The 72,089-nt window shown below is 33.1% G+C and overlaps 2 protein-coding genes and 6 non-coding genes across 8 annotated transcripts; 6 read left to right on the forward strand and 2 right to left on the reverse strand.

The window, feature by feature from the left end:
* Window positions 1-14,077: 14,077 nt before the first annotated feature.
* LOC121220678 (small nucleolar RNA U3) lies at window positions 14,078-14,290 on the forward strand. Its single transcript, XR_005917897.1, has one exon. It is a non-coding gene; the product is annotated as a small nucleolar RNA U3 (small nucleolar RNA).
* Window positions 14,291-14,903: 613 nt separating this feature from the next.
* On the forward strand, window positions 14,904-15,122 carry LOC121220672 (small nucleolar RNA U3). The gene has a single exon (XR_005917891.1). It is a non-coding gene; the product is annotated as a small nucleolar RNA U3 (small nucleolar RNA).
* Window positions 15,123-20,446: 5,324 nt separating this feature from the next.
* LOC121220299 (uncharacterized) lies at window positions 20,447-21,142 on the reverse strand. The gene is made up of 2 exons (XM_041099972.1): window positions 20,898-21,142; window positions 20,447-20,756 (listed from the first exon to the last, which is right to left on the reverse strand). Exons 1-2 carry the CDS (start codon window positions 21,140-21,142, stop codon window positions 20,447-20,449), a joined length of 555 nt encoding a protein of 184 aa, XP_040955906.1.
* A 5,782-nt stretch (window positions 21,143-26,924) lies between these two features.
* Window positions 26,925-27,143, forward strand: LOC121220674 (small nucleolar RNA U3). Its single transcript, XR_005917893.1, has one exon. It is a non-coding gene; the product is annotated as a small nucleolar RNA U3 (small nucleolar RNA).
* A 10,623-nt stretch (window positions 27,144-37,766) lies between these two features.
* On the forward strand, window positions 37,767-40,034 carry LOC121220268 (aldo-keto reductase family 4 member C10). The gene is made up of 2 exons (XM_041099836.1): window positions 37,767-38,041; window positions 39,484-40,034. Exons 1-2 carry the CDS (start codon window positions 37,982-37,984, stop codon window positions 39,742-39,744), a joined length of 321 nt encoding a protein of 106 aa, XP_040955770.1. The 5' UTR covers window positions 37,767-37,981; the 3' UTR covers window positions 39,745-40,034.
* A 6,366-nt stretch (window positions 40,035-46,400) lies between these two features.
* Window positions 46,401-46,507, reverse strand: LOC121220510 (small nucleolar RNA R71). The gene has a single exon (XR_005917716.1). It is a non-coding gene; the product is annotated as a small nucleolar RNA R71 (small nucleolar RNA).
* Window positions 46,508-63,110: 16,603 nt separating this feature from the next.
* Window positions 63,111-63,329, forward strand: LOC121220676 (small nucleolar RNA U3). The gene has a single exon (XR_005917895.1). It is a non-coding gene; the product is annotated as a small nucleolar RNA U3 (small nucleolar RNA).
* Window positions 63,330-64,833: 1,504 nt separating this feature from the next.
* On the forward strand, window positions 64,834-65,052 carry LOC121220671 (small nucleolar RNA U3). Its single transcript, XR_005917890.1, has one exon. It is a non-coding gene; the product is annotated as a small nucleolar RNA U3 (small nucleolar RNA).
* The last annotated feature ends 7,037 nt before the right edge of the window (window positions 65,053-72,089 follow it).

Below are 72,089 nucleotides of genomic sequence, written 5' to 3' on the forward strand. Positions count from 1 at the left end.
TATTATTTTCCTTTAAGATTAATCTTTAAAAATGTTTGCTAACAATGGTAACATAATGAAGATTTATCCCTTTGAGGGGAAAAGAGGGTAAATTCATAAAGGAAAATAAATGTGGTACAACAACAACGAAGCTAAGGAGCATTTAGTGAAGTTAGTGAGATTTGCAGGCATTAATATTCAAAAATCAATGTCCCCAATATCTTTAAACTTATGGGGTGTTGCAGACAATGGTGAAAATGAAAACCAAACACAACTGTCCGACTCCCCCCAGCATCAGTGTTGGTCCTAAAGACAGGCTTTAATTATAAATGGGGAATGTGTGCAAGGAATGCACCCAACCCAACAACCCAAAGTGCAGGTGCATCAATCATCATCATGTGGCCATTCCATTTCTCAGGCAAGCAACCAACTCTTGTTGTTTGCTTTTGCACGTTTACATAACTCTTGTTCTTGTTCTAACTGTCGTCTCTTTCATCTAGCTACCTATATGCCCTTTTCCATTGCATCTCATTTAACCCCCATTTCACCCCTTTTATTAATGGTTATACATCATTTCCTTCCCTCTTTTTTTTCTTTAACATAACAACCTCCTCCCATTCTCTTTCTTGTTTTATAAGAAATAGATTAGAAAATGTTACAAGTTATTTGAAAATTTATGAAGATATTTCATAATTGCTGTAAGTTGTGTAAAAAAATAAGTAGTATTTATTAGGTCAAATTCTAGTTTTGGTTCTTCTACAATTCTCAAATTTTGGATTTAGCCCCTCTTGTTAAATTTGACAAAATTTGGTCATGTTACTTTTATAATATCATGTTATTTGCTTAACTATTGTGAGCAAAATGTTGACGTAAATTGGTTTTTTAAAAAATCCCTCCAACACAAAGAACCATGTCAACATGAATTGAAGTAGTTGTTTTTTTTATTTTTTTGATGAAATGATTAATGGTATTAATTATTTGAATTAATTATGTAGACGTAGAGGAATTGAATTATATAAAATCAAAACATAGAGATTAAATTTTAAATTTAAGCATAGTATAGGGACAAAATCTATCATTAGACCTATTAATTATGTTGCAACCGTCTTTGATTGAATAAAGTAGAGATTGGTTATTGTATTAACAATACTGAAAATGCAATCCATATCTCAATTACCTTTGGTTCCATTTGAAAAAGATTCTTAACTTTGATTACGCAAACAAACTTGATGGCTGGTTGAGTAGCAGATAAGGTGTTTGCTTGATTAATAACCAAGTCTTAGATTAATTCGTAAAATGGATATTTATAATTTGTGACTCAATCAAATATTCAATCGTTTAATAAAGAAAAAAAATCTACTTATATACTGTACAAGCCCAATTTTGCCCAGCCCAAACTAAGCCTACCCAAATACAACCCAAACCGAAGCCCAAATGCACCGGCCCAATTTCCCTAAAAAATATCTACTTAGGGTTTCAGAGACTGAAACCCTAGGTGCCGCCTCCCCCTTAGCCTTTTGACTCTTGGCCTACTGCCAGTCGCCACCACCGCCGCCGGACATCCCATCCGCGTCCATCACCACCATGCCCACTTGCGCCGTCACCTGCTAAGACGAAACAAAACAAGAAAACAGAGCAAAGAACAAAGGGGAGCATTCGGCTATACATACGGAAAAGATTGTATTTTCAGGGGGGGCTTTTTCTTTTTTCATCCCTCCTTGTAATAGACGGATATCAATCAAAAAATTTTGAATAGATCCAAGGCAAATAAGGTGCTTAGATCTCTGCTTTCGTTTTTTTATTTATTTTTCTTTAGTTTTCCCCTTCGAAAATACATATATCTACTTTCTTTATTTCACTCTTTTTTAAAAAAACAATACATATATAAATACACAAATATAGAAATAAAAAAAAGAAATAAAAAATACCTTTTTTGAATTTTCCGGCCACCGTGTACGGTGGCCGGTGCGGCGGTTGATGGCCGGAGGCTGCCAGCATCAGGAGAGGCTGGGGAGAGGATATTTTGAAAAGAAGACTGTTTTTTTTATGAAAGCTGAAAATGAATTGTTTTTGAGAGAATTTTTATTTAAATAGGCCCCCAAAACGACGCAGTTTTGGGCATGCCCTTTAGGCACCAAAACGGCGTCCTTTTGGTCTGGATCGGGCCGACCCGAACCGAACCGCCTGGGATCCGCGTGTTTTTGGACCAGAGGTGTTATTTGCGCCCTCAGTCCTTCCACGTTTGAGGCCGTTTACAATTGGGTCCTATCCCCTTTTTGTTATTTGTTTTAATTTTGCCCCAGATATCCTTTTTTCTTGCGATTTGGTCCATAGACCTTATGCACAGACCATGCTAGAACGGCGCCGTTTAATAAGCGAGGGGTTATTTCCCTATTCGGTCCTTCGCCCTTTCGCGCCCTTCTGTTTTGGTCCTCTTCTACGATTTTATTATAATCTTAACCTTTAAATTTTATTTTTATCCCAAATTGGCCCATTTTGTTATTTTTGTTGTTTTATTAACTAATCTAACTATTATTATTATATTTTCTCGTTATATATATGTATATTTACGTTACCATTATTATACCATTTAGTTTTACATTGTTATTGTTATATTTTCTTTATATTTACTTATTTAAATTTTGAATATATTTGTCCTATTATTATTACTATTATAACTATTTATATATATCTTTATATCTTATTATATATATCTACGTATCTCTTTATAAACACATTTTTTAGCTTATATACATGCATACGTTTTGTTATACATACATACATACATATACGTCTATATCCATCATTCATGTATATACGTCTATTTTTTATATATATACATACTTACATTGTTTTATTTTACGATATACATACTTATATCTTTTATTTTTATGTAATATATATGTATGCACATACCCTTTTTTTTATATATGTATATATACATATTTATACTTTTATATGGTTGTATTTCATAATATATATACATATGTACATACGTGTTTTTATTTATATATACACATACTTATACATATTATTTATATTTCAAAATCTATATTTTTCTTACGTATTTTCTATATTTTATAATTCATATACATATGTTTTTTTTATATATATTGCAATACTTATCAGCATCGTGTTTCATTTTACCCGATATATCAAAATCCGTTTCAAATAAATTAAATCTCGTGTTTAGATATTTGAAAAAATCGTAACCTAACTTACTGGGTTTCGATTTTCATAATAAATCTAAATACACGAATATTTTTGAACTCAAGTTTTAAACGATGTCGGGAATTAAAAAAGGTTAGTGTCCTAACTTACTGGTCGTGATCCCTTTTTTAATCCAAGATAGTTAAATATCTTTTAAATAAGCATTTTTCATTTGTGTATTGGAAATTCGAGATATTGTGTCTTAACTTACTGGATATGATTCTCTTTCTCGAATAACATGAAATATGCCCCTTTTCCTAAAATTTTTAACGTTTTAATACAAGGATCGTATTTTTTAAAAAATTCTTCAAAGTTCTCAATTTTTGACAATAAGACATTAACTAATCAACTAGGTACCAATTTTGGGCGTTACGAGGGTGCTAATCCTTCCTCGTGCGTAAACGACTCCCGAACCCGTTTTTCTGAATTTCGTGGACCAAACTTGTTGTTTTAATAAAATCAAACCGTTTATTAAAAACAACAATTTTTTGAGGTGATCCAACCACACCTCATAAAAAAGGATTGGTGGCGACTCCCGTTTCATTTTTCAAAACCCAAGTCGATCCCGTTTTCAAACAAAAAAGTGGTGTCAACAGCTTGGCGACTCCACTGGGGACAAACACGAGAGTCAAGCCACGAGTTGATTATTTTTTGTCTTTTGTCAAAAATCAAAAACTTAGTTTAAATATACGATCCTTTCGTTGCATTTTTATTCATCTTTATTACGATATTCATCATTGTGATTTATAATCTCTGTGTTAGTTTAAGTTCGGATATATTTCTGCGCATTACATTGCATGACCGTTGGTTACACCCTTTTAGGTGGGAGTGAAAAACTATGCCTTCGTGTGGTTTTCACCTCCGCATGGGATAGTGAATCGCTTCCGGGATACATCTGTACCTATGTCTTCGTGAGATTTTCATCTCCGCATGTCCACAGGGAAATGTATTTCCTTGAACTGAACTCAGTCCATATGAGCCTATAATGGGTGAGGATCGAGGAATCTGCTGGTTCAGGTACCCTTACTTTAGAGCCAAACTACATGTAAAAGACCTTAGGGACCCATCCTAGGTAGAGCCACTCCAAACCCCTAGTGGTACCCGACTAGGGACTTTTGTTTTCCTTGCTTGCTTATGTTTTCTACTAACCCTCTTGTTTTGTTTTGATTACATTGCATTTGCATCTTAGGAAAGAGATATTGACTCAAGTTTGATTACTAACTTAGAAATCTTGTCATGGAATACAGATTCCTTGATAAAGTGGAAAATAATACGGCTGCCTGAATATATTCTGAGAAACACAAGAACGGCGATGGAAGAGTTCGTGACCTTGCTTCGTGGCCTGAGGATTCAAAGCGATTGTCTAAGGGCCTTCGACGTTTCAACTCCTTTGAAGAAGCTGACGAGCTTTATGAAGATGGACAGATGATGGATCACGACCAAGATCAAGAAAAGGAGCTAGCAGTGGCACCTATTGGAAATGGGTGAGATTATCTCAAACATGCGCCTGAAGAAAAAGACCGATGTTGTTTCTTGGAATATGAGGGTGAGGCCGTACATGTATCCGTTTTATATAAAGAAATTTGTCTTCTAGAAAAGTTTTCTAAATGTAATTGAATCAGAATCAATGTCTCTTTAGGCATACATTTCATGCATTCGCATTACATGCATTAAAAGTCCATTGAAAGGGTCTAATTGAGTAAATTTATTTCAGCTAATCTGGAAACCGACAAAAGTCACCCATTAAGCATCAATAAGGTACTCGTCGAAAGACTAAGGAAATGGATCAAAGATTAGAGAAACTAGAGCAAATGCAAAAGGATATGCAAGAACGGTTACAAGTACAAATGCTAGAGCAACTAGATAAAATTCAAGAAGACATGACGGAAAAATTGGTTAAGGTTAAAAAAGATACGATGGCTGAATTGACCCACCTACTGACTAAAGGTGTAGATAAAGGGGAAAGGTCCTATGGTTAATGATGAGGGAGAAAACAAGGATAGACCTATCTATCCTCTAGGCTTTACGCCTCTACATGCGCAGACTCAGACCGAGGTACCTCTGCGCAGGTCCTCTATTTCCATTGGGCCTCAGAGGTTTCAAACTGATGTTTCAATGCCGATGAACTTTTAGGCTGGATCAGGTTCTAATCCTAGAGATAACCCAGTGAATCTTGTTATTCCTGATTTCGATGAAATGGCTAAAAAAGAGAAGGCAAATGTCGAACTGTCAAAACAATGGGAGGACAGGTGTAAATGGTTAGAGGAAAAATTCAAAGCTCTGGAAAGCGCCGATAGTCACCATGGAATCGATGCGAAAGATCTGAGCTTGGTTCCAGACTTAGTACTCCCTCACAAGTTTAAGATGCCTGAATTTGAGAAATATAGTGGGAGCAGTTGCCCAGAAGCCCATATCACCATGTTCTGTAGCAGAATGACTGGGTATATTAACAATGATTAGCTATTAATACATTGTTTTCAGGATAGCCTCATTGGGGCAGCGTCAAAATGGTACAATCAGTTGAGCCGTACTGAAATGGGTTTATGGAGGGACCTAACACAGGCATTCATGACACAATACGGTCATGTAATGGATGTGGTTCCCAATAGAATCACCTTGCAAAACATGGAAATGAAATCGAACGAAAGTTTTGGGCAGTATGCACAGAGGTGGAGGGAGGTTGCAGTCCAAGTTCAGCCACCCCTCTTGGAGAAAGAGACTACAATGCTCTTCATCAATATGCTGAAGGCCCCGTTCATTTACGCATATGTTAAGAAGCGCAACAAAAAGCTTTTCTGACATAGTTATAATGGTGAAATGATTGAGAATGCTATAAGAGCCGAAAAAATTGAGGCGAAAGAGAGTGATAAGAGGTCAACCCCAAGGAGAAGAGAAAATGAGGTGAACAACACAGGTTACTCAAGGTCAGTAAGTCATCCAAATAAAGGGGTCGCTAGTCAACAAGGTTCACCAAGACAAGAATCTTATGTGAAACAAGGCACTGAGAACCTCCAGTTTACGCCAATTCCGATGTCGTATAAGGAGCTGTATCAAAGCTTATTCAACACGCACATTGTTTCCCCTCTCTACACGAAACCTCCACAGTCTCCGTACCCCAAATGGCACGATGCGAATGCACAATGTGAATATCATGCGGGAAATGCGGGGTATTCCATAGAAAATTGTATTGCCTTTAAAAAACTGATTGAAAGACTTATTAGTATGAGCGTCATTAAATTTTATGATTCCTCCAGTGCGGAAAATCCATTACCCAATCATAATTGATAAGTGGAGTGAATGTAATGTAGAAGCAACTGAAGAAGGGACCTTGTTAGATATCTGCCCTTATAAACTTGAGAGTGTTCTAAATAATTAGACTGTAAAAGAAACTCCTGTAGTATTTAGAGCTTACTCAGAGTAATATTCAGAATACACTTGTTGCTTTTAGCCTAGAGGCAATAAGAACTCTTTTGCGAAATAGGCTTATGTCTGAACATCATTATTTTAATGAAATGCATCTTTACAATCATTTTTGAGCCAATATTCTTTCATTCTTTACGAGTAATTATTTTTTATTCTTTCATTCTTCTGGATTTTCTTCCAAATCAATCTTTCATAATCATACTGTACAGATAATTATTCATAACTTCATATATTCTTTGTATATTCTTTTATGCCTACAATAGGTCCCTGAATATCAACGACATGAATGACATTGCTACAGACCCAGAATCTCCTTTTGAGCGAGACATGTGTTTAGAGGGATCTCATGACTTTGACGATGACATAGATTGTAGTCTATCTCCGGACTTATTGAAGATGGTAGAACAAGATGAAAAATAGATCCTACCCTATAAAAAATCATTGGAATCCACGACTTTTCCTTATGTGGGGCATGAAAGTCATTTGGTCGATCTCGCCAAAAGAGTCTGGCGGTCATCAGTTTATCTTCGTGGGTGGAAGCTGCCTCATATGCCAACATCACAAAGTCGACAGTCAGCAAATTCTTGAAAAATCATATGTTAGTATAGAATGCCAAAAAAGGATCATATCTGACTATGCATTAAATTTGAACAACAGTCAAAAGTTTGCAGTCTGTATCTCCAAAAAAAAAACTCTGCTGGGGCAACGTCTTCCTTTTTGGCTTATCGCGGTTTCACCTATTGAGGTTGAGATTTTCTTCTGTCTGAGTTTTTGGCGCCAATCCCGATTGAAGAGGAATGTTCAAAGTTGTCCATCATGGTCAAATACGCCGAAAGCAACGAGCTCACAAAAAAGTTCGCCCTAGAGAATTCCATTAGAGGGACCTGGTATTGAAGAAGATCCTTTCCATACGAAAAGAACTTCATGCAAAGATGGAAAGGGCCGTATGTGGAAGGCTTTATCTGGAAAACTGTCAATCTTGATCGGAAGAGATAACAAAGACATGCCTAATCCTATAAGTTCAGATTCAAAAAAAGAAAAGAAAAAGAGAAAAGAAAAAGAAAAAAGGAAAAGGAGAGGCCAAGGTGAAAACCCACAAAGGGCGCCTTGAGACCAAAGGGGCTTGAGTTGAAAACCCGAAAAGGGCGACTCAAATTTTGGATCAAATTGGGGCATGATGCGATCATAGCGGCTCAAATTTTGATCAGATTGGGGCATGAGGCAATCAAAGCAGCTCAAATTTTGATCAAACTGGGGCATGTGGTGATCTTGCTATACCTGAATCAACAGGAAAGGGTAGGGGACATCTTGGGGCATCGACAAAGTCCTTTAGATCTCCTAAACACATGTCAAACTCAGAATGGTCTTTCAAAGAGTTTGTACAGAGAAGTTCAAGCTGTGATATCTGGGGAATCTAGTCCTCATACTATTTATATTGAATTTGTTATTCTTGGATTACTTATTTATTTTTCAAGGTACATGTTCCCAATCAATTCCTCTTTTATTCTTGATAATTTATTCATTTCAAGCTATGATTTCAAATCAATTCTATAATTATCCATTGCTATGATCTTTTTGCTAGCATGTTGCATTAGAATAATGATTAATGGACTAATAATACTTTCACAAGAGAATTTTTGCATATTACTCTAGAAGTTTCTAAATAATATTGGAACTTGAAACAGGACTATTGTTTAGAACACACCAAGTTTAAAAGGTGAAATATCTAAGAAGGAAGAGTCTAAGTTAAAGACTATCCTTTCAAATTTTGTTGTCCAAACATTGATGGAACAAAATGACAAGAGGCTGGAGTTTCAATGAACAAACAAGCGATGCTCACCAAGCAATAAGAAAAGGTCTTCTGGGAGAAGAAAATTTTACAATTGTGCATAAACATTTGGTATAACACCTGGGGAATGGTGTAGGAGACAAAAGAGTTTCACATTCTGTATCCTTGAATTGTGATAGCAGAGGATCGAGAAAAGGCCAGATCTTTCTACCCTTGGGTTACAGCGGGAGAAAGATGATTCAAATTTTGCATCCAGTGGATTGAACTTGGAGGTTTACAGTGGGGGCAATCAGAATAAGTGTTTCTTTGGATATGCTAGCCGAGCAAGAAGACGTTGTAGCACGTCAGTGATAAAGCCTTAATAAGCTTTTGCGTGATGATAACCTAAGCATTAAAAAGGGATCATTCTCATGACATTCTTCATTTATACAAATATCAATCATACACACCTAGTTAGGAGCATTTGATTCGTTCTAATCATAACAGCCTAATCATTAGGCATAAATAAGTTCATAAAATGGACTTTACAGGTCATGTTCCCCAGAGAACAGATCAATGAAGTTACCCATACCTCTGAAGTGGCAGTGGGATGAATTGAAGTCGTCATACCAAGTCCTATCTCTCAGAAATTATAGAGGAATAGACTAAAAGCAGCAGATCTTGTCTTCCTATACTGGTAGCGAAGTAGATCAAAGACATAAGTCTGTCCTCCCTGAGTTTACAGTAGAGCAGACTAAAAGTAGCAGATATCGTCTTCCTATACCAACAGTGAAGCAGATCAAAGAATAGTCTTATCTCCCTGAACAGTAGCGGAGTAGGTTGAAGATTGCAGATTTTATCTCACTGAGCAGTAGTGGAACAGATCGAAGACGGTGAATCTTATCTTCCCAAGATAGTAGAAAGCAGATTTAAGCCACTAGTCTCATCTCCCTGAGCAGCAGCGGAGTAGGTCGAAGATTGTAGATCTTGTTTTCCTGTACTGGCAGTGAAACAGATCGAAGACACAAGCCTGACCTCCCTGAGTTTGCAGCGGAGCAGACTAAAAACGACAGACCTTATCTTTCTGTACTGATAGGAAGCAGATTGAAAACACAAGCCTTATCTCCCTGAAGTTGCAGTGGAGCATATTAAAGATACCAAATCGCATTTCCCTAAAGTTGCAGTGGAACAGATCTTGTCTCTCTGAAGTTGCAGTAGAGCAGATCATATCAAACTTTGTCTCTCTGAAGTTGCAGTAGAGCAGGTTGAAATAACAAACCTTATCCCCATGAAGTTGCAATGGGGCAAGTTGAAGGTACAAGTCTTATCTACCTGAAGTTGCAGTGGAGCATATTAAAGATAGCAAATCGCATTTCTCTGAAGTTGCAGTGTAACGAATTAAATCTATCATAACAGATCTCGTCTCTCTGAAGTTGCAGTAGAGCAGATCATATCAAACTTTGTCTCTCTGAAGTTGCAGTAGAGCAGGTTGAAATAACAAACCTTATCCCCATGAAGTTGCAATGGGGCAAGTTGAAGTTGCAATAGAGCAGATCATATCAAACTTTGTCTCTCTGAAGTTACAGTAGAGCAGGTTGAAGTCACTAACCTTATACCCCTGAAGTTGAAGTGGGGCAAGTTAAAATATAAGTCTTATCTCCCTGAAGTTGCAGTGGAGCAGGTTGAAGATACAAGTCTTATTCCCTTGAAGATGCAGTGGAGTAGACAGAAAACAACAAGTCGTATCTCCCTAAAGTTGTAGTGGAGCAGATAGCAGATAGCGGTTCTTATCATGTCGAATCTTATTTCCTTGAAGTTGTAGCGGAATAGGTTGAAGCATGGAGCAGATCGGCTACGAATCCTATTTCCCTGAAGTTTCAGTGAATAGGTTGAAGGTACAAGTCTTATTTCCCTGAAGATGCAGTGGAGTAGACTGAAAACAACAAGTCGTGTCTCCCTAAAGTTGTAGTGGAGCGGACAGTAGATAACGATTCTTATCATGTCAAATCTTATTTCCCTGAAGTTGCAGCAGAATAGGTTGAAGCATGGAGCGGATTAAAGTCACTAACATTATCCCCCTGAAGTTGCAGTGGAACAGGTTCAATATATAAGTCTTACTTCCCTGAAGTTGCAGTGGGGCAAATTGAAGCTACGAACGTCAAGTCTTATATCCCTGAAGTTGCAGAGGAATAGACTAAAACCAAAAACTTCATCCCCCTAAGTTGCTGCGAAGAAGATCGAAGCTACAAGTCAGATTTCTTTGAAATACAGTGGAGTGGATCGAAGTAACAAGACACAGTGGACTGGAGTGAAGCTACTTGAAGAGAAGCATCAAAAGAAGTCAAGACGTGGTGAGACCGGGCAAAATTGGTCTTTCTTAGTCTTTGCTTTGTTCTCGTTACACGACAACGAGCAAAGAGGGGCAGCTGTACAAGCCCAATTTTGCCCAGCCCAAACTAAGCCTACCCAAATACAACCCAAACCCCAATTACAACCCAAACCGAAGCCCAAATGTATCGGCCTAATTTCCCTAAAAAATATCTGCTTAGGGTTTCAGAGACTAAAACCCTAGGTGCCGCCTCCCCCTTAGCCTTTTAACTCTTGGCCTATTGCCAGTCGCCGCCACCGCCGCCGGACATCCCATCCGCTTCCATCACCACTATGCCCACTTGCGTCGTCACTTGCAAAGACGAAACAAAACAAGAAAACAGAGCAAAGAATAAAGGGGAGCATTCGGTTATAAATACAGAAAAGATTGTATTTTCAGGGGGCTTTTTCTTTTTTCATCTCTCCTTCTTGTAACAGACGAATATCAATCAAAAAATTTTGAATAGATCCAAGGCAAACAAGGTGCTTAGATCTCTGCTTTCATTTTTTTATTTATTTTTCTTTAGTTTTCCCCTTCGAAAATACATATATCTACTTTCTTTATTTCACTCTTTTTTAAAAAAAAACAATAAATATATAAATACACAAATATAGAAAATAAAAAAAGAAATAAAAATACCTTTTTTGAATTTTCCGGCCACTGTGATGGCCGGAGGCTGGCCTGCGTCAGGAGAGGCTGGGGAGAGGATATTTTGAAAAGAAGACTGTTTTTTTTTATTAAAGCTGAAAATGAATTGTTTTTGAGAAAATTTTTATTTAAATAGGCCCCCAAAACGACGCAGTTTTGGGCATGCCCTTTAGGCACCAAAACGGCGTCGTTTTGGTCTGGATTGGACCGACCCAACCCGAACTGCTTGGGATCCGCGTGTTTTTGGACCAGAGGGGTTATTTGCACACTCAGTCCTTCCACGTTTGAGGCCGTTTACAATTGGGTCCTATCCCCTTTTTGTTATTTGTTTTAATTTCCCCAAATATCCTTTTTTCTTGCGATTTGGTCCATAGACCTTATGCACAGACCATGCTAGAACGACGCCGTTTAATAAGCGAGGGGTTATTTCCCTATTCGGTCCTTCGCCCTTTCGCGCCCTTCTGTTTTGGTCCTCCTCTGCGCATTTTATTATAGTCTTAACCTTTAAATTTTATTTTTATCCCAAATTGGACCATTTTGTTATTTTTGTTGTTTTATTAACTAATCTAACTATTATTATTATATTTTCTCATTATATATATGTATATTTACGTTACCATTATTATACCATTTAGTTTTACATTGTTATTGTTATATTTTATTTATATTTACTTATTTAGATTTTGAATATATTTGTCCTATTATTATTACTATTATAACTATTTATGTATATCTTTATATCTTATTATGTATATATTTATATCTTATTATATATATCTACGTATCTCTTTATAAACACATTTTTTAGCTTATATACATGCATACATTTTGTTATACATACATACATATACGTCTATATCCATCATTCATGTATATACGTCTATTTTATATATATATATATATACATACTTACATTGTTTTATTTTACGATATACATACTTATATCTTTTATTTTTATGTAATATATATGTATGCACATACCCTTTTTTTTATATATGTATATATACATATTTATACTTTTATATGGTTGTATTTCATAATATATATACATATGTACATACGTGTTTTTATTTATATATATACACATACTTATACATATTATTTATATTTCAAAATCTATATTTTTCTTACGTATTTTCTATATTTTATAATTCATATCCATATGTTTTTTTATATATATTGCAATACATATTAGTATCGTGTTTCATTTTACCCGATATATCAAAATCCGTTTCAAATAAATTAAATCTCGTGTTTAGATATCTGAAAAATCGTACCCTAACTTACTGGGTTTTGATTTTCACAATAAATCTAAATACACGAATATTTTTGAACTCAAGTTTTAAACAATGTCGGGAATTAAAAAAGGTTCGTGTCCTAACTTACTGGTCGTGATCCCTTTTTTAATCCAAGATAGTTAAATATCTTTTAAATAAACATTTTTCATTCGCGTATTGGGAATTCGAGATATTGTGTCCTAACTTACTGGATATGATTCTCTTTCTCGAATAACATGAAATATGCCCATTTTCCTAAAATTTTTAACGTTTTAATACAAAGATCGTATTTTTAAAAAATTCTTCAAAGTTCTCAATTTTCGACAATAAGACATTAACTAATCAACTAGGTACCAATTTTGGGCGTTACGAGGGTGCTAATCCTTCCTCGTGCGTAACCGACTCCCGAACCCATTTTTCTGAATTTCGTGGACCAAACTACTTGTTTTAATAAAATCAAACTGTTTATTAAAAACAACAACTTTTCGAGGTGATCTAATCACACCTCATAAAAAAGGATTGGTGGCGACTCCCGTTTCATTTTTCAAAACCCAAGTCGACTTCGTTTTTAAACAAAAAAAATGGTGTCAACATATACAATACGATTTTCTTCTCCATATATTGACAAAAACAATATATAATCCTTTCTTTCTAGCCCACGGCAATAAATATCCCAAAAACACTTTGGGGGCCTACAACGAATTAAATCCTGTCTTGAATCTCAGCATTCATACATGTACTTCTCACCTTATCTTTTTCTATAAACATGGATCTCCCTACGGTTTCCTCTATATTTACATAATATGCAAAATCGAACTTGGAAAAGGGGTTGATAATTAGGAAAACCTGGTTTAATCCAGCAATATATATATTACATAATTCTGCAGGTGAAAGGCAAACTTAACTCTTCAATGGCATGACAAGAAGAACATGGCATTCTAGTGTAATAAGGGACCATCCTGGGTTAGTTGTTTGTGAGTTATGAACTTCAACAACTTGTACTGCCTTTGGGATCTTTGGGCCACAATTTCTTTCACAAATTATCATACCACCTTCCAATCACCTAACAATAGTATAAGAACATACCAAATTACCGTCATCATTGACTGCTGCGTCTGCATTCACTTCCCATCGGTTGTCTGAAGAATAATCTCCTTCAGATAGTTTCTTTATTAGTTTAATCGGTAGGCAATCATTTTAAGAAATATTGTAATAGTGAGGGTGATATAATGAACAATGTTCTGTTTAGGGTTAAATAGATATATTTAACCATGTTCATTGGATCCCAATCATTGTGCCAGCCAGACAGTATGGAAGGCACGTGTAGGATAAAACGCGGAACCACATCGAAATGGAAAGACAAAGTTTAGTGGTATTTAAAATAGAACCAAGGCACAAAAGGGCACGACCTTACTTGAACAGGATCTGTTCTATAGGTTCGCACCTCTGTATCCTTGAGTCTCAAAGGAGACAGGATACTATGTCTGGGTGATGAATCTGTGTGATCTGAGCGTGATTGATGGTGCGGTGATTCCTTGCTGGTCTACCTTAACCGCAGAGGATCGTTCTCAGCTTGCCTTGTCTAGCTGGGCTGGTCACACGGTTGTTTGACAGACCCTTTTTCTTTTTCTTTCTTTTTTCCTTTCTGAGTTCGTTTGTCAATACAAACCTGGGTTACATAGTTCTTCAGGCAAAGGCAAAACTGAAGGCATTAATGAAGCGCTCCCATGGCATTCTAAGTGTTCTAAGAACATGCGAGAGTTATTTGTACTGCCTCTGGGATCTCTGGTCTGGACCACCGTTCTTCAGAACTTACGAAACCACCTTCCAATCACATAATACATTGTGTAAAAACGCAGTAAATTACCACCACCATTGACTGCTGCATCTGCATTCACTTCCCATTAGTTTAATCACATGGATACATAATGATTTAAAAGAACGAATTCAAGTTTAAGGCTATAAGCTGTGAAGAAAGCATTAGACAGGTTAATGATCCATGGGTAATCAAAATTATTATAATAGCTGGGTAATACGGTAAACAAATATTCTATTCAGGCCTTAATAGATATATTTAATTGTGTTGATAACTCTAAAAAAAAAAAAGTCGAATGGATCCCAACATTGCGGCGACCAGAGATTATGGAATCAGAAACTGATCAGTATCCCACATTGGAAAGAAAAGACATAATCCAGTGGTATTTAAAACAGAATCAAGATTTGAAAGGGTACGACCTTACTTGAACAGGATCTGTTCTATAGGCTCGTACCTCTGTGTCCTTAAGCTCAAAGGAGACAGGGTTCCAAGTCTGGTTGATGAACCAGGACCGTGTGACCTGAGCGTGATTATTGGTCTGGTGATTCCCTTGCTGGTTTCACTTTGACCGCAGAGGATCGTTCTCAGCTAGCCTTGGGCGGCTGGGAAGGTCACGCAGTTGTCTGACAGACTCATTCGCCTTTTTTTTTTTTTCTGCTTTTTCCATTTGAATTTGCAGGCTTATTACAGTCTCTTGTTGGTTGCTTTGCAGTGTTCTTCGAAGCAAATTTTGGGGGATTTTAGAAGGCAAGCCATGCAGATAGAACCAAATATGAGTTTCGAATTTGCAATGCTGCCATTCTTGGATGAGCACACTATCACCGGATTAACAGCAAATAAAACTACCATTTCTATATGCAACAAAAAGCTTAAAATGTTGACTGAAAGCATTAATCATCCTGGGCCATGCTTTACACACAAATCTAAGCCAACTAATTTAAGATTGTTATTACAATTTAAAACCACAATGCGTCTTAAGAAATATGCGTCTGCAACATCAACTGTTGATTCTCCGTTCCATTAAATACTCTTCTATTTATTTTTTAAGTTGAGAATTAATTAAATTTACATCTTCGCATTACTTTCCCTAAACGCCTCTCATTTAAAATTATATTAGATCAAATGAATTTTATTATGTTTCATTAATTGCTCTTAATTTAAAATATTTATATTTCCATTTTAATATATTCACTTAAAAGTTTAGTTTCACCAAATGGTCCATGGGAGAATGGGATTTGTCAGTTAAAAGTTGAAAATGTTAATGCTTTTTTGATAGAGACGATTGTAGAGGGACGTGCAGCTGACGGCCAGATAATGGAATTTGCGGGATTAATCAAATGATGTGTCGAGGCTGGAAGGTTTGTTTTCACCATGTTCCAAGAACTCACAATGTTGTTGCTGATTATATGACAAAGGTTATGGTAACAAAATTCACTGAAATCTAAGTTTTTGTGGTCCCACCCCATTTTGTGCGGGACTTAGTTCAAGCAGATTATTTTAGATTTACAAGGACGAATGAGTTTATTCATTAATTTCGTTTAATGCTGTTTAATTTCATAAAAAAAAAGTTATATTTTTTTTTCCGGATTGCGGCCTCCTCGATATGTCTCAAATGTGGTGGCTATATAATCACAAAGTTTAGGCCTGTAAAAGAGGTATGGGATTCCTTCAATTCTTAATACTGATAATATATGGGCCTGGTTTGACTTTGGTTTTAAGCATGAAAGTAATTATATTTGTAAAATTATAGCGATCACAGTTTGGACAATTTGACATGCTCGAAACAAGCAGGTCATGGAAGACAAGCAACAAACAACTCAAGATACCAGTGTCAATATCACGTTTTTTAAGCAAATATGGAATCTAGGCTTTGTTGGCCACAATCTGCTGTGTATATTCTCTTTTTACAACACTTGGCAATATATACACATGCCAGGTTTTACAGCACTTGGCGATATATACATTATGACACCTGGCGTGTTTGCATAATTTACTTTAAATTGTAGAAGAAATTTCGAAATTCCATACATTTAATCATAGTATAATATTTTATCCATAATTTTCACCCATATTATCTTTCCTTAAATTTAATCACTGAATAATATATTTTATTACAAGTGATTATCAAAATTAGCTGTAATATTAGTTTTCTAAATATTGGTCTTTGGAGAAGTAATATTGTCTTAGGCTGCATCAACAAAACCAAACTAGATTCTAGCCTAGCCCCACCCGGATATATTATGTTGTAAAAAATAATTATATTAAGCCACTAACTCAATAATAATAAAATCCATTGCCCAAAACATAAAAATAAACTTGCCAAATTAAATAACCCAACCCAAAATATAAAAATATAAAAATTATATTTAATACAATAAAATATTTATTATTTTTAGTTGTGTATTAGCATTTTAATGATTTTGTGTATTTTATTTTTTCATTTTTTAGTACATTTTATTTTATTTTTTTAAAATTATTTTAAATAAAAACTAATTTTAAAAAATTAAATATGACCAAACGCAAGATTTATCTTCTTTAAATTGAGTTGATTTTAAGCAAAAAAAAAAAAAAAATTGAGCCAAACCCAAACTTAGAGAATTAATTAGTCTAAACACCGTCACCCGCCCATGGTTTTTGTTGCGTCTTTGCTACAGCTTATCGCGTTCTATTTCTCTGATTAATGTAGTTTTACTTACATATTTTTAATTATTTCTTAATTATAATGTTTTCAACAAAATATAATAGAACAAGGTGAAAGTTTAATTAAAATACCAGTGAAGGAAATGATGGTTCATGTCTACCGGTTCTATATTTTTTATGGCTGTTTGCAACATCAATTAATGTTTTATACTTTCCCTATTGCCAACTAATTCCATATATATATATGGGTACTATTATTAATAGTCACGTCAGAGTTGATCAGAGAATTTCAGATTTTGAAGATTTAATTAGATGTGTTTTTTCGTGGAAAAATTTAATTAATTTTCTTTTGTTAAACTTCAGAGGCTTATATACTCTTTTAAACCCCCCCAACAAAACAAAAAGGTTTCATTTTCTTTTTAAAAGAAGGGATTGTTAGTTTTGGTTACTAGGGGAAGCTATGAGAGTTGAGGGAACATGAAAACAGAAAGTAGAAAGAGTTGAAAGAGGGATTTTTTTTCAAAGTTTATTATTAAGAAAATTAGTTTTTCAATTGTGTAAAGATAAACTCATTATTAATTGAATAACAATTTTTAATCTACTGGTGGCTAATATTAAGTTTCGGCTTTTTTGTTTTAATTTTCTATAATTTTTTAATTTTTTGAAAAATATTTGACTGGATAAATAATCAAAAATAGAATGTACAAAAACAAAATAGAAACCCAACCGACAAACAAACAAAAATAATTAGTATTTAAATTATACGAGTCAATAATGATTTCGGGACCACAAATCTAATGAGTAAGTTCGAATAAGTCAGTGTAGTCCGATCATTCTAGATTTACTCTCGTTTAGCTAATAACTTCGGGTCGTCATCTTGTAACTCCTAAATCCGCTGAAGAAATAACAGTCTAGCCCTCAATTTAGCTAAAATAGAACAATCACCCTCTAGTGTCAAATGCGTATTCAATGTTCTCAAGGAAAATAATGACTTCTGACTTAATGCATCTGCAACAACATTAGCTTTCCCGGGATAATAGTCAATCACAATATCATAATCTTTTAATAGCTCTAGCCACCGTCGCTATCTCAAATTAAATTCCTTTTAAGTCATCAAGTATTTCAGACTTTTATGATCTGTAAATATGTGACATTTTTCACCGTAAAGGTAGTGACGCCAAATCTTCAGAGAAAAAACAATAACAACTAACTCTAAGTCGTGAGTCGAGTAGTTCCTCTCAAGTGGCTTTAACTAACGAGAAGCATAAGTTATTACTTTCCCTGCTTGCATTAATACACAACCCAGTCCGCTAAGTGACGCATCACTGTATACAATAAATTTTTTCCCAGATCCATCTGACATCCACTCCATTTAATTCTCATGCAAAACCTTATCAGACGATTCCAGCTTCCAAAAACAACAGTTACAAAAATCCTTACTTTATGTCTACTGTCCTTTTTCCTTCCAGCCCCCATTCCAAGCAAAAACTCCTTCAATCTAGTTCCATCTGTCGTTTCCTCTCTGGCGCTCATGGATGAACTCAGGCAACCCTTCCTCAAGGTAAAATTCCTCCCCCTTCTTTAAACCTTCATTAGCTATGGTATGAGCACGGCTGTTCATTGATCTAGAAGTATGTTTAAAAGAGATTCTCCGAAAATGGCCTTTATGTTGTTGGATATCTCTGATTATGGCTCTAATAGTTTATTTATCAAGAGAATCTAACTTGCATTTGTTTATTAATGTCTTCAAACCCCTTTCAATCACCACTGAATCAACCCCCAGCTGTAACCTCAACATTACTGCCTGTAGGCATGCACGGGCCTCTGCTACGAACAGAGTAGGAATCCCCTATGTAAAACCATCTTCGAGGCCAGAATCTTGCCTGAAACATTTCTGGTCACAACACCTGCTCCAGATCTAGTTTGAATCAAATTGAAAGCTTCATCAAAGTTAACCTTCACCTCTGCGTCAAATAGGGGACTCCACCTCGCAAAAACATTAGATCTGGAATGTGATTTCTCCTCTATCGCATAAAGTTCATACAAATAGCTTGTAGTCCAATCTGCAATATCTTTACTAGAAAGCTTTTTCCCCTCATGCACTAATTGATTCTTATTAAACCAAATACCCCAAAGACCACAATAGAACACCATGCACTACTCATTAGTACTACTTATGAAAATCCAGGTAATCCAATCCCAGAAATGCTGAATTGAGTTTTGTAAAATCCAAGATAGATTTCAATTCACCCATATCTCTGTTGATGTAGGGCATACCTGCAAGATATGTTCGATTGACTCCACTAATCCAAGACACCTAGGACACAAGCAATTTGTGGCTACCCTTTTGTAGTTTAGATTGAGTAACGTAGGAAAGAAATCCCATGAAGCTCCCCAAATTGTAATTTTAATTTTTGAAAGGAGCTGTAGATTCCATACTTTTTTTTATAGTATTCTTTAAGGTTCTATTGTGTATAATTTTCATTAGGGGGTAGTATACCTTATTGTAATATTTTGTAGGCACTTATTACGGAGAATTCACCTGATGGCTCACCCCTCCAAACCTGCATATCATCGAAAAACTTCCTTAGCCAATGGGTTCATCAGTATTCCCTTCGCGACATCCTTTGGAAAGGTATCAAAAGTTATATCTTTCCTCCATTTCCCTGATTGTGCATCAATTAAATTCGAAACAAAGGTAACCTCAGAATTACTAACGTTGTTTAATAAACCCAAACTGATAGACCCTGATAGCTAAAGGTCTTCCCTTATTGAAATCTTCTCACCAGAACCAACCCTCCAACACAGTCCTTTTTGTAAAAGCCACTTCGCTGCCACATGCTTTTCTAGGTATATGAAGGTAAATTTCCTAATCTTGTATTAAGAAAATTAGAACTCGAAAGGTACTTTTCTTTTAAAACTCAAGCTAATAATGAATTCGGATAACAAAGAATATGCCGGCCTTGTTTAGCCAATAAGGCAACATTAAATTTGGAAAGACTCCTAAATCCCAAACTCCTATTTTTCTTAAGTCCGCATAATTGATCCCACCCATAACAATGAATACCTTTTTTACCATACCCTTTCTGCCACCAAAACTTGGCCATGATGCTCTCTAGTTTACCACATACAAACTGAGGGAGCAAGATACAAGCCATTGAGTATGTGGGGATGGCATGTAAAATAACTTTGATAAAAACCTCCTTCCCCCCTTGAGATAAGTATCTCACACTCTAATTTTCAATCCTTTGCCGAAACCTATCTTTAAGAGTTTGAAAAGAGAGCTTCTTGTTTCTCCCAACCATATTAGGTAGGCTCTAATATCTTTCTAGATCATTTGAGTATCTCACTCTTAAAATACCAAAAACTGTTCGTCTATCCCCTTCTAAAGTATTTGACCTATATAAAACAATAGATTTATCGTAGTTGACACACTGACCAGAACAACTTTCATGCTCCCTTAGAATCGTTCTCAACGTTTGTGCCCCATTAACATTTGCTTCTCCGAAGAGAACGCAATCATAAGCAAATAGCAATTGTGAAATCTGAAGGCCACTTCGACTTGCCTTTGCCCTTTTCATCAAGCTTTCTCTCACTACTAACCTCATCAAAGCTGAAAGCCCCTCACTGCAAATCAAAAAGAGAAATGGACTCAACGGATCCCCTTAACGAAGTCCCTTAGTGGGTCGAAAGACCTCCCTCACTTTTTCGTTTACTATAACTGAATATGAAACAAACGTGACACATCTCATTATAATCTAAACCTACCCCAAATCAAACCCCATGCGTAGTATCATCTCTCGAAGAAAACCCATTTCAACTCTATCATATGCTTTACTCGTGTCAAGCTTTACCACCACAAACCCTTTCTTCCCCACTATCTTATGATGAAAAGCATGCAAAATTTCATAGGTTAACAATATGTTATCAGAAATCAATCTTTTCGAAACAAAAGTGCTTTGATCACTATCAATACACCTATCCAAAACATCTTTGAAACGATTGACGACCATTTTAGCTACCACTTTATAAAGGACATTGCATAAGGTAATTAACCTAAAATTCCCTAAATTTGTTGGGTGGGGAATTTTTGGAATTAATACAATATTTGTAACATTTAATGATTCGAAATTCATACATTCGTTAAGAACATCCAAGTAAAATCTCGTGACATTAGCCCCAACAATATGCCAAAATTTTTGAAAGAATAATGTCAAAAACTTATCTTCTCCAAACGCCTTGGTTGGTCCCATCTCTTTTAAGGCTGTCCAAACCCCTTCCTCCGTATACTTTGCCATTAGCCTCAAATTTTCCTTGACCGAGATGCATTTTTTAATTCCGAAAAAGATATGATCCAAATTGCCAACACCTCCCGAAAAGAATAACTTTTGGAGATAACAACGAGCAATTCCCTCTATTTATTCCTCATCACTAGTTTCCTTATCATCTTCATACTTCAAATTTCTAATAGAATTCTCACGTCTACATTGGGATGCATAATTATGGAAGAAGGCCATATTTTTATCCCCCACCTTTAACCAATTCACATGAGCTCTCTACTCTTAATACCTCTCACCATTCTCAATCTCCAAATTCAATTGAACCTTTGTATCAATAAATTCTGTAAGGTTCTCATCGTCTCTCTCTTTTGATATCAACTCTTCCAATTTCCTTGTCAACTCCCTCTCAATGCCCCCATTTTTTCGTCTAGTTAAACTAGCCTATATAGACAAACCACTTTTTAAGGCTTTCAATTTGTTTAACAAATCACCTGTAAAGGACAACCATAACCTCTTGATGTCGTCCTCAAACGAATCATCCATTACCCATCATGCTTTAAAACGAAATCTCCTTCTATTAACTTTGTTACTCACTTGTTCGGCATGAAAAAGTAACGAGCAATGATCATAACACAAACGTGAAAGGTGCTGAACCATCTCACTAGAAAACATATTCATCCAACTTTTGTTCGCCACTCCCCTATCTAAGCGCTCTCTGATGTTTATTTTCGGTAAATTTCTTCTTTCCTATGTAAACGATGTCCCAGAATATCCAATATCTATTAACTGACAATCCTTCAAAACTCTTCTAAAAGCTTCCATTCTTCTTTCATCTTGTGGTATCCCCCCTTATTTTTCATAGCCATACATGACCTCATTAAAGTCGCCACAAACTAGCCAAGGTAAAACTTTACCACGACTCAGATTATGTAACAAGCTCCATGAGTCATCTCGATTACGCTCGTATGGAGTCTCATAAAATCCCGTAAACTACCACTATTTTCCCACATTATCATCCCGAGCTTCAACATCGATGTGATTTCTCGAATAACTCCTAAGGCTAGTAGAAACGTTTTACATCCATGCTAAATAAAGACCACCTCTTGAACCATTTGCTAGTACGTCAATACCATTTAAAAAACCATATTTTTACATTATATTTTCCATTCGAAAACTACTTAACTTAGTTTTCATAAAGAAGACCACTTAGGGATTATACATCTTCTATGTATGCCGAAGCCTTCTAACTGCCCATAGGCTCCCCAAACCATAGACATTCTAACTTATGATTTTCATTGCAAGATGGTGTCGGTTATAGACAAAGATTATGTCAAACCCTACTTAGAGTTTTTTGATTTGCCTTGTGTTTAAGGTTTCATAAGAGCCTACTCTCCATTCGCTCATGAGTTTAATAATAGTAGAGAAGATTGTTTGGTTGAAAGATTGAAACTATCATACTTTAATTTGGATTGATTGAAAAAACCAAAGAGCTTTGCGAAGATGGTTTGTGATTTCTACCATCTTCCTGCGACATTAGATATACTTGTATTATTGTATTTTATTCGACCAAATTTCTTGTATTAAATTGATTCGATTTTAGAAAAAATTTAAAGATCCATTTTTCTACCTAATCATGTTTTCTCTAAAACGATTTCTAACAATTGGCATAAGATATGAGGTCTAAATAGGGATGTCAATTCGTTGCAGATTCGAATATTTAGGAGTTACAAAATATTTAAAACTTTGCTTCCAATAAGGTTTAGACCCAAACCTTTAACAAATAATATCATGCTTTAACCATTAAAACTAACCTTCAACTTTAATTAAAATTTACACAAATTAGTAAATATCATATAAATATGAATAAAAATATTTTCTAAAATTAAATATTTTAATTTATAATAAAAATAATTAAAATAAATTAAAATATGTTTAAAAAATGATCAGAAAATATATCTTATTTAACATTTTATTCTCTTAAATCTTATGTAACTTCTCTTAAATCTTATTCTTTTGTATTTGTAAACCTAATTAAACTATGAGATGAAATCATCAGAATTTCTAGATTTGTGGTTATCACTTTGATTATTTTATCAACTCAATTAGTTAAATTATTTTAAACAAAAAATTAACTAATATTTATATAATTAAAATAAATATTATAATATGAATTTATTTTGTAATTGACATAATTATCTTTAGTACATATTATATATAAAAATAGTATACATACACTTTAAATGACATATAATATATCAATTGTTCTATAATTAAATTCTGAATGTATAATAATTATTTTAACAATATGATATTACAATGTGCACTCTTCTACTAATGATATGCAACCTAAACCTTAAACATTTAACTAATTTTATGGTATACCATAATATATACAATTAGTATTATATAATTAAGGTATATTAGTTATGTATATTATAATAACATAATTGTATATAGGCTTACATATCAAATTTTATTTGGCATGTCGTTTGGAAATAACACCGCCATATGTCAAATTTACTGGATTGGTGAAAAAGTTTTGTCGAGGGTCCCCTTTACTAATAAAGAAGATAAGAAAAGAGAAACAAACGATGAAGAGTGATTTATTTGAAATTAGGATTGATTGGTAAAAAAAAAAATTTCTTTTTTATAGGAGTGAGTCTAGTTGGTGTAATAGAGGAGCCTAGCCTATATACAATTAGTTACATATTTAAGGTTTAGATTGCATATCGTTAATAAAAGAATGCACATTGTAATATCATAATGTTATAATAATTATTTTATATTCATAATTTAATTTTTTGTTGTTTGGCAGATTTCCTAAAAATATTTCATAAAATCTATTTTCAATGAAACAAACAAACATTTGAGATTTTTTTTATCTTTTCATTGTTCAACTGAGTTTATTTTATATTTATAAATTTATATTTTACACTGTTCTTTGTAAAACAAACACGACATAAATATATATTTTTATAAAATATTATAGTTGATTTTCCTTTTAACAATCGAAATTTATTTTATACTAAGAAAATATTTGTAATAATCAATGTCATACTTAATAATAAATAATGCTTAATTTAAATTACATATATTACATATATGAGAGTACAGATTGACACATTAAAGTTGCAAGGGATAAATGAAGCTAAGCATTATTTAAACAAATACTCATATTTATATAATTAAAATATTCATATTTTTATACTAGGTTAAAATATGTCATAAGTCATTGCATTCTTCGTAAATTTGAAATTTAGTCCATATGCTTTTATTTTTGGGTTAGTCCTACATTTTAGATATCAAAATTCAAGTTCAGTTATTAGCATTAAAATATTTTGTTAAATTTATGTTCATTATAATGTCACTTTTTAGTTACATGAATACCGAGTATATTTTATTTAAAAATGTGACATCAACAAAATTGAAAAAAAAATTAACAATGTTAACAATTGAACTTGATTTTAAAAATTGAAAAGTAGAGGGTCTAAATTATTGAAAATAAAAGTACAATGATTAAATTCCAAAATTTTGAAGAGTACATAGATTTATGGCATATTTAACCTTTATACTAAAAAATATTTATTATTAATATATTTATAATTGTAATAAATATTTATTATTAAAATATTAATATTGAATATTTTTCAATAATATATGAAGAATATTATTTAAAATTAATATTTTTAAAATTTATTATTAAAATAAAATTAAAATATTAAATAATTTATTAAAATAATAAATTATTATATGATTAGATATAGATAATTAAATATGTATGTTTAATAATATTAAAAATTATAATATTTTATATTAATATTTTATTCATATAAAATATTTTTAAAAATAAAAAATTATTAATAATATAATAATATTAAGCTTAACTTAAGTTAATTTTTATATAAAAATAAAATCACTCATAAAAGAGCTCTTTTCTAGAAAATAACCTACGTTTTTCAAAAGAGTAAGTCATTTTATAAGAAAAATGGTTTATTTTCTATTGATCAAGCTATTTTTCATAAAACAAATACAGGAAAATAGAGAAAAGATTTTTTCAGAAGCCATTTTCAGTGAAACAAATGGAGCCTATGAGAATAAAATGTGAGAATATATTTTTTATAATTTTTTTAAAACATATTTAAAATTATTATTAATTATTACATTTAAATTAATAATTATTCTATTTAATTTTTGAAATTATTTTATTAATATTTATACACTATTTATTAGTTTGTATAAATTTTAACTAAAGTTAAGGATTATCTTTGATGATTATAATTTTAATGGTCAAAAGTTATGTGCTCAAATCTTACATGAACCAAAATTTTATATATTTTGTAATGAATGTGGATTTGAATAATCGATGGATAATGATATTTAGTTCGAATTCATATTTGAATTTTAAAAGTCGGATAATTTGTGGATTCAAATTTTTAAGCAGATTCACAGATTCAAATGATCTAAAATTTACAGATAGCTGACCCACTATCATTTTTAGACCCACATTCAACTTGATATGTGCTTGCCCCACGAGTTTACTTCTTAATGGTTATCAATTTAAGGAGAGGCCTCATATTGTACTAAGTTAAATTAATGATACTCGACAATTAACATATTTATCTTTATTTTCTTTAAGAAAAATATATTTATCCCTATTTGTATAACAAGATTAATACATAGAATAGATATTAGTGGGACTGTTAAGTATGAATCATTTAATGATGAAAAAGAAGGCTACTTACATAATACAAATTTCATGGCTACGTAAGACAAGAACAATAATTTGATATTCCTTTCCCTTCTAACTCAAGGCAATAAATGTCCCAAGAACTCTTTCGGACATACAACGACTCAACATACACACACGTCCCTCTCACCTCATCTTTCCCTATGGGTTATTTTTTTTGTCTAGAAATCAAAGTCAACATTCAAAAGCCAAGAACATGGTAAAGGCGAAACCGAAGGCATTAATAATGTGATCCTATCACAAGAACATGGCATCCTAAGAGTTATAAGAACATGTGATAGTTATAAACTTCAACAACTTGTACTGCCTCCGGGATCTCTGGTCTGGACCACAATTTCTTCGGAACTTATCAAACCACTTTCCAATCACCTAACCATAGTGCAAGAACGCAGCAAATTACCATCACCAATGACTACTGCAGCCGCATTCACTTCCTATCAGTTAATTGAAATATTTTCTTTTATTAGTTTAATCACATGGATACATAATGGTTTAAAAGAATGAAGTCAAGTTTAAGGCTATAGACTGTGAAGAAAGCATTAGACAAGGCTAATGATCCATGAGTAATCAAAATTATTCTATTCAGGCCCAAGTAGATATATTTAATTATGTTGAATGGATCCCAATCCTTGCGGCGGCCAGAGATCATGAAAGACACGTGTAGGGCAAACGCTGATTGTTTTTGTTAGAAGCTGAACAGTTATCCCACATAGGAGAAAAATATCAAAGTCGGATGGTATTTAAAATAGAACCAAGGCACACATGGTCACGACCTTACTTGAACAGGATCTGTTCTATAGGCTCGTACCTCTGTGTCCCTAAGTTCAAAGGAGACAAGATTCCAAGTCTGGTTGATGAACCATGACTGTGTGATCTGAGCGTGATTATTGGTCTGGTGTTTCCCTTGCTGGTTTCACTTCGACCGCAGAGGATCGTTCTCAGCTTGCCTTGCGCGGTTGGGAAGGTCACGCAGTTGTCTGACAGACTCTCTCCCCTTTTCCCTTTTTTTCTTTTTCCATTTGAATTTGCAGGCTTATTGCATACAGATAGTTCCTTTGCAGTGTTGTTTGAAGCAAAATTTGGGGGATTTTAGAAGGCAAGCCCTGCAGAGATAGTAATTGAGAGTTGAATGGCTAGAAACTTACCAAATATGAGTTTAGAATTTGCAATGCTGCCATTCTTAGATTAACGCACTTTCACCAGATTAACAGCAAATAAAACTCCCATATCTATTCTTATATATATATATACAACAAAAAAGCTAAAAATGTTTTTTCAGGTCATTAGTCATCCTCGGCAATGCTTTACCGCACAAATCTAACCAAGGCCCCAATCATAAGGTTGTTACTATTTAAAACTACAATAATGCCTCGTAAGAAAATTATATCTGCAACATCAACTGCTCATTCTCGCTTTGCAGTTTGTTTTATCAAATAGCCTTATGTTTTTCTTTTTCAAATTGTACTTATAAGAAGTTGATGCCTTGAGTCTAAGCCCTACAGAGAATGTTGCTGATAAGTGCTAATAGTAATATGTTTTAACTTTATTCTTAACATGTTTTTGAATGATTATTCGATGTTAACTTTGAATTTTATACTTTTAATCCTTTTAAATTCTTGTTTTGATGCTTAATAGAGTACTTGAGAGTAAAAAGAGTGAAAATTAGAGTGTTGGAGCTAGCTATAGGTGTCACACGAGCTAGCCAATTCCACAGGCCAAACTACGCAGTCGTGTAACCCACAGAGGCATGTGGTAGGCCGTGTCAATTTTATGAGATTTCACACCAAACTTCGAAAAATCGCAATTTTTAGGTTTTTCAGGTATTTTAAGACATACATGACAAAAGAAAAAGATAGAAGAGAGTCATTATAGAATATTCAAGAAAACAATTTGGAAAACACCAATGAAGCCAACTTTAAAGCAGATTTCTGTCAAGATTGAAGATTCCCAATTGATTTCTTAAGAAGTTGTCGTGAGTTTCTTTATTTCTTTCGATTATACTATATATTAGATGTTTTTATTTTTAAGCATGGACTAATTTTCTAAACACCTAAAGGACATAAACCCTATAATGGATTTTGTCTTTTAATTTTAATTTTACGCAATAAATACTTAGTTTATTGTTCTTAATTATGTGTGCTTAATTCTTGGTTTAATATTTTTAGATTACTAATCTATATTTGATGTGCTTAAATCGGTGGTTGAATAGTATCTATTTAAGAGTAGATCTTGTAACACCCCTTACCCGAGACCGTCGCCGGAATCAAGTACGAGATGTTATCCAATCTAACTTACCAATTCGGAGCATAAAAATTTGCTTTTAAAATTAAATTCACTGTTCACAACAAAACTATCCACCTGCGCGACTGTCACTAATTTACTTATAACTCAAGTTACGAAACTCAAAATTTAAATCTGTAAATTTTCCCTGAAACTAGACTCATATTCCTACTTACCATAAAATTTTCAGAATTTTTGACTTATCCAATTAGTGCATTTTATTCATTAAATTATCCCCTGTTTCACAGCTCGACAGGTCTGACCTCTTGGCACTAAAAATAAATTATCTCATTGCACAAAATTCATATAAGGTTATCGTTTGTTTATTTTGAAAATAGACTACTAAGAAATCTATACATATAAATTATGACCCATAATTATTTCTGTACAATTTATAATGATTTTCCAAAGTCAGAACAGGGGACTTCAAAAACCATTCTGACCCTGTCTCACTAAAATTCAAATATCTCAAAATACAGAATTCATTTTCCTACACCGTTTCTTTCATATAAAAATAGACTTGATAAGCTTTAATTCCATATATAATTCACTCTCTAATTACATTTATACTATTTATAGTGATTTTTCACATTCACATCACTGCTGCTGTTAAAGAAACTGCTTCTTTGAATTAGTTACCATTTAACATACATAACACCCAAAACATAATTTTTACTAACTATTTCAATAGCTAATCTTAGCCATATCATTTGAACATGCTCAAAATGATTAAGACTCTATACATGCCATAGTTTAAACATTTTGAAAAGCACATAATACCGAGATGATTATGATAGTGTGATACGAGCTCCGACGATCCCCAATTCGATCAAGTTCAAATCACTATAAAACAAAGGAAAGAAAGAAAGGTGTAAGCTATAAATAGCTTAGTAAGTTACATGTAAACAATAATTACTCATTTAATAATTAACACTTTTAACATATAACTAATCAAAACATTTCTTAGCAATTTCAATCACTTACACATGCACAATCTTACCAATTCACTTGCATATACATTTTCACACTTAACATTTATCACATATGCTCAATTCTTTCAATTGTACCTGCATACACACTTCATTTCATATTCAGTTTAACCCATCATTAATCCCGTTGAACACTCGGAATATACACAGATACGTAGAGATTTAGCACATAAGTGCAACACTGATATGTAGCCGAAGCTACCACTGTTATGTAGCCGAAGCTACCACTGAAATGTAGCCGAAGCTACCACTGAAACGTAGCCGAAGCTACCACTGATCAATAACACTGGAAATGTCCAGGGGCCTGCTCACACAAGCTGTCAGGTGTTTGCAACACATACTAGATCACCCAGCACCCGAGACTCATTGTAACACTGTAACACTGATCTCTAGTGACATGTCACTTGTATCCACTTCTATTCCTAAGTTCAACCGGGAATTTACACTTAACACTTTATTTTCAACACTTTAACACTTGAATAATTCATGAACAATTTTCCTTCCACATTCAATATTAATTCACATATCAAATATAATTCACAATTTATAAAAATATAACTATTATTTACACGTAACTTACTTCAGATGCAAAACGACTATTTTTGTAATTTAGTCGATAACTTTCTCTTTTCCCCGATCACTTCCACTATTTCTTCTTTCTTCATCTATATTAATACAATTTAATACATTTTATCAACATTTCATTCAAATACAATTCATACACAACATTTTGGCAAATTTACATTTTTCCCCAAAACTTTTCAAAAATTCCACTTTTGTCCCTAAGCTCGTAAAAATAAAATTCACTAAATTCTTAAATTTCAAACTTCACTAAATCATATTTCATGCTCATAACAGCCCTCAATTTCACAAAATCACAACTTTATGCACATTTTACCATTTTTCACAATTTAGCCCTTTTTCAACATTTTCATTGAAATTCATCTAGTAAAACTTGTAATTAACACTTCAAACATTCATTATCTAACATCACTAATCAATTTGCAATTATATCATGAATGGGTCAATTTTTAAACTTTAATTTCATTTAAATTAAATGGTAGAAACATGAAATTCAAGCATCAATAAGCATAAAAATACGAAAATAATTAAAAACGGGGAAAGAAATCACTTACAATTGAGCTTAGGAAGATCAAGAACCCTAGCTATGGTGACATGAATGTTTTTGGCAGCAAACGTCTGATTTTGAAGAAGATGGACACTTAATTTTCACTTTATTTTGTCTTTTACTCAATTTGGACAAAAATGCCCTTGACCCATTACTTAGATATTTTTCTAGAATTACCCTTTTGTGTCCATATCACTAATTTATGGTCTAATTGCCACATAAACACTTCCAATTTCATGCAATAATTCAATTAAGTCATTTAATCACTAATTAGACACACTTTGCATTTTTCTCAATTTAGTCCTAAAAATTTAATTAGGCACTAAATCATTAAAATTTTCTATTCATATTTTCACACAATATTTCAATCAATCAGTAACTAATAAAAATTTATAAAATTAAATTATTTCACTTCGGATTTGTGGTTACGAAACCACTAATCCGATTAGGCCCAATTTCGAGCTATCACAGATCTTGCATAATTAAGTGGAGTTGCATGCAATACTAGAAATAGAACGATATAAATCTACAAGATTAGAGTCAAATCTAACAGTGGAATCCATAAATTGAGTTAAAGCAATAATAGAGGTTTTAATTAGAAAGAAATTTCAATTAATCAACCTAGAGTCAGTTGCTTTTATGCTCGAACGAGATATTAACATAATTTAGGGATTTCTGTGGATCAATGTGCTAAGTAAAGAAATTGCGTAATTTAGTGTAACATCCTATACCTGATCTGGTCGCCTAGCTTGAATACTAGGACGTCTTATGTATGTGATGCTTTGCACACGTTTAGATATCTGTTTCGCAATAGAAATGGTTAGTCTATATTAGGCAAATCCAGGTCTTAGGCATTGACAAGCTGTAAAACATATATTAATGTATCTTAAAAGAACCAGGGATTATATGCTTGTGTATTCTAGGGAGGACCTTACTCCTGTTGGATACACAGACTTAGACTTTCAAACCTATAAAGATTCGAGGAAATCAACGTCGGGAAATGTATTCGTTCTAGACCGTGGAGCCATATTATGGAGAAGTGTAAAACAAACTTGCATTGCTGACTCTACTATAGATGCCGAGTATGTGGCTGCTTCTGAGGCAACGAAAAAAGCAATATGGCTTCGAAAGTTCTTAACCGAACTTGAAGTTATTCCTGGTATGGAAAAAGCTATAACACTGTATTGTGATAATAGTGTTGCAATAGCAAATACCAAGAAAATAAGAAGTCACAAGAGGACGAAACACATTGATCGAAAGTATCACTTGATACGAGAGGCTTGATACGAGAGACAGTAGTTGAAGGAATTGTAGATGTAATGAAAGTAGCTTCTGAAAATAACATTGTGGATCTGTTTACTAAGACACTCGTGACTGGGAGATTTAACAAACACGTTGAGAATATTGGAATGCGAAACATGACACATTTATTCCATTCCCATACTGTAGTAAACATGTAACTGTTTTCTATTTATTTGAACGATGAATAAATAAATAAAGTTAATTTCACATTTTACTATTATGTCTTTTATATATTTTTTTGTCTTTCAAATTGTGACAAACAAATATTAGCTCATTAATTGTCCAAATTTCAAACTAAAGATAAGTGGCATTGTGAAGAACATTTACATTGCGAGAAAGACAACTTACTTCAATAGATAATATAAATGAGTCCGTAATGTAACAACCAGTTTCTGAGTCTGTCCGGAATAGTAGTTTTGGGACCAATTAACGAAATAAAAATATTTATTTTACTATTTTAATAAATTTTAGAGCATGATAGAATGATAGTATAAAAATTTCGTTAAGAAATTTTACCGTTTAAATGCTTAATTTGATAAAAGGACTTAATCGCGTAAAATGCAAAAGTAGCATGCTATAAGTTAAGAGTATTTATTTGCTATGATAAGTTGAATGTGAGGTCCTTATTATGTTATTGGACCAATGACAGTGGTGCTGGTCATAAATGACCTTAAAATATGTGAATTATGCATTTATTTCATTAATGTTAAAGTGGTAATTATATATTTAAGTTAATTATAATAAACCATAACAAAATGGTTCATTATTTTCTCATCTTTTTGAACCGAAAAAAAGAAAGGAATAGGTTTTTGAATGCTTAAACCATTCGGAACTTGTGTGGCTTGATTAAGGTATTTCTTTGCTCGATTTTTGATGATTTTTTATGTTTTTGAGATCGTTGCTTTGTATTCTAGTTAGCCCGTACCTCAATTTCTAAAAATTTTGATGATTTTGAAATGTTTCATTGTTGAATACTAGTATATTTTGAAGTAATATGCTAGATTATTGATGGATATTGATATGTATACAAATTTTATAAAGTGAATTTTGACAAAAATAAGCATTAGGGATTTAATTAAAAAATAAAAATATTGTTGTTAGGAATGTGAAATAAATGAAAATATGGGCTGATTAGAAACTATATAGTATTCGGCTAAGTATATGTATAAAGAAATTTCATATATTTTGTGTATTTGTGAATTAGGGACTAAAGTGTCAAAATGTGAAAATATGAGGGCTATTTGGTAAAAAGGCTAAAATATATGTATCTGGATTGAATTGAATGATTTGATGAATAAATGAGTTAAATTTGAATTTATATAGATCAAGATAAACAAATACCGGAACTTGATCATTGAATGCTTAAATGATGAATTTGAATAGTTACCGAGTCCCGTTTGGACCGTAGAAAGTTGTTAGATACGAGTGACATGTCACTAGGGTTACCGATTTGGTCGAGCTTTTGCATTTTTTATGGACTAGCTCGTCAGAGCTTACCGTTTCAGCTCAATAGAGCCTACTATTTATCAGCTCAGAAAGAGTTTATCGATCATGGATCGGAAGAGCAAAAAGGATAATGAATTGACGGATTACTGATAAATACACTTAGTGTGTATCACCCGAGTATCTATCAATATTCTACGAAGTTCAATGGGCATAATTATTGTTACTGATCATATGAATAAGCTATGTAATTATATGGATGAATTACTGTCGATATGTATAGGTTACTGTTGATACATATAAATTTCTATTATTGCTGATGAATTACATGTTATACGAACAGGAACGAATTCATATAAATGTTATACATATGAATTGATTTTAATTGCTTTAATGCTTAATGTTAAATTGGTAAGTTTAATACAGGCTTACTAAGCTTAATACTTATTTAGTTCATTTTATTATGTCCTATAGATTTCGGAAGCTAGCTCAATTTCGGATGAGGTCGGAGATTTGCTATCACACTATCCTGACGATATTTGGTGCTTTTGGACCTTATGTAAATAATGTAAATATGGCATGTATAAGTTAGTTTATGGGTTGAATTAATGGGTTGAATTATATGGTCTTTTATGTTGGTGAATGTGGTATGAATTTTGGGGTTTGATCAAGCCATGTGATATGGCTTGAATTGGAAATGTTTGGTTTGGTATGGAAGCATTATGTGTTATGCTCATTTTGCGGTGATTTTGATAAATGATATTTTTGCATAAATGAGACATATGTGTGGCCAAATGAAATGTCATTTTGGTATGTGTATACTTGTGAATTCGGTAAGATTTTGATTTGGTATAACAAGGTTATGGTATGTTTTATAATGTATTGAAATGAGATGTGAACATATGTTTGGATATGAAATTGATATATGAAATTGGCATTGAATTTGCAATGTTTGAGATGGTCTTTAGTAAATGTTCAATGTTTTACTGTTCCAAACTGAATAAAAGGTCCTGTAATGCCCCTTACCTATTCTGGCGACGGTTACGGGATAGGGACGTTACACGTAATCCCGTAAAAGAATCAAAGTGAGCATTTGATTCAAATACTAAGATGGATTATTATGCCATCTACAATTCCAATAGGGGAGATGGCTTGTCTTGACTATCGGAGTAGTTGACTCTACGAGTAGAGACATGGATGTATTCATTGATAGAATGATATATTGGACTAGACCCAAGATGAATTAATTCTGAATCCGTTTGTGAATTAATTCACTTGCGACATTCATGGTGTGATTTACCTAAATCTGAGTTAGTTATTGACCATGCGTACGCAACTCACGTGCTTTGATATAAGTGGAAGCTTATGCTCTAAAGATGATGAAGCCCATAGACAAAATGTTGGGTACATGATTTGTGTATGGCATGACTTTACTAGCAACAGTGAAATTCATAACGCAATGAAAGAGTTAATGATATCCTCTCATTGGCATTGTGTGGATAGATAAATATGGAATGTGGCCACGGGTTGCTTGTTCTCGAATGAACAATTTATCACAATCATTTATTGACAGTGGTCATATTAATCGTTAAAAAGACACAATGGTGACAATAAAATAAAATAGGATTGTATTGAGTGAACGGATTTAACTCAAATGAATTAAGGATATCATATGAGGGTAACACACACATGACGAGATCATTGGACAAAGCAGTTGGATGAATTGCTTTCGTGAAGAGTATACAATAAGGAGTTTTCAATCATGGTACTTTTTGTGGATTGACTCCATGATTAAGTAATTGCGAATTATCGAAACGATACTTCTAGACATAATTACAATCACTAGAGTCTAATTGTATATGTTTGATTTCGTCCCTCCGTTAGCTCAACAAAAGCTCGATCGAACTGCATTTGAATCAGAAGAAAATTCTATAATTTTGGAAATAATTTAATTAAGTTGATTTACTCGATGTGGAATTAAATTAGGTGGTCATGAGAATTATTAAACTAGAGAATTTGATTAAAGAATTTTCTTGAAAAATTAATTTGGAAAATCTAAGTGATTTTTGGAAAAATTAATTTTGATCAAGTAAAATTAAAATTAATCAAATTATTTAAAATGAATATGATATTTTTGTAAATTAATTTTCAAGTTAGACAATTGGCTCAATGGGTAATTAAACTTAAAAATTGGACCTGAGATCGTAAATTGGGCATGGGAGCCCAAAACCGAGATCAAGATCCAAAAATTGGTCGAATAAGGCTCGATATGTGAAACCAGGCCTACGGTCCAACCGGTGGCTAAACCAGATCCATCGAGTCGTCATTGACCCAAATTGAACTGGCTTGGGGTGTCGTAAGGGTGTCGCGCCTGCACCACTGGACACGGCGGTGTCGGTGGCTACGACGACGACGTACCAGTGGCCAGCGGCGATTGGTTGTTAGTGGTTGAGTAGTGGAAGGGTTACACTCCTACTGAGATTCTACTAGAGAAATTGATTTCAGATTAATTATTCCAAAAAATATTATTATTTTAATAATTTAATATTAAATTTAATTTAATGCTTATTTGAATAATAGTTTCTTAATCTAATATTAAAGTGATTATCTTAATATTAAATTTAATTTAATATTTATCTTGTAGATAAACATTCTATTATTTTAATAACATTTAGAGCATGTTTGGTTTGGTGTATTGGCATAGCCAATACACCCCTAATCGGTGGGCCCCACCTAATGCGACTGTATTCCATCGTTTGGTTTGATGTATTTCTAATACGGGTGTAATCCTTTACCTTCCTAATCGGTGAAAACCACCGATTTCTAATCCCCCTCTTTTCTGCAGATTAGTTGCCCCTTCGGTTTCCCCTCCCTGTTTTACCCTTTCTGCCGATTTGCTCGCTCTGTCTATATGCAAATCTTGAAACAGACATTGAAGATGGGTTTCACAGACATTGAAACAGACATGAATGAAACTATGTCAAAACAATATAACTCCTATTTTCAGAATTTTAAAAAGAAAAAACACTTTCTTCCTTTTCTTATTTCTCTCTTCCAAGGTCTTCATCATAGAAACAAAACCCAAAGGTGGAACCATTTTTGCAAGCATAATTTTTCGGAATTTCGAAGACCACTTCTTTCACTTTCTTTGAAACTCTATTTTCTTCTTTCTTGTTTGGGAATTTAAAGATGAAGAAACGGAGAGGTAAGTTGACTCGAAAGATGATGGAGCAAGTGCCAGGGGCATTGGGAACTAGCGCTAGCTTGGCTCTTCGTTTGGGACAAACCATTTTCTCCTCTGCTTCACTTCATTTCATGTGTTTGGATGTTGAATTCTATAACTATACTTCTTTCAGGTGATTCCCAAAAGCTTCATTTCTTCTATTTTGTTGGGTCAAATTTTGATTTTGGTTTTCTCTTTACCCTTTAATTGTCAATACCCATGCCCTTAATTCTGTTATTTTGTTGGAATTCAATTTTTTGTTACTTGATTTCTGGTGTTAAAGTGGAAGTCTCTGGGAAAACTGTCACGATCATCATCTTGATGAATCTAGTACTATGTTAGGAGTTAAAAATTTTTATGAGAGGACTGATCAGAATTTCTTTGCTTTTCCATTTTTATTGAGGAAGAAAGATAAATGCAGTCAAATGAGCTGTATGCAATTCTTTTATGTGATCTTTTGGGTTCTGGGCTTTGGAATTATCAAATGCTTTCACTTGCTTAACTATCAAACTTCAGTAAGGATTATAATATAGTTTATTGTTTTTGAGTTTAAAAAAGGGGTGAACTGTATGTTATTTCTTCTATTTCAATGGAAATTTCTCTAAGTTGATTCTAAAACTAGTTATCATGAACCTTAGAGTTTATATTTGCTAAACATGTAACCTTCTATATAAATTATGTAAATTTTCCTTTACATGAGTTTTATTCAACCATGTTTTTGCTTTGTGAACCAGAAATATGATTCATTTGATTGACTACGTTAGTGGCTACTAAAGTCTCTTGTCACCTTGCATACCACTTAAAAGAAATGAAGAAAAAGCCTTTTGTAATTGATTGCCTCGAAATTTGACTGAAATAAAATGTTATTCGATTGTTTTAATTAACTTGAGAGGGAAAAAGATTATGTATTGCATGTACATGTGATTCTATATTATGCTTTTCCTTTTTTAGTAGTTTTTTTTTCTTTTCCATGACTCGATATCATCTACGCAAACTTTCATTCTTGCTATTGTTTTGCTGTTATTGAAATAGTGTTCAAATATTAGGCTCGAATCTTATGCATGCAAAATAATGCTTGTTCATCTTGTAATACTTTTCCAGTTATGAGACCTTTGTTCTTATAGTTGTCATCTTTTTTCTTTAATTTTTTTAAAGATCAGTTCACAGCAAAGTTAGTTGATTACTTTTCCTTTTCTGAAATCTGAATTCTGTATCTGGTGAAAGTCATCAGCAACATGTATGATTGATTTGACATTATTTATAGGTGGAGTTGCATCCTTTTTGGAGACAAGATGAACTGGTGAAGTTTTGCCAATCAAAAGGTATCCATGTGTCTGCTCACACACCTTTGGGAGTACCTACTTCAAGTCCCGGAGTGTCTGATAGTGGATCGGGTGGGGAAGATGAACCTGGAACTCCTCGCATTTCATTTAGGAGGTCTCGATCAGTACATGGACCAATGTTGAAATTGTCGGTTGTTGGAGAGATAGCAGATAGGCACAAAAAGACACCCGAACAGGTATGCTAATGAATGACTTTGAAATACGCCACCAATATGTTTTTTGTAGTCAACTGCTTAAAAGTTGGCGTATGAAATATTTCCCACGTGACCAACCTAGGATTAAACTTGAGCTTGCCTCACAAACTTGATAAGTTTTAAGCTTCAAAATGAACTCGTACAGAGATGAAACTTGGTAAACTTTGGTCAAGTGAAGTCTGAATAGAACTTGCCTCGCCTCATTTAGTTTCACTTTGCTCTATAAATTTGACCACTCTCCATTTGTACCATGTGTTGATAATGCATTTATCATTTTCATGCTGTTGTACCATTACCGAGAAAGGAAAGAAGACTGCATGAAGTAATGACTATAATTTGCCCAGACACAGGAAGCTGCATATCTTTCATGGTTATATGTAACCATGAAAAGCAATATCTTTATTATTAAAACCGAGTTCATATAATTTTCGGTGAACCCCTGAATAACTAATAAAGAAGTATATCTCTAGGAAAGTACTAATATTATGGTGAGTCTCTTTCGGTTTAACTTCCACATATGGCTATACCAGAGAATTTCCAGTTGTCAACTACCACCAACCCTATATAGCAGGTTTTCAATCACTTTTTCCTTTTCCGTTTCCACCAAACACCAAATGAAGAGCGTATTCACGGAATAGCTCTTCAATCAGGTCAATAAGCTTTAAAGCAAGCCTACAATTATACGTTATCCTTACATCTAGTGAACTTCTGAGTTTAGTGAGCGGTGGAACAAACCTTATTTCTAGGCACTTTATGCATTCCAACTAAAAACAAAATACAAAAGGAAAGGGAAAAATGTGGATAGAAATAGCTAATAAAGGGCTCTGTGTTAATAACCCAATCAATTGTTAGAAAATATATTATATTACCTTCATTGATAATAGATAAAAACATTGCTCGTATGTTATTGTTTCAATTTCCTGAGTGGTCCAAGGCTTTAAAGGATTGAAATCGAGAAATGCATGTCAAATGCACTTACAATGGTGTTCAATCGTGTAGACCTTAAATGTGATAATGTGCATTGTGGATATGCTGAGCAGTAAGCAAGTAGTAGTAAGTTGATTGCCCTTTTTTTCTTTAGCATCAAGATGTTATGATTGGAGCTGAATAATGCTTTTGATCAGGACCTTCTGATCTTGGATATTTTGTGTACTTAGAGCTTCATGTGTATGATAGTGCATTATTTTATCTTGGCTCAGTTCAAGGTTCTCTTAATAAAATGTAACAATGGCTTGAATTCCCTATGAGCATTACTCTGGTTATTTAGTTAAAGCAAGAAATGCTTCATCCTAGAACATCCGTGTTCAGTTGACTTATTGCCCTTAAAAGCCACGATATGCTTCCTGTCCTAACATGCTATGTTTAACTAGTCTAGCAGTTCTAACGATTCTAAATCATGTGGTTGTGCTTTGCTCCTTTTGTAGGTAATCCTACGGTGGGGTTTTCAAAGAGGAACCAGTGTTCTACCATGTAGCTTAAAGCCTGACAGGATAAAGCAAAATATCGACATATTCAATTGGTCACTGTCGGACGATGAATGGAAACGGTTGAATCAGATTGAACCGCAGGTATGTTTATTTGGAGATGGTCCTCTAAACAATCTCTCGGGCAGAGGTCTGACATTCGGTAGCGGTCCCCTTCAAGCTGTGCACGAGATAGAAGATGATGCAGAATCAAACGCCTAAAATCCGTGCAAGCTTGTCAGTTTTTTTAAGATAAAAATGTCCCATTTACATTCAATCCATGTGGATGGGCGGTTTATTATATTATTGATGCTCCCCCATTGTTTGCAATACTTTTAGAGTTCATGGATGATGAATAGAAAGTCAATGAAAGACATTATTAGTATAATATGAGCTAGTTAGTGGCAGAGTTTTCCTTATAAACAAAACAAAAAAGGTGTTTCATATATTTCTGCAAGCGTGTCTTTGTATGTAAACATCATGAAATGTCAATTATCAATGATTTTTTTTTCGAAAAGATGTCACTCTTGTTTTAAGTTATTGTGTGGATTTTGATTGTAGATGGCTCAAATTATACTTGTCAAAGAAAATTTTATTTGACTTTTTTTTTAATTACATGGTCAATGCTTTAATTCCATTACCTTATTCCACCTAATTCTGGTTTTGGTATGAATTGTTAAGTGGTTATATTGTCAAACACCCCTAACTAGCTTATAACTTTGTTGAAAACAGTATTGTATTAACTTCAGGAGAAATGATGCTGGGTGATCGTGTGGTGCAGTGTAGTTATATTTCCGTTTTCAATATATTAACTTCAATAGAAACGGTGCTGGTTGATCATGTGATGCGGTGCAGTTATACTCCTTGGTGTAACTTTTAAGGAATTATAGCTGTTAGGATTTTACGTTGTTTCTTTTTTCCATTCCCTTTTTTGTGTAATTTCCTCATCGAGATAGAAGAGGGAAGGTTTTGAGAGAGGCTGGGGTCGGATGTTTAAAATCTATATCTGATATGTACAACGAATTATTTTATTTTGCTGTTCTTTTGGGCTTGATAATGGCTTTAAAGGTCACCAGCTTTTAGCAGTTCTGCTCATTTACCTTCCGGCAATTGACATGACTTAGAGTGGCAAATGTTATGCTTTTACCTCTTATAACATTGAATTGTATGCTTGTTGAATCATATTGAAATGCTAGATACTTAACTGACTAAACTTGTTTGAATGTAGGAACTACAGTTCCATCAAACACCACTACTGCAATTCTTGCTGCTCCCAATTTGTCGAATCCCATGGCTACAGTTGTTGGTGCTGCTTCAAACCCATTAACCTATAATTTGTAGTTGAATTTGAATTATGATCCAAAATGCAACATATCAATGATGAAATACGGCGATGCATCTGCTTGAATTTCTCTGTCTAGTTGGCCTTTTAAGTCCCTTCTGATTTGGTATCCTTGGAAAATTATTTGTTTTGCACTCTTGGCATTTTAATATCATATTAGAATAACTAGTTTATAACTTTGGAGTAATGATTCATCGTAATTTTACCCATTTTTATATATTTCTTTAATTTTTTAATTCATCACAAGGTTCATGCCATAGGGGCAAAGCTAAAATCAAAAATAAAAAAGAACCTCATTGAGGAAGAAAATTCAGAGAATAAGGTAAGAAAACCAAAAAATATAGCAACTGAGAGAATATACAGAGCTATGTTTCTCCGACTCTTCATTTTGCTTGAAGTATCCCTTTTTTATACCCCTGTCAGAGTATTCATTTTTCTTAAAGTATTTGGTTTCAACACCCATGCCCGACGATGAAAGAACCTCTTTGAGAAAGTTATACAATAGATTTATTATATAAATTATTTTAAATTATATAAATTCATATAAGAAAATTTATTATCAATAATTTTATGAAATTATATCTTATTAAATTATATGTAATAATAATTATTTTAAATTATACAAATTCATATAAGATAATTTATTAGTTATAATTATTTTAAATTTTATTAAATCATATATTTTAATTAAAATATATTTAATATTAATCATTTCAAATTATCTTTTATAGTATCATATATTATGATTTGAGTAAATTCATATAAGAATATTAATTATTAAGAATTTTATTAAATTATATATTTTAATTATAATATATTTAATATATTTAATAATAATTATGTTTAAATATGATTAAATTATTTATTTTTGATAATAAATAATCTTATTAAAATTTAAATAACAATAACAATAATCATTTACCAAAACAAATTTATGCTAAGGGTATTCTGGTCATTTTAGTTTTCTCCATTATGCTATTACACCTCTATTACATTCAACCAAACACAGTTTTACTATTACGCCTCTATTCCATTACATTCAACCAAACAGTTGATTTGCTATTACACCTCTATTCCATTACACCTCTAATCCAATACACCTCTAATCCAATACACCTCTAATCCAATACAGCGAACCAAACGTGCCCTTAATGTTAAATTTAATCTAATATTTATTTTAATAAATATTATATTAATTTAATATTAAAGTGATTCAGTTTAATCATAATTGAACTCTCAAAACTCTCCCTATATAAAAAGAGCCTTGGATCATTATTTACACACACTTGAATTCAAGAGAAAGTTGTAGAAAGAAAATTCTCTGAAGAGATTATTCTAGAAAATATCTAGAGATATTTTTCTGATTTACAACTTGACCCAAAAGTTTAGAGAAATTGCAAAATTACCCCACTGGTAATTTTTAATAAAATTTTCTGATTCGAAGCAAGCCAACACTCGGCAGAAGTGAGCTTGAGGATAACAGAGAACACTACTCAGCCAAAGCGCTCATCCTAGAAGAATTGAAGAGGTAAAATTTTGATTAAGTGTTTAGTACTTTAGATATCCCAACCAAGATTTTATTTTGGAAAAAAAAATTAAAACTCTGGTTTTTCCCTAAATTTATTTTCCTCTGCGTTTTTTGAAACTTGTTTTTCCAACACCTATACTCATCCCGGTCGCCGAGCCTGAATACTAGGACGATACACCATCGTCTCCCATCATGTCCATCTCAAATCGTCATGTTATTACGCATGTATATTTTTTTTCCTTAGTTAACATAGAATTCACATGAATTGTAAGTCATACATTTACTTTTTATTGATAAAACATATCAAACATACATTAAATAAACATAAAATAAGTACTAAACTTGCATTAGGACCATTTAGCAAAATTTCCCAAAATTGTTAAGTAGATATTGAAGGAAGTATCGATAATTCTCTCAAGTGGTATCGATACTGCTTGGAAAATCGATACCAAACTAGCTTACTATTTCTCGTACTAAAAACCCATCTATCGAAAAATATCGGTACCACAGAACAGGTATCAATAATTTCACCCTGAGAATCAATACTCGTGATAAAATATCAATACCAACTAGCAAAACTGACTTCTTACACTTTGACAATTTCAGAGGTATCATTTTTAAAACCCAAATAACGATACCTTTGTTTCAAACCTAAAAAATGCAACATATATCATCATATAAATCATACCAAAATAGTTCCAAACAATATGCATCAATTACCTCATAAAATAAACACCAAAATGTTCCAAATAGAAGTCCCAATTATCATATTTTAAGTCCACAAATCATCAAGCTTAATAGGCATGCAATCAACTAAAGTTCATAGCAAAACCGACATAAAATCTACCACATTACCTTTTATTCCAAAAAACAAAAATTAAAAGAACACCTACTAATAGCAACTAAAGCTCTGGCTTCAATCACCCATCGAGATTACACCGCTCACCTCGGCACTACTTATCTGCAATGGTTAAAAAGAAATGGGTGAGCTCAGTGAATGCTCAGAACAACCACTACGCAAACAAGACACCATGCATCGACTAAGTAAATATGTAACATATTCATAACATATTTAACTCTAGTATCATATTTTACACGTTTATTCATCTTCCATTTATACCATTATGCATTTAACACTTTAGCCACATGATTATTTAAGCATATATTATAGCACATATAAACCATATTTAATCACATTCAGTCACATTATAAGATAGTTTGGCTCTTGAGGATATGAAGCACAAGGTGGACTCTATCACCACTCATCGAATACACTGATCTCCAACACACCAAAATAACTCATAGAGTCGATCATGTCCCACAAGTGAAGCATATAGCTAACACTCTCCAACACATCAAACACACATATCTCGGTGAATGGAGCTTAACTCACATTCCCTTATTTCTCTAAAAACTGTCCCTAGGCCTCAACGCCCCATATATCACAATACAAATTGAGTACTTACAATCCTATGGCATGCCAACTATATCCAACGGTCTCATAAGATCACAAGGCCAAAATATCCACATTATTATCACATATTTACTTACCGATTTTCTGTACGTATTCACCGCATATTCATATTAGTAGCACAATACAATCACTGTCACATGACATGAATAACATACCTACATATTTACTGTCACATGGCATGAACAACACACCCTTATATTCACTTTCACATCAGCCATCATAAGCTTTTAGCATATGTCATAGCATTTCATATATGTTCATAATTTCACAATTTCACAAGCATACATATATCACATTTTATCATAGGTGTGAGAACTCTTACTCTCAGAATTTAGAGTAGGGGTTTAGGCTACCTCTGAATTCCCAATTGTATAATGAATCATCTACGACCAGCTATTCCAAAACACTCACCAGAAATATGCTTTTGCCAAAAAGACAAGCTCAAACAAGTTTTCCTTTGCCTTTGTCTCTACTCGTTGAAGGTCCTATTGAATCTGAAACTTCAACAAGACAAACCACACAAACACGCCATCAACAATTAATCATCTACTCACCTTAAACAATAAAAAATAATAGCCTAAGCTACGTTTACTATTAATCGAAACCTTCGACATAGAAATCTTTAAATTTGAGTATCTTGGCCTACACTTAATCTTTTCGCACGAAATGAATTCTGTTCAACTACATATTCATCTATGACTAATTCTCAACCTTTAAACTACACAAAACTACACATTTTAAGGTATCGACATTTTTCGACAAGTTTTGGCCATTATGACGAAAATTCATTAAAAATAAAAAAATTCTTAACGAAATGTCAATGTAACTTTATAAACCTTCTAATCATGTTAAAAAAAGTTGAAAAATACTTTGAAACCACATTTTAATCTACAATCTCAAAATTCACCATTAACAACCAACTTTTCGGTTTTTATTTAAAACATACATTTTAATGGCTAAAAATTTAGTTTTAGAGATTAATTATCATTTAAAACCAACAGAAGGACGAATGGTTACCATCAATAGAGGAAAAACGAGCTTTGATGCAAATCTGGGAAAACTCAATCTTAAAGAAGATGATGAAATTAGTGAGGTTTTTGGTTGTTTTCTTTGTTTTAATGCAGATTTATAGTTCAAGGGATGTTGGAAATTAAAAAAGATTAAAGTTTGGAGATCAAAAGTAATTGAAAGAGAAAAAGGAGATGAAGGGACGAAAAGAACACAAAAATAGAGTTTCTATCGTGAAATTAATTTGAGGAAGGGGGGTTTTTAAGTTGATTTTAAAATTCTAGGTAAATTATTTCATAAAACTCTTAGTTTTGACTCTTTTATGAATTAGTCCTATTTTCAAAATTAAAGGTATTTAAAACCCATGTTCAGAAATGGACTGAATTTCCTAATAGCCATTGTCAAAAACAATGTCGATTACTAAACTTACAAAATTCTGTGGACATATAAGCTAAATTTCCTAAATTACCCTCGAAACTTCTAGGCCCAATTTTGGGGTGTTACATTTAGATTGATAGTGACAAATGAAAAATAGGTGAATTCTTTCTCAAGTATTGTTTCGCTTATTGATTGTTAATCGATTATTTTCTTGACTTATTCTTTGTCGTATTCGTTAATTAATTAAACTAGTTAATTTTAGTTTTTAATTGATCACTCAAATTATTCGGTTAAATAATAGGAAGATGATAATTACTAGTACTTTTAGTCTTCATGTGAACGATATCTTTGCTCACCGTAACTATACTATTAATTGATAGGTGCATTTGCCTTAGTCGAATTTTTAGTTAGTTTCGTGACACATCAAGTTTTTTGCGTCATTGTCGAGGACTAGAATATTAGGAAAAGTTTATTTCTATTAATTTGTTAATTTTTTATTTTTATTTTAATACTTTTGTTTTCAATTTAATTTTTAAATTCTATTTTTTTTCTTTTGTTTGATTCCTTTAGGTTCATTTGGTTTATGACTAGAGGCAACCCATTGGAACCGTTAATTTTTTACAATGAAATTGAAAAGACTGCTCGCAGAAATCAGAGAGAATTTAGAGAAGCAAGGCAAGGTCAACAGTAAATTTTAGTAGACTTTCAAGAGCAAAATGGCATTACTATGGAGATGGTTAATAATTTTGTCAATCTGCAACTTCCTGTACGTCCTCCTCCTCGGACTATGTATGACTATGCTAAGCCCACTTTGATTGGGGCTGAATCTAGTATTGTTAGACCGAGTGTTATTGCAAACAATTTTAAGATTAAGCAAAACACAATTTAGATGGTGCAGCAATATATTCAGTTTGATGGGTTGCAAGATAAAGATCTAAATGCTTCATTTGGATAACTTTTTAGAGATTCGCTATATATTTAAGATTAATGGCATTACTAATAATGTCATACATTTACGATTGTTCCCATTCTCTTTGTGGAACAAGACAAAACAGTGGTTGAATTCACTTCTATGGGGTTCCATCACGACTTGGGCTCAGATGATTAAAAATTTTCTATTGAAGCATTTTTCACCAGCCAAAACAGCCAAGTTGAGGAATGATATCTCTTCTTTTGCCCAAATTGAGCTTAAGACACTATATGATGTATAGGAGAGATTTAAGGATCTTCTAAGAAGGTGCCCTCATCATGGGTTACCTTTTCTGTTACAAGTTCAAACCTTTTACAATAATTTGAATCCCTCGACTAGGCAGATAATTGATGCAACAGCTGGTGGAACATTGAATAATAAGACACTTGAGGCAGGCCAAGAATTTATTAAGGAAATGACATTGAATAACTATTAGTAGCAAGTTATGAGAACAAAATCGACTAAGGTAGCCAATATTTTTAATATAGATGCAATTGCTATGTTAACGAGTTAGGTGGAAGTTTTGAGTAAGAAAATTGATGGTTTGAGTATGGGTAAGCAGATGAATTCGGTAATGCAATATGATGCAACTGGAGTGGAGATCAATTTGTAACGTTTACCCTTCGATTCTAACATGGAGCATGAGCAAGTCGACTTTATGGGTAACAATTCTAGACTTCAGAATAACCCTATGATAATAATTATAATCCAAGATGGAGGAATCATCCGAATTTCTCTTGGGATGGTCACGAAAATTGAAGGTCACAACCCCTTCAGGTTTTTAGCAACCTTATTAGCAAGAAAAGAAGTCGAATCTAGAAGAGATGTTAACGAAATTCATTTCAGTGTCAGAAACTAGATTCCAGGGCATTGAAATGACTTTAAGAAATCAACAGACATATATTCACGGCCTCAAGAATAAAATTAACCAGCTTCTTAATCTGGTTTCAGAGAGTCAATAAGGAGGTTTACCTAGTAACATTAAAGCTAACCCAAAAGAGCAAGTCCACGCAATCACTTTACGAAGTGGAAAGGTGTTAGTTGAGTCTAAAATGAAGCTAAATTTAGAAGTTGTGAGAAAAATGATGGGGTTGAGGAATGCAAGAATGACATAAGTCAGTGGTCAGACAATACAAACCACCAATTCTATATCTGACAATGTTGAAGAAATACCACATCAATGAACAATAGGATAAATTTCTTGAACTTTTGAAAAAATTGCATATTAACTTACCTTTTGTTGAAGTTCATTTGCAGATGCCAAAGTATACAAAATTTTTAAAAGAGCTATTAGCAATTAAAAGGAAGTTAGACAAACTGTCCACTGTGGAGCTCAATGAAGAGTGGTCAGCCATTCTCCAAACAAGCTACCCACCAAGCTTAAAGATCCAAAGAGTTTTACTATTCCTTATTTTATTGGTAGCTTAGATGTAGAAAAAAAAACTTTGGTTGATTTGGGTGCTAGTGTAAATCTAATGCCTTATAAAATGTTCAAACAACTTATTCTTGAGGAACCAAAACCCACTAGGATGAGCATTCAATTAACTGATAGGTCAATTAAGTATCCTAAGGATATTACTGAGGATGTACTTGTTAAAGTCGATAAATTTATATTCCCTATTGATTCGTTATTAGACATGGATGAGGATATTGAGGTACCCATGATTTTAGGTCGACCCTTTTTAACCACTGCTAGAACTGTTATTGATATGGGTTATGGTGAACTTGTGCTGAGGGTAGGTGATGAAGAGGTTACTCTTCAAGCATTTGATGTTGTGAGAGTTTCTAGTAAGCGAAATGATACTCGTTATTTTGTTAAAGTTACTAATCATGCGACTCAAAATTATTTGTAGGAAACCACTCATGACGACGTGTTAGAATCGTATCATGTTCAAGGTGATAGAAGTCAAGGGATAAGTGAAGAAAGAATGGTACAACTTGATGAATTAAATGAATGATGAATAAAGGCTGATAAAAACCCAAGAACGTACAAATGAGTAACAAAGCACCACCATAGTGAGCATTTAAAGAGGATAAACTAATTCAAAGTTAGAGATAAAGTGCTATTGGACAATTTAGATCTACGAATATTCCCTGAAGAGCTCAAGTCAAGATGGTCGAATCCATTTGTGGTACAAAATGCCTCCCAATACGAAACCATTGAGGTAACAAACCCTGATTAAGACACATTCAAGGTAAATGATCATCGACTCAAACTTTATCTTAGTGGTGATGCTGATAAAAAGAAAAAGGAGCTCCTGCTCCAAAATCTAAATTAACCGTGAGCTTAAAAAGAGAAGTCAAGCTTAGATTCTAAATAAGCACTTCCCGGGAAGAAACCTGAGTTTTTTTATTTATTTAGTTATTATTATTATTTCATTTTTATGTTGCATGCTAATACTTTTATTTTTTAATACTTGAAGAAAAAAGAGAGAAAATATAGAAAAGGGACCACATGGTCTGGGGTAATCCACATAGCTTGGCAACACATGTAACACCTATAACCTATACCCATCATCAGATTAGAGTTATGACATATTACTATACAATTAAGAAGAATCAATAACTAGTAGCATCAAGTTTATCATATTAATTATCAGAATTCATAAATAATTAATATTAGAATAAATCATACATATATGGGTCTTAAATCGAGCCTATGTGGCCTTAAAAATAGTTTGGAACAATTAGAGACCAATTAAAAACAAAACAGGAGATTTGAGACAAAAATAAAAAAATTCAAAACAAGGGTCACACAGCCTTGTGGCTTCATACATGGCCGTGTGGTTATCTCACACGTCTGTGTGACTACCCCACACGCCTGTGTGCCCACCCGTGTGTCCACCCGTGTAACTCACCAGATAAATACTGTAATATAACTCGATAGTCTGTAACAAATGCAGGACCTTAGTATATTCAGTGGCTGAGGATATACATAAATAATCGTCACATCTCATACCAATCTCGTATCGCGCGCAAATAACCTATTGGGATGCTAATCGTACTCTATCCTACGTTTATCCAGCTTAGGACATTTCATTAGTGATCAAGTGATAATAACTCATTAATTCTATTTCCACGTACAAGCATTAATTCATTCATCAACATTCAATAACTAAGTCTATATAACAAGCATTTAAATTGTTTTTACAATTAAACTGAATGAACTTACCAGACTAAACTACAGCGATGTCAAAAGTATAGACACTATTCTGCAACTTTCTATTTCTACAATTATCAATTCATTCTTCATCTAGAATAATAATTTCATTCAATTAACTAATTTTTATAACAACTTGTTTTTCAGTGTTGTCAGAAACAATGATTTTGGGACCACAAATCTGATGAGTAAGTTCGTATAATTAGTATTTAAATGATACGAGTCAATAATGATTTTTATATTTAATTTTGATTTGATGATTTTAAACAATTGAATTAAAAGTTAGTATAAGTGGTTTTGTTCAAAAGTCAAGTGGTTTTTGAAAACGAGGTATTAGGACGTCGTTTCTGTATTTTAAAGTCGTAAATATTTTTATTAAATATTTATGAAGTCGTATTATAGGTGAATTGAAGTTTGGTCTGGTAATTTTGATGATTGATTGCTTAATTTAGGCAAAAGGACTAAATTGTAAAAGAGGTAAAAGTTGATCGCTATAGATTTAAAATACAATAGGGACCAAAATTGTAATTAGACCATGGTCAAAAATTCCAAGCGGTGGTGGATATGATTAATCTACTAGCTTTGGGCTATTTTCTCTTGTAGTCCTAATTAGTTTAGGATTAAATTGTAATTAAGTTTATTTAGTTGAAATTTAATTTAATTGAAGGATCAATTGTCCAATTAAACCCTCATTATATGGTAATTATACCATATTTTCAATTGATGAACAAATATGGACATGTTTTAGCTATTTTTATAGGTATATTGTAATGGTTAAATTTGTAAATTAAGAAAATAAAAGGTTAAAATTAAAATAATGTTAAATTAAAGTTATCATCTTCTTATTTCTTTCTTTCCAAAACCCCTATAGCCATGGGGAAGAAGGAAGAAACCTTCGCCAACTAGGGGTTTTCAATTTAGGAGGTAAACCTCGCCCATTTTTAGTAATTTTTATGTTTTTAAGCCTGTATTAGTTTAATCTAGCTAACCCGGGAATTAATTTGTAAAACTGTCAAATGTAATGGATTGTGTCATTGATGAATTTGAGATATTCTTGAAATTTTATGGTAGATAGGACTATTTTGTAAACTTGAGAATTAAGCTTGGTTGCTAGATAGGACTATTTTGTAAAGTAATTTTTGGTACTTTTAATGTTTAAATACTAAAATGTGAAATTAGTAAACGTATAAGGACTTGATGTGAAATAGTAGCAAATATGGGTATAAGAGGGTTCCAAACAATTTGGCTAAACTTGAAACTAAATAAAAATGGTTAAATTGCATGTTTTGGGCTTAGGGACTAAATTGTATAAAAGTAAAAGTTGGGGCAATTTTATAAAAATTGCAAAAATACTTAATTGCATAAAATGATTTAATTTTTCTGTTAGAATTAGTGAATTGAATGGTATTATTATTTTAGATCCTAAACGAGTGGAAAACTAAGGAAAAAGGAAAATTACCAAATAGCCCCTGTACTTGGTCATTGCTGCAGTTTAGTCTAGTAAGCACGTTGGGCTTGTAATTTAATATCTATATGAATTGTACAATGATATGCTATGGAATAATGGATATCAATTGTTATATTAATTATGTGAAATTACTATGTTTGGGCCGGATGAACGCGGGATAGAGTACGATTGATTACATGGTGTGTTATACAGGGCTTGAAGAGGAGGAGATGTTATATGAATTATGTATATTGAGTATACTGAGATTTGGCATTTGTTGCGAGCCATCGTGTATTACTCTCTGATTCTAGCGTGTTACCGGAGGATGATGTAAAGCCTTCGGGCTGGCACTTAGTGCCAAGGTGTGTTTTGGAGGGATGTTGACCTACGGGCTAAGCACTTAGTACCGAAGTGTGTTTTGGAGGGATGTTGGCCTACGTTCTAGGCACTCAGTGTTGAGGTTTATTATTGGTTGGATTAGCTCTTATGAGCATTTGGTGTGTTTCGGTTGGACTACTTGTGTGCTCGTATATGTAAGCCGTTCATTAGGTCGTAATTATTGGATTAATTGCTTGTTTAAAGACTTCGAATGATATGTTTTGTACTTGGTATCTTGAAGGGATTTCCTTGTGGACATGTATGCTTTCCAAAAATTAATATTGTGAATTGAATTGAGCAACTTTGGACTGTTACTACAAATCAATCCTATACGTTTATTCGGTTTAATTCTAATACATTTAAATATATATTGAATAAATTAATTTTTTTTGGATTGAACATTATAATGATGTTAAGTATATGAGTAATGAAGTAATAGATCGTTATAACATTGAGCACTAACAAGATATTCTGAGTCAATGAATGTTTGGTTGACGAACTAATACCTGTATATGGAATATGAGATAGTGAATTATTCATATATTGATTTGTGTTGGTTGGTTTGGCTTATACTAGCTTCTGGTGTGCTGGATGGTTAACCGTGTACTCGTATCAATTTTTCACTCATTGGGCTATGTTTTAATGATTTCTGAATGTTATTGAAATGTGGAAATTAATTTGTACTAGTGTTTTGAGCATAACTCACCTATTGTGAGTTGTGATTGATAGGAACTCTATTAAGAACCTTATCCCCAGGAACTCTGTTAAGGACATTGTTGTCGGAAACATTGTTTATAAATTTTATTAATTGAATTATTATGCGTAATGTAGTAAGCTTTATTTTTCAATCAACGAACTTACTAAGCTTTAGAAAAGCTTACTCATGTATTTGTCTTGTTTAATTGTAGATACATTTTATGGATCGAAAGACCGGATTAGCACGAAGAAATCACACTATCTGGGGAATTATTGGTAACCCTTGAATCTATCTTGGCTTATATGGCATGTAATAGGAAATCCAATTATGTTTTTTAATGTTCATAAGTGCATGTATTGTGTTTGATGGTGCATTTTGATGTTGTGATGTGATAGTTTAAATGTGGCATGTATGTTTAATTTCATGTTATAGTATAAGTGAACAATCATGAAAGTGTAAGTGTGACTTGAATTAAGTATGATATAAGTGAATTGAAGGTAAGTTGAATATGAGTATGTTGAGATTTGTGTGATGAAACTAAAGTAGTGAAATGTTGGATAATTGAGATGAGGTGTCATTATTGACCCATTGGTTAGGTCTTAAATGGATTGAATTAGCATGTTTGGATGTTCTTGTATGTGTTTGTAGCCTTGTAATCACATGTTATGTATTGGTTTAGGTACCTATGCAATTGAGTGAAGTTTGAGCTTGAAGTAGGACATTTTTGGGTTCACACAACCTGAGGCACGGTTGTCACAAGGCCGTATGAAGTGCACGGGTAGCCTATACGGTTGTGTGTCAGGAGCGTGTTTAAAAAAATAGTATAGGTGTCATTTTCACATGGGCAGACACACGACCTGTGACACGACCGTGTAAGGGTAATTCGAATGTTACACGGGCTGGCACAAGGCCTGCAACACGGCTGTGTAATCCAAATCAGAGAGTTACACGGTCCATACACACGGGCGTGTGAGCCTCTAATAAAATATCTTGTTTTGCTGTGGACTATTTGGAACACACAACCTGTTATGGAAATACATCGTCCCATCAGCATCTATAGTATATCCCGTAGTCCAATCATTCTAGATTTACTCTCGTTTAGCTAATAACTTCGGGTAGTCATCTTGTAACTCCTGAATCCGCTGAAGAAATAACAGTCTAGCCCTCAATTTAGCTAAAATAGAATAATCACCCTCTAATGTCAAATGCGTATTCAATGTTCTCAAGGAAAATAACAACTTCTGAATTAATGCATCTGTAACAACATCAGCTTTCCCGGGATAATAGTCAATCACAATATCATAATATTTTAATAGCTCTAGCCACCGTCGCCATCTCAAATTCAATTCCTTTTAAGTCATCAAGTATTTCAGACTTTTATGATATGTAAATATGTGACATTTTTCACCGTAAAGGTAGTGACACCAATTCTTCAGAGAAAAAAAATAACAACTAACTCTAAGTCGTGAGTCGAGTAGTTCCTCTCAAGTGGCTTTAACTGATGAGAAGCATAAGTTATTAATTTCCCAGCTTGCATTAATACACAACCCAGATCGCTAAGTGACGCATCACTTTATACAATAAATTCTTTCCCAGATTTAGGTTGTGTCAATACTGGAGCTTCTGTCAACATTCTTTTTAACTAATCAAAACTCTGCTGACACTCATCTAACCAAACAAAACAAACATTCTCCTATAGCAACTTAATCATCGGTGAAGCTATTATAGAGAAGTTTTTAACAAAGCGACGATAATAACTTGCTAATCCCAAAAAACTTCGTACCTCTAAAATATTTTTCGGAGCTTTCCAATTAACAACGATAAAAATCTTGCTCGGATCAACACGTATCCCATATACAGAAACCACATGTCTAAGAAATCTAACCTTTTGAAGCCAGAACTCACATTTGTTGAATTTTGCATTCAATTGTTTATTGTGCAGAATCTGTAATACAGTTCTCAAGTGCTAAGCATGCTCGGATTCTATTTTAAAGTAGATCAATATATCATCAATAAATACAACCATAAATCTATCCAACTGAGGCTAAAAAACCTGATTCATTAAATCCATGAAAGCAGCCAGAGCATTAGTTAATCTGAAAGGCATTACCAAAAATTCATAGTGGTCGTATCGAGTTAGGAAAATAGTCTTCGGCACATGACAATCTTTTACTTGCATCTGGTAATATCATGATCAGAGATCTATCTTAAAAAACACGGTTGCACATTTCAACTGATCAAACAACTTATCAATACAAGGCAAAGGATATTTATTCTTTTTCGTCACTTTATTCAGCTACATGTAATTGATGAATAATCTCAACGAACCGTCTTTCTTTTTCACAAACAACACTAGTGCACCCCATGGAGATACACTCGGTTGGATAAAACCTCTGTCTAACAATTCTTGCAATTGTGTTTTAAGTTCTTTCAACTCGGTTGGTGCCATTCTATACGGTGGAATGGATATCAGTGCAATCTCGGGTATCAGATCGATAACAAATTCAACTTTACGTTTGGTGGCAATCCCAATAACTCTTCAGGAAATACATCTGTAAATTCATTAATAATAGGTACTTGATCTAGCTTTGACCCAAAATCTTGAGTAACCAATATATAAGCCAGACATGCCTCACAACCCTTACGAATCATTTTTTGTGTAGAAATAGCTGAAACAACTCTTGTAACACTGTTTGCTCTGTCAGACTCAACTGTAATCAGTTTGCCCGCTGAACATCTCAAATCAACCCGTTTCAGTTTACAGTTTACCACAGCATCATGTAACGACAACCAGTCTATTCCTAGAATTATATCAAATTCATGAAAGGGTAGCAATATTGAATCAGCGAGAAATTCACAGCCCTTAACTCTTAGTGGACACTTACGTCATATTAAATTAAATATTATACTTTGACCTAGTGGATTTGTAACTTGAACATCAAATTCGGTTGAATCAATAGGTAAATTTTCATCCATAGCCAAAGATGTAGCACCTTAAACCCAGCCCAGATGTTATGACCGGATCTAGCGATGTCACATGATAGGGTGTTTGAAAACCATGCCGTCACATTAAAACCATTTTCATTGAATTCCTTATCTTAATATCTTATTAGTTCCAAAATTGTGTTGCTTATTTAATCGATAATTTTAAAACGTTATTCATTTGCGGAAGCTTATAAAATAGATTAAACAATCGTGTGTTTAGGAAAAACATTTGTTTCGTTTGAAAACCGAGGTTTCCTACTACTAGCAGTTGTAATCTATAAGGTAAAGATAATTAAAACCCAAAACCAAAACCCAAAAGTCCAATTACAACCCAAAAACTTTTCCAGAAAAAATAAAATAGAAATAAAACCAATTATCATAAATATGGGTTTAAAACCATGAAAGTCCAAAACCGTGGTCACTGTCGAGTCCTCTGCCGCACCGATCTATCTAGATCTAGGGATTACCTATGAAAATTTAAACAAAAGGGGTGAGTTTACGAAAACTCGGTGTGTAATCCCACAGAGAACAAACAATAGCAAATCACAGTGCACAGTTAAAGCAGTCTTAGGCCTAAGCCTTTTTTTCAATATCAGTAACAGTTTGGGTCTTAGCCCATCTCAATACAGTATCAAATATGCAGTAGTGCCTTATCCCATCACAGTATCAGTAACAGTCATGCAGTATTCAATAACAAAGTCCTACCCAACCAGCCTTTACACACCATCTCCGTCCAACCCTATACTCCACGTGGGGATCAAATCAACCCACCCATCCTTACACTCCAGGTAGTACCGAAAGCGGCACAAAATAGTAATTTACAGCTGAGCTACCAGTATGTTAGGCTTAAGAGTCTTTCAGTACACTTCCTCCAAATATAATTAACTCAACCCCATGCAATGCAAAATACAAGTCATGACATGCTATCTCAGGACATCAGTACATATAACCAGTTCATTATACAAGCATACTATCATCATGCTTAACACATATATAAATCAAACAGTCAATTCGTATAATTAGGGATCTAAGTGATGCTTACTGACCCTACAGTAGGTTCACAGTCGACTTGGACGACCCGTGCAACCTTAGCAATCAATTTATTGAAAATGGGCTCACATGCCCATGTGGTTTGCCCATGTGGGCCCACACACCCGTGTGGCTCACTCGACCCAAATTGGCCTTGGCTGCGTGATCCATTTTTAATGTAACCCGTGCTAGCTAAATATTCATATATGTTTTCACTATTTACTTATATGTTCCTTCAAAGCTGTCTATTTGAGTCACTGTTACTAAATTATTTATATCTTGAGCTACAGAATTCCAAATAAAGTTTCGCCTGATTTTTTTGAAACTAGACTCAAATACCTTTCTACCATAACATTTTTATAATTTTTGGTTAAGCCAATAAGTACTGTAAAATCTTCAATCTTATCCCTGTTCTGCTGTCTGACAGCTTCAACCTTCCTTTGCTAAAAATTAATTATCTCTTAGTAAAAAATTTGGATGATGTTACCATTTGTTTATATTGAAAATATACTCATTAAGGATTTAAACATGTAAATTTTAACCCCTAATTATTTTTCTCCAATTTTTGATGATTTTCCAAAGCCAGAACAGGGGAACCCGAATTCATTTTGACCTTGTCTCACAAAAGTTATTATATCTCATGATTTACAATTCCATTACTTACATCGTTTCTTCTGTGAGAAACTAGACTCAATAATATTTAATTCCATATTTTTTCATCCTCTAATTCGATTTCCAAAATTTATGGTGATTTTTCAAATTTAGCCTATTACTGTTGTCCAAATAGCAAGCAATTTTAGCTTTTCGCCAAATCCCATTTTTTGTGTTTCGGGTACACACTTGGTTTTTAATGCTAAAATAGTCCCCGAGCACTCTAAAGCCTATAATTGAACAAATAACACTAATATAATCTCATAGAACGTGACCCCAAATCAAACTCGTATTGAGGTTTTAACCAATAAGTGACTAAACCTACCTTCAACCGATGAACAGTAATTCCTGCACAAACTAAGACTCCAATTGGTGAGTACGAGCCCTTGAATCCTCCCCTAATTGGCTTAAAAAAACACTTCAGAAGAAAGTTAACAAACGGAGACAAATCAGTTATCTAAAACTTACAAAACGGTTATAGACAAACGTGGAACAACATGAGGCAGAGTGGGAAAAGAAAAATCAAGAAGATGAAAGGTGAAAGAGAGCGAAAATTCGGTAGCAATGAAGTGAAAAACGGCAAGAGGGTGCAGGGATTTTTGGGAAAGTAAAAAAGGAAAAAATGAACAGAATATTTGATAACCACCCCAATCCCTTATTCCTCTCCATCAAACTCCCCACTAAATCCACTACTCAGATTTTTAATCCATCTCAAACTCTCTTGGACTCACGAGCAAAAATAATGCCCACACCAAGATTCGAACACAGGACCTCATTCACACCAACACTCCACTTATCCACCAGACCAGCAAGCCCATTCTGTTAATTATTTGCCAACTTTTACTTAAAAGCCTACTGACCAAAGATATTTGCCTAAGTCCTGGCTTGAACTTGGGACCTCCCAAACACACCCAGAACACATAACCACTAAAGCAAACAGATATTTTGTGTCTCACATTCACAATACCCAAAATTAAAATTTTGGGGCGTTACAAAAGAAGTGCAAAAATACAAATGTGTCGACTCAGGGTCAATCAAAGCATATACAGTAACATCAAAAAGAAAAAATATACCAGTAATGACATCAGGCGCGGCAGCCTCTTCTCTAGCTCAAATAACATAAGCCCGTGCAGGTGCTCTAATTTCAGATCTGGTTGTTATATCTTTAGTGCCACTACTGTTCACCCCTGTATTGCTACTCTGACTAGGACATTTGCTCTTCTGCGGCATGGTCACAGGTTTCTCATTTTGATCATCAGTCTTTCTCGCCATTTTTGGATAATTGCGTACAAAATAATCAGTTGAACCGCACCTAAACAAGCACTCACTTTGGCCCTACACAGTATGTGGTGAGTACCAGTATGTGGTTTACCACAGTGTTCACACACCGGTCTCGGAGCATTGCGGACACTGACCACACTATCGGCAGGTTTATTCTGGAACTTAGAATCATGTTTGCTCAGTTTATTTATGCTTGGAAACCCAGATGACGCAGTGATACGGTTATCATCTTCTTTTGCTTTCTTTAGTGGTGGTGCAAAAAATGATTATAAATTTCTTCCATCTTTACAGCTCGGTCAAATAGAACTACAAACTATTGTATCTCAATCCTGTCGATCATCATCTTGATTTCATCATTTAACTTGTTTTCAAAACGGATACACATTTCTTCCTCATTCAGCATAATTTCTCGAGCAAACTTAATAAGATGCACAAATTCTCTCTCCTACTCAGCTACTGATTTGTTTCCCAGTTTTAATTCCAGGAATTCTTTCTTTTTCCATTTCAGGTATCTTTTGCTGACATATTTCTTTTTAAATTCTGTTTTGAAGAATTCTCAGCTGATGTTATCTCTTGGTACTACTACTGTTAACGTTGATCATCAACTGTAAGCTTTGTCTTTCAACAATGATACAACACATCTAAGATAATCATCAAAAGAACAGGCCATCTCACCAAAAACTCGTTAAATATTCTCCAGCCAATACTCAGCTTTAGCCGGATCATATTCAATCCTGCCCTAAAATTCCTCAGCACCATATTTTCTAACTTTTTCAATTGGGACCCGTCGACTCGTTTCAGCTATCGAAAAGGGTGGAGGTATCACAAAAGGTAAAACAAAGGGTACTACTGGTGGTAAAGGTTGCTAAGCCACAGGATTATTTCTCATAAACTCAATGATCCATTGACTTATCAAATCGAAGAACATATTTTTAACCTCATTTTCAGACATTTGTAGAATCAGTATGCTATGACTGGCTTCAAAACCAGCAGTTAGAATGTTACTGTTAACTTCATTAGTTTCATCACGATCAAAATCAGATGACATCTTTAAAATCTATAAGAAAACAGGGGTTAGATCGGATCAATTAATACCACACTATCACAGGTTTATATGGCATGTAATTTTTAGACCTCCTTTACGCTACATTCAGCCCAAGAATCGACTAAATTGTGGCTCTGATACCACTAAAAGTAGCACCCATAACCCGTACCCGTCGTCAGATTAAGGTTACGGCATATTAACATACAATTCAAAAGAATCAATAATCGATAGCATCAAGTTTATCAGATTAATTATTAGAAATCATAAATAACTAAAATTAGAATAAATCATACATCTATGGGCCTTAAATCGAGCCTATGTGGCCTTATAATAGTTTTGGAACAATTAAGGACCAATTCGAAACAAAACAAGAGATTTAGGACAAAAATATAAAAAAATCAAAATAGGGGTCACACGGTCATGTGACAAAGCCTAGATTGTATGGCTCTAAACATGGTCTTGTGGTTATCCCACATGCCCGTGTGACTACCCCACACCCCCGTGTGCCCACCCATGTGTCCGCCCGTGTAACTCACTAGATAAACACTGTAATATAACTTGATAATTTGCAACAAATGTAGGACTTTAGTATATTTAGTGAATAGAGGATATTCAAAAATCATCATCACACCTCATACCAATATTGTACCGCGCGCAAATAATCTTTTGGCATGTTAATTGTACTCTATCCTACATTTATCTGGCTTAGGGCATTTCATTAGTGATCAAGCGATAATAACTCATTAATTATATTTCCATGTACAAGCATTAATTCATTAATCAACATTCAATAACTAAGTTTATATAATGAGCATTTAAAATGTTTTTACAATTAAACTGAACGAACGTACCAGACTAAACTACAGCGATGTCAAAAGTACAAGGACTATTCTACAACTTTCTCTTTTTCACGATTATCAACTCGGTCTTGATCTAGAATAATAATTTCATTCAGTTAACTAATTCTATTATAAAAATTAAATCATTTTATGCAATTAAGCCCTTTTAGGCATTTTTCACAAAATTACCCCCAATATTTTACATTTATGTAATTTAGTCCTTAGGCCCCAAACATACAATTTAACCAATTTTATTTAAAACCTAGCCTAGCCGAATATTATAAGACATCATTACAACCTATATTTCTAGTTAATTCATAACAAGTCCTTGGAATTTTTACCATTTTAACAATTTAATATTAACATTAAAATAATAAAAAAACTACTTTACAAAATAGTCCTAACTAACAGTCTAAACTCAATATTCTTCCATAAAGCTTCAAGAATAACTCAAACTCAACAATGGCATAATCCAAAAAATTTAACAGTTTTACAAATTAGTCCTCGGGTTAGCAAAATCAAGCTAATACGAGCTCAAAAACATAAAAATTACTAAAAATGAGCGAGATTTACTCACCAAATCAAAGGACTAAAGCTCAATCAAAGCTTACTCCAAAATTTCTAGGGTTTTCAGCTTTTGAAAGAAAAAAAATAAAGAAGATGGAGTTGTTTTTTCCTATTTGATTTTGTTATAAATGTACTTATTAATTAAATTACTATTATACCCTTTATTATTTCATTCAAATTTCATCAATTACTGTCCACTATGAAAAGAAATGGTTTAATTACCATCCCAATCCTTTAATTTACTTTTCTATAGCTATTTGGTAACCTTAACTAATTGCAATTTACTTTTCTACTTTTTACAATTTAGTCCTTTTTACTTAATTAACTATCCAAACGAAAAAATTTCCTAACCAAATTTTAATACAACACTAATGACCTCATAATATTAAATAATTAATATTTATGAATTGACACGTCGGAGTTATGGTCCCGAAACCACTGTTTCTGATATCACTGAAAAATGGGATGTTACTACAAGGGTGTGTCGTGGGCCATGTGAATATTGGAGCCAATATTTTTAAAAAATTTTGACACACACGGTCTGAGTGAAGTCGCACGGCCTGGTGACACAGTCGTGTGACCCATAAGGCCTGGCAACCCAGCCGTGTGTGCCAACGAGCGTGTCACGGACTGTGTGAATACTGGAGAAATTTTCTAATAGGTCACATAGCCTCAGAGAGATACACAACCTGACTACCCATCCTTATAGCTCACATGGCCTCGCACATGGCCGTGTACCCTTTTTTAAAGTTAGAGTTTTTATTTTTGTTCCTTTCCACCCCAAACCCAACCCGGTTCATCTACTTTATTTTTTTATTTTTTCTTTCTTTTCTTTCTTTTATTTTATTTTCCCTATTTATATGTTTTATTTTATTTTATTATGCACTTTATTGTTATGCTTTTCAACTGTTTTTCTATTTGTTCTGTTATCTCTTTGTCTTCTTTTATTTTTTTCTATTTTCTTATTAGTGTGCTTGGAGCCATGTACTTAAGTTAGGATATCTTACATTTCCAGATTTTACTATTTTTGCGAAATCATCCAAATTCAAGGTAATTTCAGTTCTCTTCCTCGCTTTTGATATTTTGGTTATATTCTTTATATTTCTTTGTATAATGAGCGCAATGTATATCTTAAGTGTGGGGAGGATTTTATATGTTTAAGCGATATATTCCCTGAATTGTTGTTTGTGTTTAAATAATTTTCTCAAACCTAACATTTTTTAATTTGGAGTTTTATTGATTCTATTTAGGATTAATTTGTGCATTTTTATATTTAAATTTTAAGACACGAGAGAGTCAAGTATGATAAGTTGTTTTTCAAAACTATTATTGTAGACTATCTCTCTAAATTGAAACATTATCTTGAAATCTTAAATTCACAAGTTTAACATCAAAACCATAATTTTTTTATAAGCTTTTGAGCCTATAAAGCATATATTTCTTTCGAGCTCATTTTATTTTTAGTTGTGAGTATGTCACCTTGATTTGTTATTCTAGAACTTGCTTCGGTTATACATGTCGAGACCACATTATCGATTATTTTCCTAATTTGTTCTTTATCGTGTTCGTTAGTTAATTAAATTACTTAAATTTAGTTTTTTTTATTGATCACTCAAATTATTCAGTTAAATAATAGAAAGACAATAATTACTAGTACTTTTAGTCTTCGTCGGAACAATATATTTGCTCATTGTAACTATAATATTAATTTATATGTGCACTTGCCTTAGTCGGATTTTTAGTTAGTGTCGTGACACATCAATTGCAAGCCTCATAGATGGCCTATACTCAAATATCAGTATTATTTTCATTAGTGGTGAACAAAATTCGTTTCGACTCGAAAAAATAAAAAAAATTGAATTTCGAATTATTCGAATTGAAATCGAGTTAACCGAATCAAATCAATTTTTTTTTAATTTTGAGTTCGAATCGAGTTGAATTTTTGAATTCGAATAACTCGATTAATTTAAATAAACCAAATACCAAACCCTTTTACTTCTCTTCCCAATCCCCCACCCTCTGAAACCCTTTTACTTTCCCCCAAACCCTCAAATTTTTTTCCTTTTATTTTCTTTCCAAAACTTTTACTTCTTCTAAAAAAATTTGCTTTCCCCCAAACCCTCCAAACTTTTGTCTTTTTACTTTCTCTCTAAAACTTTTACTTGCCCCAAACCCCAAATTTTTTTTTTCAAATTTATGTTTACTGTTTATATTATTGAATTAAATTTCATATTGTAAAAAGAGAATAATACATAAAACATAGATTATCATTCTACCTTTCATTAACCAAACCGCAGAAAATTACCATCATCATCGACTGTATTCACTTCCCATCAGTTGAATGAAGACCAACACATTGCTAACAACTACATCCTCTACTGCAGAGTCCTTGAAATTTATTTCTATTTGGTCCAAGTAAATTATTTTACTAGCTTAGTCGATAGACAAGCATTTTCTAAAGAGAAAACTATGAAGAAAGCATGAAACAGGCTAATGAGCCATGAAGAGACTCCAGTAACTCAAGTTAATGTAATAGCTGGGATGATATATATGTAAACTATATTGTATTTAGGACTGTGAAGAAAGCATTAGACAATGCTAATGATCCATGAGTAATCAAAATTATTCTATTCAAGCCTAAATAGATATATTTAATTATGTTGAATGGATCCCAATCCTTGCGGCAGGCAGAGATCATGAAAGACACGTGTAGGACAAACACTGATTGTTTTTATTGAACAAGTATCCCACATAGGAGAAAAATATCAAAGCCGGATGGTATTAAAATAGAACCAAGGCTAAAATGTGCACGACCTTACTTGAACAGGATCTGTTCTATTGGCTCGTACCTCTGTGTCCTTTAGTTCAAAGGAGTCAGGATTCCATGTCTGGTTGATGAACAACGACTGTGTGATTTGAGCGTGATTACTGGTCTGGTGATATCCCTGCTGGTTTCACTTCAACCGCAGAGGATCGTTCTCATCTTGCCTTGTGCGGCTAGGAGGGTCCCGCAGTTGTCTGACAGACTTCTCTTACCTTTTTCTTTTTTTTCATTTGAATTTGCAGTCTTATTCAACAGAGATTGTAAGTTCCTTTGCAGAATTGTTTGAAGCAAAATTAAAATTACAGTTTGTAAACATTAATTATTATAAATAAATAAATAATATTTATCAAGATGGAAACACAAGATGGCTAATATATAGATTTTATCACAATTTAAATCAGTGAATGAGTCACAAATACTGCAAATGCAAATCCAAAATCTCAATTACACTTCCCCTGTTTTCCTACTCCTAAAATGCAGGTAAAAGAAAAAGCCCGAAGCATTATCTTACTTGAATAGTGGCAGATAAGGTGTTTGATTGATTGTTAACTAAGTTTTAGATTAATATATAAAACATAAATTATCACCAAACCAACACAACAAATTGCAGAATTGTTTGTTCCTTTGCAGAATTGTTTGAAGCAAAATTAAAATTACAGTTTGTAAACATTAATTATTATAAATAAATAAATAATATTTATCAAGATGGAAACACAAGATGACTAATATATATATTTTATCGCAATTTAAATTAGTGAATGAGTCACAAATACTGCAAATACAAATCCAAAATCTCAATTACACTTCCCCTGTTTTTCCTACTCCTAAAATGCAGGTAAAAGAAAAAGCCCGAAGCATTATCTTACTTGAATAGTGGCAGATCAGGTGTTTGATTGATTGTCAACTAAGTTTTAGATTAATATATAAAACATAAATTATCACCAAACCAACACAACAAATTGCAGAATTGTTAGTTCCTTTGCAGAATTGTTTGAAGCAAAATTAAAATTACAGTTTATAAACATTAATTATTATAAATAAATAAATAATATTTATCAAGATGGAAACACAATATGACTAATATATATATTTTATCGCAATTTAAATTAGTGAATGAGTCACAAATACTGCAAATGCAAATCCAAAATCTCAATTACACCTCCCCTGTTTTCCTACTCCTAAAATGCAGGTAAAAGAAAAAGCCCGAAGCATTATCTTACTTGAATAGTGGCAGATCAGGTGTTTGATTGATTGTCAACTAAGTTTTAGATTAATATTTAAAACAGAAATTATCACCAAACCAACACAACAAATTACCATCATCATCGACTTATTCACTGCCCATCAGTTGAGTGAAGACCTACACATTGCTAACAACTACATCCTCTGCTGCAAAATATTTTATAAGCTTAGTCGATAGACAAGCATTTTCTAAAGAGAAAACTATGAAGAAAGCATGAAACAGGCTAAGAGCCGTGAATAGACTCCAGTAACTCAAGTTAATGTAATAGCTGGGATGATATATATGTAAACTATATTGTATTTAGTGCTGAAAAGATATATCCAACATTGTTGAATGGATGGCAGTGAGAAATTACAGAAAAGACAAAACACGGATTGGTTTTGTCAGAAGCTGATCAGTATCCCACATCGGAAAGGGAAGACAAAATCCAGTGGTATTTAAAATAAAATCAAGGCTTGACCGGCCACGACCTTACTTGAACAGGATCTGTTCTATAGGCTCGTACCTCTGTGTCCTTCAGTTCAAAGGAGACAGGATTCCAAGTCTGGTTGATGAACCAGGACTGTGTGACCTGAGCGTGATTATTGGTCTGGTGATTCCCTTGCTGGTTTCACTTCGACCGCAGAGGATCGTTCTCAGCTTGCCTTGCGCGGCTGGGAAGGTCACGCAGTTGTCTGACAGACTCTTCCCTTTTCCCTTTTTTGCTTTTTCCATTTTAATTTGCAGGCTTATTGCATACAGATAGTTCCTTTGCAGTGTTGTTTGAAGCAAAATTTGGGGGATTTTAGAAGCCAAGCCCTACAGAGATAGTAATTGAGAGTTGAATGGCTTGAAACTTACCAAATATGAGTTTAGAATTTGCAATGCTGCCATTCTTAGATGAACACACCTGACTAGATTAACAGCAAATAAAACTCCCATATCTATTCTTATATATATACAACAAAAAAGCTAAAAATGTTTTTTCAGGTCATTAGTCATCCTCGGCAATGCTTTACCGCACAAATCTAACCAAGACCCCAATCATAAGGTTGTTACTATTTAAAACTACAATAATGCCTCGTAAGAAAATTATATCTGCAACATCAACTGCTCATTCTCGCTTTGCAGTTTCTTTTATCTAATAGCCTTATGTTTTTTTTTCAAATTGTACTTATAAGAAGTTGATGCATTGAGTCTAAGCCCTGTAGAGAATGTTCGTGATAAGTTTTAAAAGTAATATGTTTTAACTTTATTCTTAACATGTTTTTGAATGATTATTCAATGTTAACTTTGAATTTTATACTTCTAATCCTTTTAAATTCTTGTTTTGATGCTTAATAGAGTACTTGAGAGTAAAAAGAGTGAAAATCAGAGTGTTGGAGCAAGCTATAGGTGTCACACGAGCTAACCAATTCCACAAGCCAAACTACGCAGTCGTGTGACCCACACAAGCATATGGTAGGACGTGTCAGTTTTATGAGATTTCACACCAAACTTCGAAAAATCACAATTTTTAGGTTTTTCAGGTATTTTAAGACATACATGACAAAAGAAAAAGATAGAAGAGAGTCGTTACAGAATATTCAAGAAAACAATTTGGAAAACACCAATAAAGCCAACTTTAAAGCAGATTTCTGTCAAGATTGAAGATTCCCAGTTGATTTCTTAAGAAGTTGTCATGAGTTTTTTTATTTCTTTCGATTATACAGTATATTAGATGTTTTTATTTTTAAACATGGACTAATTTTCTAAACACCTAAAAGAGATAAACCCTATGATGGATTTTGTCTTTTAACTTTAATTTTACTCAATAAATACTTAGTTTATTGTTCTTAATTATGTGTGCTTAATTCTTGGTTTAATATTTTTAGATTACTAATCCATATTTGATGTGCTTAAATCAGTGGTTGAATAGAACCTATTTAAGAGTAGATCTTGCATAATTGAGTGGAGTTGCATGCAATACTAGAAATAGAACGATATAAATCTACCAGATTAGAGTTAAATCTAATAGTGGAATCCATAAATTGAGTTAATGCAATAATAGAGGTTTTAATTAGAAAGAAATTTCAATAAATCAACCTAGAGTCAGATGTTTTTATGCTCGAAAGAGATATTAACATAAGTTAGGGATTTCTATGGATCAAGGTGCTAAGTAAAGAAATTGCATAATTTAGTGTAACATCCTATACCCGATCCGGTCGCCTAGCTTGAATACTAGGACGTCTTATGTATGTGATGCTTTGCATACGTTTAGATATATGTTTCGCAATAGTAATGGTTAGTCTTTATTAGACAAATCTAAGTCTTAGGCATTGACAAGCTGTAAAACATATATTAAGGTATCTTCAAAGAACCAGGGATTATATACTTGTGTATTCTAGGGAGGACCTTACTCCTGATGGATACACAAACTTAGACTTCCAAACCTATAAAGATTCGAGGAAATCAACGTCGGGAAATGTATTCGTTCTAGACCGTGGAGCCATAGTATGGAGAAGTGTAAAACAAACTTACATTGCTGACTCTACTATAGAGGCCGAGTATGTGGCTGCTTCTGACGCAACGAAAAAAGCAATATGGCTTCGAAATTTCTTAACCGAACTTGAAGTTATTCCTGGTATGGAAAAAGCTATAACACTGTATTATGATAATAGTGTTGCAATAGCAAATACCAAGGAAATGAGAAGTCACAAGAGGACGAAACACATTGATTGAAAGTATCACTTGATACGAGAGGCTTGATACGAGAGACAGTAGTCGAAGGAATTGTAGATGTAATGAAAATAGCTTCTGAAAATAACATTGTGGATCCATTTACTAAGACACTTGTCACTGGGAGTTTTAACAAACACGTTGAGAATATTGGAATGCGAAATATGACACATTTATTCCACTCACATATTGTAGTAAACATGTAACTGTTTTCTATTTATTTGAACGATGAATAAATAAATAAAGTTAATTTCACATTTCACTATTATGTCTTTTATATTTTTTTCGTCTTTCAAATTGTGACTAACAAATATTAGCTCATTAATTGTCCAAAGTTCAAACTAAGATAAGTGGCATTGTAACGAACATTTACATTGCGAGAAAGACAACTTACTTCAGTAGATAATATAAATGAGTCCGTAATGTAACAGCCAGTTTCTGAGTCTGTTCGGAACAGTGGTTTCGGGACCACTTAACCAAATCAAAATATTTATTTTACTATTTTAATAAATTTTACAGCATGATAGAATGATATTATAAAAATTTCGTTAAGAAATTTTACCGTTTAAATGCTTAATTTGATAAAAGGACTTAATCGCGTAAAATGCAAAAGTAGCATGCTATAAGTTAAGAGTATTTATTTGCTATGATAAGTTGAATGTGAGGTCCTTATTATGTTATTGGACCAATGATAGTGGTGCTGGTAATATGTGAATTATGCATTTATTTCATTAATGTTAAAGTGGTAATTATATATTTAAGTTAATTATAATAAACCATAACAAAATTGTTCATTATTTTCTCATCTTTTTGAACCGAAACTAAAGAAAAGAATAGGTTTTTGAATGCTTAAACCATTCGGCACTTGTGTGGCTTGATTAAGGTATGTTCTTTGCTCGGTTTTTTTATGATTTTTTACGTTTTTGAGATCATTGCTTTGTATTCTAGTTAGCCCGTACCTTAATTTCTGAAATTTTTGATGATTTTGAAATGTGTCATTGTTGAATACTAGTATATTTTGAAGTTTTATGCTAGATTATTGATGAATATTGATATATATACAAGTTTTATAAAGTGAATTTAGACAAAAATGAGCATTAGGGATTTAATTATAAAATAGAAATATTGTGGTTAGAAATGTGAAATAAATGAATATGGGCTGATTAGAAACTATATAGTATTCGGCTAAGTATATGTATAAAGAAATTTCGTATATTTTTGTGTATTTGTGAATTAGGGACTAAAGTGTCAAAATGTGAAAATATGAGGGCTATTTTATAAAAAGGCTAAAATATATGTATATGGATTGAATTGAATGATTTGGTGAATAAATGAGTTAAATTTGAATTTATATAGATCAAGATAAACAAATACTGGAACTTGATTGGGGGAAACAAAAGTTAGACAGGTAGACGAAAGTATTCGAGCAAATATGAGGTAAGTCTGTATATCTAGAATCGAACTATTAAACAATTGCAATAGTAATTAAAGGTATGTATTTAATTAAATTGATTATATATATGTGATTTGAGAAAGTATGTGAATTGAGTATTTAAATGTATGTATTTAATTAAATTTGAGAAGGTATGCGAATTGAGTATTTAAATGTATATTAAATGAATAGATTATATACATGTGTGTGATTTGAGAAATTGAACTGTTGATCATTGAATGCTTAAATGATGAATTTGAATAGTTACCGAGTCCCGTTTGGACCGTAGGAAGTTGTTAGATACGAGTGACATGTCACTAGGGTTACCGATTTGGTCAAGCTCCTGCATTTGTTGTGGACTCACCACAGCTCGTATGAGTTTACCGATATTTCAACTTGTAATAGCCTATTGTTTTCAGCTCATTAGAGCTTACTGTTTCAGCTCGTATGAGCTTACTGTCTAGCTCGTCAGAGCTTACCGTTTCAGCTCAATAGAGCCTACTATTTATCAGCTCAGAAGGAGTTTATCGATCATGGATCGAAAGAGCAGAAAGGATAATGAATTGACGGATTACTGATAAATACACTTAGTGTGTATCACCTGAGTCTCTATCAATATTCTACGAAGTTCAACGGGCATAATTATTGTTACTGATCATATGAATAAGCTATGTAATTATATGGATGAATTATTGTCGATATGTATAGGTTACTGTTGATACATATAAATTTCTATTATTACTAATGAATTACATGTTATACGAATAGGAATGAATTCATATAAATGTTTTATGATTTACATGATTAATAAGTTATATGAAATACCTGATTTACATAGATTATTTGTTTTATGAATATATGAATTATAGGGACGACATGATATATTTAGCTATATGACTTGGATTGATTTTTATGATATATGATTTATAAGAATTGAGGAATGAATTTGGATGTTAAAAGAATGTTATATGTTTGGTTTCATCTTTATGAATGGATGAATATATGGATGTGAAATGACTAACTTGCGATGGTGATGTGAATAGTCTTTGTGGACAAATGAATTGATTTTAATTGCTTTAATGCTTAATGTTATATTGGTAAGTTTAATACAGGCTTACTAAGCTTAATACTTATTTAGTTCATTTTCTTATGTCCTATAGATTTCGGAAGCTAGCTCGATTTCGGACGAGGTCGGAGATTTGCTATCACACTATCCAGACGATATTTGGTGCTTTTGGACCTTATGTAAATAATGTAAATATGGCATGTATAAGTTAGTTTATGGGTTGAATTATATGGTCTTTTATGTTGGTGAATGTGGTATGAATTTTGGGGTTTGATCTAGCCATGTGATATGGCTTGAATTGGAAATGTTTGGTTTGGTATGGAAGCATTATGTGTTATGCTCGTTTTGCGGTGATTTTGATAAATAATATTTTGGCATAAATGAGACATATGTGTGACCAAATGAAATGTCATTTTGGTATGTGTATACTTGTGAATTCGGTAAGATTTTGATTTGGTATAACAAGGTTATGGTATGTTTTATAATGTATTGAAATGAGATGTGAACATATGTTTGGATATGAAATTGATATATGAAATTGACATTGAATTTGGTATGTTTGAGATGGTATTTAGTAAATGTTCAATGTTTTACTGTTCCGAACTAAATTAAAGGTCCTGTAATGCCCCTTACCTATTTCGGCGACGGTTATGGGATAGGGACGTTATACGTAATCCCGTAAAAGAATCAAAGTGAGCATTTGATTCAGATACTAAGCTAGATTATTATGCCGTCTACAATTTCAATAGGGGAGATGGCTTGTCTTGACTATCGGAGTAGTTGACTCCACGAGTAGAGACATGGATGTATTCATTGATAGAATGATATATTGGATTGGACCCAAGATGAATTAATTCTGAATCCGTTTGTGAATTAATTTAGTTGTGACATTCATGGTGTGATTTACCTAAATCTAAGTTAGTTATTGACCATGCGTACGTAACTCACGTGCTTTGATATAAGTGGAAGCTTATGTTCTAAAGATGATGAAGCCCATAGACAATATGTTGGATACATGATTTGTTTGTTAAAGAAATCCAGGACACAATATTTTCTTAAAGAAATTGGTCCGTGAGGCTTTGCAGCTTGCAAGATCTGTTTGTTGCTACTGAACACTCTTGTTTTTGTTTCTTGTGATATTTGTTAGTGGCTTCAAACAACTCTTGAAACAAACTGGTTTAATCTGCATTGCATTAAACAGAGTTAGTTGTCAGCCCTACCATGTGTTTATTTCCCTTTTTAATAACATGGGTACGTCTTTATGTGCATCCATGAAACAAAACACAATGCATGTGGAGAGAAACGGCTCAAATTGTCTTATTTTTAGTTCATTTTGCTGTTATTTTAAAAAAGTGCTTGTCGTCAAGCATGGTCCATTGATCTTGGAACACGAGTTTTGATGGAACGAAAGAAACCATTTCCCAACTGTTGTAACCCTAAGCTCCATTTATTAATTATATTGTGTTGTGTCTGATTCTTTGATAATAACGACCCATCTCCACTTTCTGCATATAGCAGGGACTGAAGGGGTAAGAGAATCTCATGAAGCATGTGCCTTTTCCCTTCAACTTTTTCATCCTCAGTTCCGAGATAACAGCAGCCAATTTGTCGCCTAGATTTGATCCACGAAAATGTACAAGACATAAGTTTGGTTGTAAATGATTCTGCTTTTGTTAGAGGGTAACAACTATGTTGCCTGTAAATATCTTTCATACATATTTAATCAAACCAGTGGCGGATGTTGGTGTTAAATTGGGGGTTTATTAAAATTTTTAAAACTTTTAGATGCCTTAATAAGAATTTTCAAGAAAATTGAGGGTTTAACTAAAAAATTTCAAACAATTGAGGGGCTTAATAAGAATTTTCATAAATTTTGAAGGCCTAACAAGATTTAAAATAATATTTAGAAATTACTTGATTTTTCATAAAATTAATTGTAAATTTTATAAATTAAAAGACCTAACATTTAGGACTTTTTTAATTAAATTTAATAAAACTTAACAAATTTCCATATGAAAGCAACTAGACACAATAAGAAGCATATGAATGAAGCTACATTTCTTTATTTGCAAGAATAACAATAATAGTTTTTATCATAATATATTTATAAAAAATTATTATTATTAAATATAATAAATATAAAGTTAATAATATAAATAAAAGATCACTTATTTAGTTAAAGGATTAATAATATAATTTTACACTTACATAACATCATTTTACCCCAACCAGCTTTAATATTCCATCCAGTAAACCAAATTGTGTAATAAGGAATAATTATTCCGACGAAACAACTAGCAAACCACGTGAGCCACAAAGAAACAGAGTTCAAATTGTCTAATGGAGGATACTAAACAGAGTTGGTGCACTGCTTTCATTCATTTTGCGTCGTCCATTTATGTAGCTTCTTCATACGTAAAAGAAAGAAAGGTGACCTGGAATTTGCGAGCTTTCATTATAAAAGGGTACTGCCATGAGGGAATTTCCTCATCTTCTTCATCTTGAAGATATTGCTTCAACCTTATT

The sequence above is a fragment of the Gossypium hirsutum genome, chromosome D08 (assembly GCF_007990345.1).
Source record: "Gossypium hirsutum isolate 1008001.06 chromosome D08, Gossypium_hirsutum_v2.1, whole genome shotgun sequence".
Lineage (NCBI taxonomy): Eukaryota > Viridiplantae > Streptophyta > Magnoliopsida > Malvales > Malvaceae > Gossypium > Gossypium hirsutum.

Bases quoted from the DNA above. Each gene is read 5' to 3' on its own strand.
- LOC121220299 (XM_041099972.1), bottom strand. From the start codon at position 21,142: ATGGTCGTCAATCGTTTCAAAGATGTTTTGGATAGGTGTATTGATAGT. The intron at 20,757-20,897 runs GTAGGTTTAGAT...TTTGATTTGCAG, and splicing joins CGCATGGGGTTTGATTTGGG to TGAGGGGCTTTCAGCTTTGA.
- LOC121220268 (XM_041099836.1), top strand. From the start codon at position 37,982: ATGTTGAAATTGTCGGTTGTTGGAGAGATAGCAGATAGGCACAAAAAG. The intron at 38,042-39,483 runs GTATGCTAATGA...CTCCTTTTGTAG, and splicing joins ACAAAAAGACACCCGAACAG to GTAATCCTACGGTGGGGTTT.